Source organism: Tinamus guttatus, unplaced genomic scaffold (genome assembly GCF_059628265.1).
Source record: "Tinamus guttatus ecotype Peru unplaced genomic scaffold, ASM5962826v1 Tinamus_guttatus_pri_ptg000184l, whole genome shotgun sequence".
Lineage (NCBI taxonomy): Eukaryota > Metazoa > Chordata > Aves > Tinamiformes > Tinamidae > Tinamus > Tinamus guttatus.
In genome coordinates this window covers 2,366-71,542 of record NW_028288718.1, presented here as the reverse complement: position 1 = coordinate 71,542, position 69,177 = coordinate 2,366, and the positions used below count along the sequence as shown (strand labels likewise).

The following is a 69,177-nucleotide window of genomic DNA, read 5'->3' as shown; positions in this document are numbered from 1 at the left end:
AAAGCACTAAATAGGAATATGTTTCTCCGATACAGCTGACTGGCAGTGCAGCCACACTAATGGCAAAAGAGACAGTGAGGTGTGGAGCCAGGGATAAGAAATTACCTTATTAGTGTAGCCATCCAAGTGCGTACCCTTTATATTATGTAAACCGTTTTTAAAAATTTCCTGTTACTCTATTTCAGTAATGTGCTTGCTTTGCAGCTGAAGAAAGTTTTCCTGGCTATGTCACAGATGAAAAGATGATCAAGAGGTAAGTCAACTGATGATCTCAAATTTGGACACAGTTTAAAGTAAAGGGAGTTGGGAACTGATCTGGATGTTCTCTTTTTTTGCTCCTCCTTTTCAATGAAAACTCTGGATGAACTATCAATAATTTGCAAGAATATAATGAAAATAGAAGAAGTGAAAGGATAACATGGGAGGAAATATTTTATACAGTCCCCTGATATAGTCCTGTATCTGATATGGTTTTTAAATCTGCAATCCTTCTGTATAACAGCTAGAATTAAATAACATAATCCATATGCCGAAGTACTCCTGAATCAAATAATTCATAAGTTACAGGCAAAACTCTTATTTCTGGCATGGAGAAAGCAAGTCATAACCTTCAAGAGTGAGAATGCTTTTAAAATTTCCTTGTTCTTTTCACACTGTTGTTTTCATTTCAGTGCCACAACAAGTTTGGAAAGAGAGATGGAGAAAGTAAAAGTCTCTTTCAAAAACAAGACATTGGTGTTGCAGAGGCATGTATTTTTTTCCTGTTTATCTTGTGTTTTTTCTGTTTGTTTGTTTGTTTGCATAAGTTTGCAGCATGGCTGTAAACATAAGTCAGATTAAAGTGGGATTTCAAAATGGTACACTGTGTGTTACAAACCTGAAAGTCTTGATTAGTACCATTGAGCCAGTAAGAGTGAAGATGGAGATACCATACAGAACAGCAAAAGATACAAGTTAAAATGCACAAACCCCAAAGATCCTGAAAAATTGTGAAAGGCTGACCATATACATCACTACACATAGCGGTTGGTTGTGTTTTACAAATATTCATGAAAAGGTAGAGACTGTAGGTGCTGTGTATCTTCTGTGTTATAGAACTACCCATTTCAATTCCCACTTTTGTCCAAATTCCCTTCTGCAGTCCTTGGGATTATTGACATCTATGGTAAGTTTGACAAGTGAGAAATGCACTGTCACTCTTACAAAGAATCACTAATATGTTCTTTTAATCCTGAGAGTTAAAAATATATATATTTAAGCAGTGTGATATTTAAAATTGAGGGATATTTTTATATATAATTTTCAACATGAAAACGGGCAAAAATTGAACACTTGCAATCTCTTTTTCAATATTTATCTAAATTCTATTTTCTTAGTTTCTTATCAATTCTCATCAGCTCTTTTCCCTTTGCTATGCAGGATGCAGCTTACAGATGCCCTGAGAAACAAAGTGAAACAAAATGATGAAGACTCAAGGTAAGGTGTTCTGGGGGAAAGGATGGCCAAAAAGAAAGGAAAGGAATTGACACATTTGAATGAAACACATTTTGGCATTCCTTCATTGCGTCATTTAAAAATAAGCTTTCTTCTTCTAATTTTGACTGGATAATACACATGATATACACCTTCTGTTTGGAATCACTATGATCAAACGCCTTATATCTGGAGTGGTTTTAATTTAGGCTTTGAACTAACCAATCTTTGAGTACAGAGAAGAAGATTTTTTCACCCAAGCCAGATCAACTCCAGAAGCTCACCACAGGTGTTTGTACACTAGCTCAGCTGCTGTGGAATGCAATTGCTTTTCCTTTTCTCCTTCATGCTTTAATATTTAAGTTGGGACACAATAACATATCTTTGATGTTAAATGAGTATTTGCCTTCTTTGGGCTTTCTCCTTAGATTTGTGCTGATCATCCTGATGTTTGAGTGTTGACTGTATACAGGGCCTTGCCTCTGTTTTGTTGTCTTCATTAGTTAGTCACTTACTGTCTTTCAATAAGAACTGAAGATTTTGAACTTGTTTGAAATTACCTGTTCATCCCTTAGCCATTATGAATAGATGCATTGGAAGTGTAATAAAAGAAATTTCATTTCTGTAGGAAACATAGCCAAAGACACTCTATCTCCATGATGTCTCTGGCACTGGCTGGAATTCAGAAATTCAAATTACTTTCTGGAGTGTCTTGGCTACTTTGGTGCACAGTGAAAATGTAGAGCCTGGCAGTGTTAGATAAACTTAACTGAAACATTGAGGTGAAAATAAAGATAATATTTAGCCTCTAAAGCTATATGCAGTCTGCTCAATCTGCCGAAGAAAAGGCATAGTTTTGCAAAAGTAGAAAATAAAGTATGCTGAATTTTGGTGTTAGAGTAGGTTTTTAAATATATCTAATTTAAATAATTTTTTCTGTTAAAATATTTGTGCTGTTTGCGCATACTAACAGTCTGAAGGTCTGCAAATCAGTGTTTTCTTCCTTAGACTGATCTTGGAGACTATGAAACACATAACAATGCTCAGCAAATCAATACTTGAATCTCAGCAGGTAAGTGTGAATTGTTCCCTCTCTTGCTGTTGCACAGACTTGCTTTCCTCTGTAGGCCAGGGTTTAATTTGAAAGTAACAGGAATGCAGAAGTCACTTGAAGTTAAATATGTGGCCCAAAGCACACAGTTACTACTGGTGATAATATTCTTGAAATGCTTACTTAAAGGGAGTATGCAAAAAGTGTGCTTCTAGAGCTGTCCTTAACTACTTCTGTGAATTAAATTAGCATCTATCAGTGTTGATTGGATTAATTATTGGATTAATTAATATTTTTTTTCTTGCAGCAAACACATGAGATGGAAGAGAAACTGAATGACATTAGAAGGAAAAGACTCAGTAAGTGTGTTAGTTAAATGAACTTTCTTTTATATTTGAATGAGCAGTTTGTGTTTTAGAAAGTGCTTCTTGCAGCAATATTAATGTATGAAATCACTGTGAAACTCTGAATACAGTTATGAAACTTCTAAAGAGTAGTATGAATTATGTTTAAAAAAGAGAGCCGGCATGTTGGCTACATGTGGGTGAGACTGATGTGTTAGAACAGAGAGGCAAAATACTCAAAAGGAATGTGGTTTAGTTTTGTTATTTAGCATGCACTCCCCAGTTTATTACACCTCATTTAGGGGTTTTCAGAGTGAATTCGTATTAAATGAGTCCTACGGCACCTAGTTTTTGTTTGCTTGTTTGTGATGGTGCGATGGCACCTTTGTGAAATATTTGAAGACTGAGAGAGGACTTCCCTACGTTGAGCTTATGTAATAATGTATATCTTGATGCTCAGTATGCTGGTTAGATTAGGTCAAGAATGGAATTTAAATTTTTTTAACTTGCTTTTCAGAACTTAATATGGTTAATATATTTTTGAACATGTAAATATTTGCTCCCACTGTGGCATGATTAAGCCTGCCAACAGTTTTAACCACTACTTATTTTATTGTGTTTGTTTCATCAGTAGAAAGTTCTGTACATGTTGAGAGTAGTAAACAAATGCAATCAAACATCTGTCTTCAAAGGAAAAAAAGGCATCTTGGTTTTACTGTGTTTAGTTTTTAGACTGATATTCTAAGAAAACTAGAAATATTCACTCACGTTGTCCATGTCCCTTGCATGACTTTGGAGCTTGGTTTGAAAATGAGCAAAAAGGTCTTCAACTTCTTCAACTATAGAGATTGTGCCAACTGGAGATAAGATGTAGGACGGATGTTCAAATTAGTGTCTATCTGATGGAAACACAGGCAGTGCACACAGTACTTTTTATTTTGCCAGCAGACATAGAACTAGTTTGTATATATTGACATGAGATGCAACAGCACATATTGGCTTTAAGTGGAAGAGATATCCCGAGGTAACTGGAGGGAAGGGATGGGGTAAGAAGTTAGGATTGTTGCAGTGGAAGTGCCTTAGATGTCTGTGGGAAACAGGATTTCTTTTGTTCCACTGTGAAGAGGCCTACTTGTTAATGTTTTGCTTTCTTGATAATGGAATAGTACTAAAAGAAGCTGGAAAAAACAAGCTACTACAAATTCATACTACAATGAGAAAAAAGAAGGAACTGGCAAGTACAGAAGTCAGTGAAATGCTGCAAAAGATACATAACAACTTACAAAAAGAAAAGGAGATGACTACATTAATTCAAAATATATTCCAGGTAATGAATCATAACTTTCAGAAGCACGCTTGTAATCTTATGTCATAATGTCTAATAAATGTAAATCCATAGTATAGTAAATGTAACTTTAAACAAGATTAAGACATACTGTGCGCTTTCAAAAAAGCAGTGATGGTAGTGAAAAATATGCCACATATGGAGATAATTTTATTGCTTTAAAGATGAATATATGGAACTTCCCCAAATCGTTGTTCAGAATAATTATTTCTAAAACTTCAAAATGGTCTGTCAATCTATATTTACTTTTTCCCATCTGAGATACAAAAATGATGCATGTCCTAGAAGAATGACTGTCACACCTCCCCACACCAGTTTCCCAGCAAAGTGGAGTTGCAACTTGCAGATTTGTCCACAAATGCCTTATGAAATCCCAGTTAGTTTATTAAGCAAAAGATAGACTAGGAAAAGACAAAGCTTACTTGCTGGCTTTGGGACCAGGTAAAACCATTCTGTAAATTCGTATGATCTGAAGAATTTCTTAGGACAGGAACATACAGATGTTTCTGTATCATATGCTATGTCTACTAATAGTTTGCAATAGAGTTTTTGTTTGTTTGTTTGTTTCCCTACGTATTGACAGTAAGATCTAAACTAATACTGCGCCTCCTTCTACCTGTTGCCCTACTGCCCACTTCAAACACTGCTGTGAATTCCAGGGAGTTTTAATATAAAGATTAAATACAGATCTCTTAAGAGATTTCAATAAGAATAGTTGTTTTTATAGGCCTTTTGTTTTTTAACCTAAAATTTTTTCTTTTTGTAGAATATCATAATTGCAAGCAGAGTTAACTGGGCAGAAGATCCATCCTTAAAGGCAATCGTTCTACAGCTTGAAAGAAATGCGTCTTTTCTCTGAGTGAGGAGCAGTGGTGTTTAGTTTTATACACTGTATGTAAATGACATACTAAACTTGGTGACAACTAACACATGTTATGAAAGCACATTTTAAGATTTTGAAAATATAACCTTTCTGGACAAACTTCCTCTCTTAGAGATTCAGAATGTTGCCACACAACTCTTAGAAGTGAAATTTAACTGTTGGTATATAGCAAATGCTGGAATACCTAATGAAACAAACTGAAGAATCCATTACTGGCTGCTGTATCCCAGGAACCCACCTCCCTCTGAAGTGCGGCAATGCAGCTGCATACGACCAGCTTTTATGTAGAAGTGGGCTTGAACCAAGGTTGTACCACTTACATGCAGCCTAGCTACTTACTGCATGTGAGAGTAGCTCTTCCTTCCTTTCAGTGCTGAAAGGCTTTGCAGGAGAAGGCAGTAACATCACCCAGCACAGCAACATGAAAAGTCCCAACGAGAAAACTTAGGTTGGTCAGCATCTGCTTTGATTTTTTTTCCTTCTTAAAACATTAATAATTCTCAACCATGAAAAGTCTGAACTCATAGCTGTGTCTCTTGTGACCACAGCCCATTGGCTGTGTGTATGAAGATTTAAAATTAAGAAGTAGGGGAGGGATTAATCCAGCTTCTTGCCTGACTGGCCCAGGGGAGAAGCATCAAGGGTGGTGGATCTCCAGGCCAGGGAAGCTTTGAGAGGCATCCTTGGCTAGATGGGGACAATGCGTTTACTGATGGATCTTCAAAAGTAGTAGAGGGGTAACAGGCCACAGGATATGCTGTCATTAAGGGGAGGGAGCTGCTAGAAGGAGGAAGCTGCCATCTGCCTGGTCAGCCCAAACCACAGAACTGTATTCTCTAATAGAAGCCTGTGAATTACAACAAGGCAAGCTACTGAATATCTTTACAGATTCTAAATATGTATATGGGGTGGTACATATGTTTGGAGAACTGTGGGAAGAAAGAGGTTTATTCATGTGTTGAAGAAAGGCACTGGTACATAAGGATCTGATTGCCCACCTACTGGAGGTAGTGAACCTCCCCAAAAATGTCTTGATAATTCACATCAGGGGACATCAGAGAGGACACTTGGAGCAGGAGGTAGGCAATCAATTGGGTGATAAGGAAGCTCAAAAAGCAGCACTCTTACCAGAAGTATCTAAGATCCTCCCTCTCCTTCCAGTAGTCCAGCTGAGCGGAATGCTCAAGTTTGTGTATTCCCCACAGTCTGGCTGAAGAGCCGGAAAAAGGGAGGGGAGAGTGAGCAGAGCCATGAGCCGAGAAGGACAAAAAGAGCCATCTGCCAAGAGGTGGGGGCCTTTACAAAGGAGGGAAATAGAGGAATTCCCCCACCTTCTTCAGCAAGGGGGACAAAGGAGTCAGGTGGCCTTAGGTGAGAACAGATGGCAGGAGGCAGGAGTTTGGTATAGGCGGGCCAGGAAGGCTGTAACTTCTGAGTACCTTGGCCAATGGGGCGTCCCTCCGTCAGGAAATTAGGATAAAAGGGGGGCTGCGTCCTCCAGCAATTTGAGAGACCCCACAGGGATATGCCCTGTGGACTCTCCCCTTATTGGAATAAAGTTTTAGGACTCCTCAGTCTCCTTTTTGGACATTCAGTTCTTGACAGCGAGATTTTCCACACACAGCCATTACCGGAAAAAAATGTCTTTTCCACTAGAAGAATTAGAGATAATTAAAACTAATGGGCAGAAAAAAAAGGATACAACTAGTTTACAAAGGAGGGCAAGCAAGGGGTGCCCAAAGCCCTAGCTCTACAAATACTGAAAGAGCTTCAGGAAGGAAGCCATTGTGGCTCTAGAGGGCTGGCCTTCCTTAGAGCCTGAGGAGGACTCTACGCTGCCCTTGGTCTTTTTGTTCCCGCAAAACGGGCCTTTGAGGGCTGTCTGACTTGGGCTAAGGGCAGCAGCTGAGCCGCAAGAGAAGTTGCAAAGCCAAGACGGCCCTGGGCTGTACACCCATTCCAACAATGTCAGGAAGACTTCACTGAGATGCCTCATATAGGGAGGCTTAAGTATCTTCTGGTAATAGTATGTTGTTGCAGCTTGGAGCGGGTCAGGAATGCCAGACATCAACTTCATAGAAGCTGGAACTGACTTCATTTATTTCGCGTTACGTATCACAATATATAGCAATTCGCATAGCAACATCTCAGTAGAGCATCAGTAATTGGTTACAAGCATTAACGTGCAAACATATCATAGGTTGCTAAGCCGTATCCAAGTGCCTAACCACAATGGCCACACTTGACATCTCAAGACAGCTGTACTTCCTCAAAGTTGTCTTTTATAATGAGCAACTTTCTCATTTCCCGCCAACTTAGCCCAGTCAAGGACTGGTCAAGAACACCCCCATGTCCCTGTCCTCCACAGTATGTGAGTTAACAAGATAGCCTGAGGCATTTCCAACTGCCTCAGCAATAACCGGGTCTGTAATTAAGGTGTTCTTAGACCAAATAATTCCAAGATATGGGTTGGTAGAGGCAACAGATTCAAACATGTGGAGGCCTGCTTCAAGGACAATAGTACAGGATGCCTCGTTAGTAGATAAGCAACCTCAAGGAGGGCAGTGCAGATGTTCTTCAGCAAACAAGGAGCAAAAGCAACTGTCCAGCTGCTGCAGGACTGAGAAACTGATTGGATAGTATCTGTGTAAGCCTTTAGATTATTGCTTTATTCAGTAACTGTGCTTCGCATGCTTGTAGGCAAATAAGGTATTGTATCCAGGACAGTACAGTATATAAGCTTTATCTGATGCTCACTAAAATGTCTTTGCTTCATTATTCTGGAGGCCCTGCTCTCAATACCCAACACAGACAGAGGCACTCATTTTACAGGAAAGGTCCTTCAAGGTGTATATGACTGCCCTGGGGATTCAATGGGACTTGCATATCCCTTGGCATCCCCAGAGCTCTGGTAGAGTGGAAAGGATGAATGGGAACATTAAAAAGCATCTTTTGAAATTGGTGTTAGAAACTAAGATGCCGTGGACACAATTTCTACCATTAGCTTTAGCAAGAATAAGAGCAAAATCTAAGGCAAACATTCAACTGTCTCCCTTTGAAAAAATGTTTGGGATTCCCTACCCTGCTAACAGCCAACCTGGCAGGAAGGTGGAGATAAGCAATATAGGTTTAAAGCAATATGTGGCCAGAATACTTTATCTTGTGAAGCTCCCCAACAGGAAGCCCAGCTCACACAGACTGTCCCCTTGGATTTTGCAGTCCATATTACCCAACTATGAGATTGGGTCTTGGTCAAAGAGTGCAAAGAAGCACCACTGCTAATAAAGTGGCGTGGACCCTATCAGGTATTACTAACCACAGAAACATCAATCGAAACAGCTGAACATGGATGGACTCATCATACCAGACTTAAGATTTCCAAGACTCCAGAAATCTGGACTTCTCTCCTGAAGAAAGAGGATGGAAAGCCCTGGCTAACTCTCTGTAGATCTGTACCACTGGCTGGGAGTGGGTCAGGAGAATAAACGCTGGGTCTGTGGGAGTCCAGGAGGGTATGAAGACTATCCATGGGTACCAGACCTATCAAATACAGGTGGTTAGTTAATAATCTATGCAGAGTCCACTATGCTTCTGAAAATGGGTGTAGTGGTTTGTAAAAACAAATATTGTCCAAAAAAAAAAAAAAGGAGGGATTGAGCAGAATGCTCAAGTTTGCATATGCACAGATAAGGGGATTCCCCCACAGTCTGGCTGAAGAGCAGGACAAAGGGAAGGGAGAGACTGAGCAGAGCCATGAGTGAGTGGGACAAAAGAGCACATGCCAAGAAGTGGGCGCCTTTACAAATAAGGAGATTCCCCCACATTCTTCAACAAGGGGGACAAAGGAATTGGGTGACCTCAGGTGAGAACAGCTGGAAGGAGGCAGGGAGTTTGGTGTAGGTGGGCCGGGAAGGCTGTAACTTCTGAGGACCCTGGCCAATGGGGAAAAGCAGAGCACATCCCTCGGTTGAGAAATTAGGATAAAAGGGGGGCTGCATCCTCCAGCAGTTTGAGAGAACCCACAGTGGACTCTCCCCTTATTGGAATAAAGTTTTAGGACTCCTGTGTCTCCTTTTTGGATAGTACGTTTTTGACAGCAAAATTTTCTGCACACCATGATGGGTCCTGAAGACATCCCTGAGAAGACACAGACTGCAGGTCCTGTCCCACACGGCAAAATATGGCCAACCTAGAGAAAAAAAAAGGTACATAAAATGGAAGATGGTGCCTGATGCTGTTAAAATCATGCAATGAAGCTATATTTTAAGTGCATTTTTACCTTGAACTTCCTGATTTTACTTCACAGTAGAAGTAAGTTGGTATGGCAAATCATATTTTGTGTAAGGTTTTGGATTTTATGTTTTTGCTTTTAGGGGTGAGTGTCTGATTTCAGCAGACGACTCGGCCGGGCCACTAATTCAAATATCCGCTTGTTCTTCGCGCTCTCCTTCAGCGACGCTCCGAGGCCCCGCTGCCGGCGCCGGGCCGAGGCCGCCGCTGCCGCAGCCCAACGGCCCAGGCGGTTCCGCCCCCGAAGGCCCCGCCCTGCGGCGCGCGGGCGCCGCCGCGGACACCATGGGCAGCAAGATGGCGGCCGCCGCCAGGGTCGTTCAGGTAACGGCGCCCCGGGACGCGCCGCGGGGCTCGCGCGGGGCCGCTGGCCCGTGAGGCGGCGGGGCCGGGCCGGGCCGTGGCCGGGCCGCGCCGGGGTGTAAGAGCCGCCGCTTCCCCGCAAGGGGAGTGTGGTTGGGGCCGCGGCTGCGATGAGCTCCCCGGGCAGGAGGTGGAGGAGGAGGCGGTGCGTTACCCCCTGTGAGGGGCTGCGCTCGCCTCTCCCGGGAGATCCCACTGGGTTATGAGGAAAAACCGCAGCCCCCGTCGTGACGAGTATGTGCACAACATAACTACCACCTCTGCATACCATTCCTTTCTTATTCACACCTTTTCCGGCCGTGTGCGGGCAACTGACAGAAAATACAGAAGCCTACACAGGTAGCAGTTACACAGTTCTTGTGATAAAACTGTGCAACTCTTTTTTTTTTTTTTTTGCCACTGTCATAGCTACTTCTACATGATCTGGGATTCCTGTGAGAAAAGTAAAGGTGCCCTTATCCCAATGCCAAACACAAGGATGAAGGGGTAGTGTTAAAAGTGAAATTTCTCCTTGGATAAATCGAAAACAGAAGTTTGTCAAAATAATGGTGCACAAAGCACCACTATAGAAGTGGTAAAATAATGTTATGCTTTCTATTGCATTATTGTTTAGAAATGTATTTTTCTCTTCCTGTGTGCTCCTGCTGCCTTGTCTTCTTCTAGGTAGTCAAGCCACATACTCCCTTAATTAAGTTCCCGGACAGAAAAAGCATCCCCAAGCCTAAATGTAAGTATTTGCTGTAAGGATACAATGCGCGTAACTTATTTTCACATTAAATGTTTTATGTAAGAACCAGGACACATTTTTCTCTTTTTTTTTTTTTTTTAATTTGGATTAAATATTTACCCGCTTTTGAGTGGTATTTCTAGAACAGCTCTTTGGCATTTCCATTCCAGACATTACAACTGTGCGGAAAAAAACACAGTGTATGCATGTGTTGGTCAAAACAGATTCCTGGAGATTTCCAATATTTTCCTGATCCTGATTTATATACAAGATCATATTTTTGCAAATAGTAATAGCTACTTGACACATTTCTGTCAAAGTCACCATGAGAAGAAACCTTGGGCATTCAGTGATGTTTGCAGAAATAATGTTGGATTTTGCTCAGCCTTTTCCTAATTATAGTGTGCCGTGTCTATGGCATTTCGTATCCTGATTATAGCTGAGAAGGCCTTGCCACTCTGCATTTTAAGATATGTTTTCTAGTGCTATTAGTTAATATTGAGGAGTAATTACTTTGTGATCTTCGACACATCCGTTTTTATACCTATAGCTATGTTGATATTTACAGGATTTCAGGCAGTTATATTAGATAGAAGTTATATGAGCTGGATGATATTTTAATATTCCATTTGAGTCAATAAAGCTTTTAAAACCAAAATAACAGATGTCTCCATCTATCCCTCTCCCCTTATAACCTTGATGATCCTACATGCTTTTTCTGTGAATACAGTTTCCTAGTGAAAGAGTTAGGGTAGGTATGGTTTATCTTCTGCTGCCACATCAGTATTTCTGACACTCAAATATGCTTGCTTCTGCTTTCAGCGTGTTTTCACTGTGGTCTTACTATATTTAACAACAATGAAAACATTGTGGGAAGTAAAGAATCTTAATTAAGCATTTCTGGAAGGAGGAAAAAGCAATTATCAGTAACTGGTAACTTTTGTTGGCTGCTCGTGTAGTTAATTGTGCAGTCTTAGTATATTTCTGTAAATGGTTTTGCACTCTGGGTTGCAGTGCAGGAGTCCCTACAAGCAAGTGTGCCATCACACCATGCTTCCAAAGCACAGGAGTCTCTGGGAGGCAGATCACCCGCCTTTCAGAATATATCACCTGTAAGGAGAGTACAAGGGGCGCCGGACAGTTCGGAGTTAGCAAGAACCTTACCTCAGAAATACAGAAGGAAACTTATGTCAGAGGAAGAGATAGAATACATTCAAGTAAGTTTGTTGGTGCATATTTCTGTATTATCTTATTTTTACACATTCTTTAAAGTTTCAGATATGGTATGGCATTTTAATTCTTGTTAACTGTGTGCCTGGAGCTTTCACACCTATGCACAATAAATGCACACAATATATGATGCACAAGAAATAAAACAGCTTATTTTTGTAGTAGTACACTTCTAGCCTAATTTTTCTGAGAGGTAAATTCTAAAGGTTTTGTTGACAAAATAATGAATTGAGTAGCTGTTTAATTTCTTATAAAGATTCTAGTAGCTGACCTTGCTTTTGTTTTTACTTTGCCACTTGAAAATAATAAGCGAAAATAATTCTAAAACTTCTGTAAACTGCTGCTGTATTTACGAGATCTTCCTAAAAGCCAACATTCCCTGGAGCATGGAAATCAGGAATCCAGCTGGTTATTTTTTGCAGGTGTTTATCTTTTTGTATTCTTCCTGAATTGAAAAAAAATGTTATTGATTGATGCTAATACTTTGAGACTCTGTCCATGTTCTTTTATAATTAAAAATCAATGTCTCTATTATCCATAATAGCGCAAAGGAATATTTGCTCTTAATGTTTACTTTCTGTAGAGTATATTTAACTGTCTATTTTACAGCGTGGAGGTCCTGAATAAGCGTGAAGCACCGGAGATAGTTTGTTCACCGCTGTTGAAGAACGAAGTATTCTATTCACAACAAAAGCATCTCCTTAATGTTATAAATGATTATCTATTAATAGCTTTAATAAATACCCTGTATGAAGGGTGAGAAGGTTGCCACATAATACACTATTAATTTATGAGTGCGGAAGGCTTTCTTTTGATGGCTAACAATTGAATATACTGGATGTCTGCACAATTAAAATATTTTTCTAATTAGCCATTCTTCAAACTTGGCAATAACAGTGTCCGCAGTCGCTTTCTTCCGCGTGCGAATCCCCAGCCGTCTCCTCGGTGCCGGTAGTTCTACCGGTAGCAACGTCCTTCTGCGCCCGCCAGGCCGCGGCGCCCGCACTGCCCTCGGCGCCCCGCCCTGCTCTCGCGAGACCCTGGCGCGCGCGCGGGAGGCGGCGGTGACGCCGACGGTTGCCAGGAGCGGGGCGGAAGCGGCGCGCGGCGCTGCCGGACGTGCGGCCCCGCGGCGGCTCCTGGCGCCGCCGCACCGGGATGGACGCGCGGGCGCGCGCCAAGCGCTACGAGAAGCTCGACTTCCTGGGGGAGGGGCAGGTGAGCGCGCGCGCGGGCGGGGGTCCCCGCGCCCCCGGGGGCAGCGGGCCGCGCCGCACGTGGCGCTGCCACCACGGCCCTGTGTTGTCTCCCCTAGTTCGCCACTGTCTACAAGGCGAGGGACAAGAGCCAGGAGCGCATCGTGGCCATCAAGAAGGTGAGTGCGGAGCAGCCTCCTCGGTGCCGCCGCCCGGCCCGCGTTGTTCGGGCAGCGGCCTTGAAGTCGGTTAAATGCTCCAAGGAGTCTGCCTCTAGGGCCGCTGCTTCAGGGGTACCGCGTGTCTGAGTTCCTTGCGGGGTCTGCAGCTAGAATGTTAATATCCCTAGCAAATGGGACTAGGGATGTTGGGCTCCACAGTACAAGAGGGATGTGGAGCTGCTGGAGAGAGTCCAGCGCAGGGCCACAAGGATGATCAGGGGTCTGGAACCCTATGAGGAGAGGCTGAGGGAGCTGGGCCTGTTCAGCCTGGAGAAGAGAAGGCTGAGAGGGGACCTGATCAGTGTCTATAAGTACCTCAAGGGAGGCAGTGAGGAGGATGGTGCTGGCCTCTTTTCACTGGTGGCCACCGACAGAGCTAGAGGAAATGGCCAGAAACTGAAGCACCAAAAGTTCCACAGGAACTTGAGGAAAAATTTCTTAACCATGAGGGTGACAGAGCACTGGAACAGGCTGCCCAGAGAGGTTGTGGAGTCTCCTTCTCTGGAGATCTTCCAAACCCGCTTGGACGCAGTCCTGTGCCACGTGCTCTAGGTGACCCTGCGTGTGCAGGGGGGTTGGACTAGATGATCTCTAGAGGTCCCTTCCAACCTTAGGCATTCCATGATTCTATGGTATGTCTCTTAAAAACACACACTTTCAAACTTCAGGTTTTATTAGTTCTTGCTCGTTACTTTTTTTTTTCCCTTCCTCTTCCAATCCCTTATTTCTTTCAATCCATCTGTGCTACTTCTGAATAAACTCTTTAGAATTGGTGGTGGGGAAGACACTGGCAAAAGTGGCCATAGGTCTGCAGCTGCTTGAGCACAGCCGAGGAAAACGTGTTTGCGTTTTCATAGGCTGTTTCACCTCATGGTGTCCAGAGAAGCATCTGAAGCTTTTGTATTGAGAGCAAGTCTAGACGGTCACTCACTTTGACATCATTTCTCCCTGGAACGAAGTTGGTCACTACTGTAACTTAACTACAAAGCATCTTACTCTGCCAGTTCGTATTATGTCTGTTCTCACCACCACAATTTTTTTTTAAACTTGCCTAAAAGCTAATGCTGGGAAGTCAATTCTCTCTATAGATGAATAAATCTAGTTGGATAACTCCTTTGTGGTACTAAAAATTTGTTTTAGAGGAGTAGCATTAAGGAGTTTATCCACAGGTGGGACTTTTAAATAATGTGAATCTCACTTCTTTTCAGATTAAACTTGGACATAGATCAGAAGCTAAAGATGGTAAGTCTTTAACAAAATAATACTCCATAACTTTTGTCTGGTTTGCTTTCTGTCTATAAATTGGTGAGTTAAATTTTTACACCATAACTTAGCTGAGATAAAATGAGCTCAACACTTTTAGCCTTAGGCTTACTTCCACGTATTTTTTTTTCCTACAATGTTGTAATCATGGTTTTCTTCCCAACCTGGAAGCATTAAAAAAAAAAAAGGCAGCAGCATTATCTGCATACATAATATATATCTAAATGTGAAGGCTTTCTCAATTTAAGAGAAATACAAACACGAATAAAATGTAGAGTAGTGCAGAATAATTATTTCACTAATACATAGGCAAAATCACAGCTAAACAAATTGATTTACGTCACAGAGTTTAATATATCTTTTTCAGTTGATTTGTTTGTGTCTATGGCAGGTGAGAACATCTATTTCTGTTTCAGATGTTTCACTTATGTTTCATACTTTTTGTGATTTATGCTGAAACAAACATTAATAAAAAGATCTTAAGCTGTTAAAAAATAGACGGTGCATGGATTTGTTCGTTGTTTTGTGTTGAAAATCAGGTCCATAGAGCAGTTTCTTTTTGATTATGTGTTCTGGCCCCCCGCATACTTTTAGGCAAGGATATAGTAAGTAAAACCCACTGCTGTTGGTCTCCTCTCACTACATTTGTGTGTGACAGAATTTTGTATGTGCCCAGGGTGTTGCTGTTCAGGGATCCTGCATCAGGCTCCTGCTTTCTAGGGAAGCATCTTGGCTCTCAGCTCTTGAATTGCATCCTTGCAGAAGAATCGCTAAAGGGAATCCCAAGTGCCGATCCAGACTCTGCTGGGTGGGCCAAGTGCTGCAAAGCCATGATGCGGCTGGTCTGCAGTGGGCTGATGCCCTCAGGGGCGGGTGTCACTTCTGGCCTGTAGGATATTCAGCTGCAGCTCAAAGATGTTCTTAGTAAGAGCAGCCTGGACCATGTCTGGTCTCCCTGCATTACCTGGGAACATGCATGGCAAACGTCCGCTTGATTATAAAATGGCACACGCAAAACAGACAAAGCAGAAGTGTAGAGTAACACCTGTAGCTCTGCACCAAACTGTGCTACAGTCTGACCTGTTATGTGAGATTCAGTGTGCGAGAACCAGTCTGCTGTTGTTCAGCTCACGCACAGCTGAAACTCTTCTTGGGCAACACTCCACAGAAAAACTGCTATTTGCAAGATGCACTTTTAAAACAAAACTAAAACGTGAAAATATAACATGGAAATTAAATGCAGATTTTCTAAACTTGTGTGGAAAAACTTCCCATTTTTGCCAAAAAGGGGCATGTATAGCTTCATAATGTAAATCTGATTACTGTGGCATGGAGTCTACTTGCTATGGAAGAAGTAAACATCCACTGCAGGAATGTGTTTGGCAAGTCACAAGCTGAAATCAATTTTTGAGCAGAGAGGAAGGAGATTTTAATAGCAAGTTACAGAACAAGTGATTTCTTGGTTGCAGTTAATACAAAGTTTTAAATTTTTATTCCTTCTCTGTCATCTTTCTTTCAATCAACAGGAATCAACAGAACAGCCCTCAGAGAGATAAAGTTGTTACAGGAGCTAAGCCATCCAAATATTATTGGTGTAAGTAAAATGAATGCTAGTTCTAGAATTGATCCTTGCATACTGTTCGTGCAGCTTCCCACGGAAGTATAGAATTCATTGAGTCATGACAATGCTGCTTAGTTTTTATTTTCTTGTTTTTCCAGTCCACTAAGGGTAGTAAAACAATCGTTACTGCAAAGTACCGTTTTCAGCAATGAAGACTTTTTTTTTTTTTTAACTAAGTGGAAGTTAGTGCTGGGGAGAATTGTGGACACTTATATCGCCAGATTTTTCATCTCTGCTAGATATGCAAATAGGTGCAGTGCTGCATTTACCTGCTGTTGCTCTATGTGGCTCTGGTAACTGCTAAAAGCAGGTTTTCACAGGCAGTGGACAGGTGGGATTCTTGGAGCTTACTAGGTATTAATGCTGGTCAAAATCTCTGTGGGCAGGAGCAGTGTTTATGTCTTTTCAGTTGCAGTTTAGTTTGCCTTACAGATAAAAATACTTATTTGAGGCTGGAAATATTTTAGAATTGACTAGTGTAGATAATTTGAGGCTTTTGTCATAAATGTTAGGCCAAATGAGAATTTGTCTTGATATTTAGCTCTTCAGCGTGGAGATACAGTGCTCTTCTGGACTGTAAACTTGCTTTCAAAGTGGTTGTTTTAGCTGTCTAAATTAGAGATTGTGCAGAGAAGAATAACTGAAATGTTAAAGGGATGAGCAGCTCCTTTAAGAAAAGTCTGGAGAGGAGCAGGCTGGGAGCAGTGGGGGAAGTCTACAAAACTGAGGTGATAAGGTAAATTTAGAAGTGTTATTTGCAAACTAAGAGTTGGAAATAAGAGTTAATCATTGGCACTGGTAATGTTAGAATTTCTTTTTTTTTTTTTTTTTAAACTACTTTAAGCAATATGTGGTCAACTTGTCAAACTTATTGCCAAGGTGTTTGTGGAAGCAGATAGTATCAGCAGGTCCCAAAAGGAACCAAAGCAGGATCAGCAGGTCCGTAAGCAGTTACCAGAGGCAATAGGCGATAGGTAACAATAGGTTTGTACATTCTTAGCAACTCAGTTGTGGATGTTGGAGTATAAGAAGCACACATTGCAAAGAAGTGGCCCAGTTTGTATGCCAACCTGCAAAGCATCTCCTGCTGCATGGCTTCTGCAGAGGGAGAGCAGAAGCACTGGCCCCTGCTCTTGAGCATGAGTGTTTGAGGAGATCCCATGAGCTGGCGTAGCGAGAACCTAAGGTATGAGCCCTGCCACAGGCGGCCTGTCTTCTTGCTCTAAGGAGCAGAATGCTAGATGGTCTTCGTCTTCCTCCACGTCACTGTTCCTACCTTTACACTGCTTAAGAAGGGATTATTTGGCTATTCTTGGGAAAGATTTTTTGAAGGCTTGAAAGCATGAACACATTCCTAAGAGTATTTTTGAAACGTAGCTAGAAAGACTGGCACTTAGGACTATCTACAGAAAACATGTGCAAAGCTGAATCTACAGGAAAACTTAGTCTTCTTTAAAGGAGAATAGAAAGTTGATAGGAGAGAGACCTCAGGCAGCGGGCAAACTGTGCATTTGAATATCCGTTGTAGTTAACATGGTAAAGTGATTACTGTTGTAAAAGCTTATAACATCAGGTTTGAAAAAAATCCAGTGGAAGGAGATGCAATGTGAAAAATTTTACTCGGTTTAGCTCAATTCAGTCTCCAAAAATCCCAGCAGGTATGGTAATACCATTTTGCAATTGCAAGTGGAGAATCTAAAGCAATATAATTTCTCAAGGGTTATGTGAAAGAAAAATTCAGTTGAGACAAAACTGAGGTATTGGATTCCTGTGCTGTCCTCTAATTATCAGTTCTGCCCAGCAGGTAGCCATGTCCTTGTTCCTGTTCCTCTTCCCTCACCCACCCCAGCAATCTGAAAACCTGCATCCAGATTAAAATGGTGCAGACTTTTAGAAAACTGGAAGTACTATAGTGTGTGGTCCCTCATGATGTATGTTGTTTTCCAGCTTCTAGATGCATTTGGACACAAATCAAATATTAGCTTGGTGTTTGATTTTATGGAAACAGACCTAGAGGTAAGATTGCATCTCTTAAATCTTTTAAGATGTCTGTTTTTTCAAAAACATTTGAAGACACTAAAATGAGTTGAGGAATCTTTCTTTGACAAGCTTATATATGCCTACATTAGAAGAGTCTTTTGTTGTCTTAAGTTGGCTGAAGGTGCAATTTTTAAGTATGCTAGCACAAAACATGTTCAGGTAAATGTGATATTCACTGAGTGGTGAGCTGGTACTAAAATCACACAACTGATATATTCTACTAAATGTAACAGCAGTAGGTATTTGAATGTCTGATTGTTTTCTGATGTTAAGGTAGTTTGCCTTTGCAAAAAATCTTTATATTGGATATTTTGATACAAGGCTCTTCATTCTGAAAGAGTTTCCTAGATGACATTTCATGTCAGATCACTATCTCTGCTTCGTTATCCATACTCTGGACTGAAATAAAAGTACTTGTTTTGCTAACTCATTGCACATAAGACTTTAAACATGGAGGCTTGTTATTAAGTGCTGGCAGGGTCACTGAAACTAAAGGAAGGTAAGAGTGAAAAGATTAGATCACAAAACAAGGTCTTGCTAAGAAAAACATTACTGGTGAAAGGATTGATGCTGTTGTTTGCAACATTTAGAACTAAGGAAAAATACAGTTGCAAAGAGAATTGAAGTGCTTTGTGCTACCTAATGCTGTGTTATGCAGTGCACTCATTTTCAGTGTGGTATCACTCAAAGGTTGCCATTTGGGGTCACAGCCTGTTGTGACCAGCAGCATACATGAAACTCTTTGTATATAGTCTCAAAAAGCTGCTTTTTGGAAATCTCAAACAAAGCTTAGGAAAGACTACTATGCATTTGCAAGATAATATTAACAAAAGAGACTTGGAGCAGTGTACAGAATATTTTAAAAGAGGATATTTGCATAGAATTTTAATGTTGAAATCGAAGAATGTTGACAATTTAAATAGCTTTATTAAAATACAGTGGCATGGGCTACTTCTATTCCAAGACAGCTTGGAGAAGAAGAGGGAACCATTGTATTTCCAGAGATGAGATGCTTAGGTTACGCAAGGGAAGAAGGAAGAAGTGGGAACATACATTTGCCAGTAAATTTGAAGAAACTGTCCTTTTGAAGTGTATAGCCTTGTCATGAAAGCTGGTTATTAGCCTGGGATTGAGCTGAAATGATAAGCTGTTGTTTCTCTCCCTTTTTCTTGACTCTGTTACATGAGGTTCACATAGGCTGTTAGAACTCTGCAGTTCAATTTCTGATCTTCAGAATTGATGAATTTTTCTGGAGAGATGGCGAGAGTAGAGAATATGTGATTTCCAGCTCAAACTATGGCTTAGAGGATAAAATAACTTCAGTTGAAAGAAATGGAATGGATGATTTTGCACAGTAAGCTTTATTATTAATCTAATACTTTACAGGTTATTATTAAGGATACTAGTATTGTGTTGACACAGTCTCACATCAAAGCATATATGCTGATGACGCTTCAAGGATTAGAATATTTACATCAGCACTGGATTCTACACAGAGTAAGTTTGCACTGAATTTTGTTACAGGCATAAAGGCTCTCAGCTGTGGCATCCAAACAGCTGTATTAGATTTTTATACTCAAATTCTATTTTGAAGCTCATAGGTTTTAAGTCTGTAAACTCTAGTCCTAGCTGTTATGGAACAGCTAGAAACTTGTAATGGAAGGAATGTTTAACAGTTATTGATGGGGTTATCATTTAGACATATATATTTTAAAGGATCTAAAATTATATGTCTTTGATTAGTATTGTTGCTGTATTAAAACTACTAGTTCCTTGATATGTACTACAGTTATTTGAAAAAATATCAAAGTCTTTTTATTATTTATTTGGCAACTATGCAGTAATACAGAACTGTTTGAGTATTGAAATATTCAGGTGGATATGCCTGACTCATTTTTCAGGTATGTTTAAATACTTGTTTTCCTCCCACTCCCTCACACCCATTCCACAGATGTCAATTTATGGTGAAATCCGAAGGCTGTCTTTGCAATACTGTTACTATAAATTTGTTAGCGTATCATTATCTGTCTGTTTTTATCAGTAGTGACATATTTAATTCTTTGCTTCCTATACTGACAGGATTTAAAACCCAATAATTTGCTGTTAGATGAAAATGGGGTTTTAAAATTGGCAGACTTTGGCTTGGCAAAGTCTTTTGGAAGTCCAAATAGAGTCTATACACACCAAGTAGTAACAAGGTAAGTATCCTGCTTTGTTTCCTAGATGGTATTTGTGTAGCTGTTTTGTGTTGCCCCTTGAAACATATCTTGGTAAATTGTACAGTTTGAAAACCTAACTCGTGTGGCAACACCCTAGTGGGAGAGCCTTATAAGGGACAACACAGGAAAGCACTGTTTGGCAGGGTGTTGAGAACAAACAGAATATATATGTATGGGGCTGTTGTATGGTATGGTTTTCTCTCCCAAACAGGGGAAGAGTATGTAGCTGCCTAACTTCCAGAGCAAGGCAGTTCTTAACTGTTTGTTAATCATGAGGCTAGAATCTTGTTTGTATGTTATTCTCGTACTTGTTATAAGACAGGACACCTCAGCAAAAGCTTAAGCTCATTAAAGTATTTTTTGTTAATGTCATGAATGGCATGTGTATTTAAGGTCTATCTTCTAAAAAGCAGAAGAGCATAAAATATGCAAGAGAGATCTGTTTGTCTGCTCTAACGTTAACACTATTCATAGTTGAGGTAGTTTTGTACCTTTATCCAAAAGAGTGGAAATGAAATACTGCATCAGAGCTTTGTGTTAAACTTAATTATTCTACACAGTGGAAGTAGCCAGTCTGAATAACTGTAGTCAAGATTCATTTTTGCACAAAACCAATCTCTAGCTTTAGGTACCTTTGCACATCTGCAGTTATTTGATAATCAGCTCAGCTGAAAACATAGTTGATTTGTGGTTTTACCTGGTGCTTCGGTGAAGGAAGCACAATGTCGTTCTGTCTTTTTTAAACAAAACAAAAGACTTTACAGGGTACCATATGGGTTTCAGTTTCAGTGTCCGAAAAATACCCAGGCCAGGAGAAGTGTCTGCTTTGTAGTTCTTGCATAGCCACAACATACTGCACTTGAGATCAGTAAAAAGATCACTTTTCCTAAGATGATTTCTCTTTTCAGGTGGTACCGAGCCCCAGAACTTTTATTTGGTGCTAGAATGTATGGTGTAGGTGTTGATATGTGGGCTGTGGGTTGTATTTTGGCTGAATTACTCCTTCGGGTAAGTCTTTAAATGCAAACATTTGTCTTTGCTCTTCTTAAGTAGCAGGAAATGTAAGTTAGGCTGCTTCCTAGGAAAGGAAGAAGCAGGGGGATATTTTCCTAAAACTTGCCAACTGTAAGAAAAAGGAAGTTTTGGAGCAGACCGAATTCCTCTATTGTTGCAGTCAGTCTTTAGGAATAGCTAGGATGCCCCAAGCTGTTTAAGTCCTACTTTGGCGAAGATCTTCCCAAGAGTTACCCTTCCACATAGTTTCCCATCAGCTTTCACTGCCGCCTTCCTAGTATGTGGTATCTTAGGTCCATGCACAGCCTATGGCTTATACATTGTTCCTGATAACTGGGAGCAGTTATCACCCACACCTGAACTGTGGTTGATTTGCAACGAGTGAGGGATGTGCCCAGGTAATACTACAGTAAAGCTGCAGGCTAACAGTGAGCCTCCCCTGCAACATCATCCAAGTAAGGTGAACAGACATAATAGTCTTTAAGTATGTTTTATTGACCTAAGCCATTTATTACCTGGCTCTTTGGAGACATGAAAATCTGAGTTGGGAGTGGTAGAGAAGAGATGTATGGACACAGCTAAAAGGTGAGGTGCCTACACTATATGGCATATCTTCCAGCAGTAAACAGGTTATGCCTGATTTCTGCCTGGTACTTTAAGTACCTGTGTGACTGTGTGGTGAACTGGACTGGGAAACTGGTCTGGTTGGCAATATCTTGAAATAAGTCTTTTTCCTGACTTGCTTTATCACACAAACACAATGCGCATAAATACACTCGAGAAATGTGCAGGGGCTGTTTAAGTAGTGCTAGTAACATGTATACGAGCATGGCATTAGACCTTCTAAAACTGGGTAAGCTCAAAGGAAGTCAGGAGAATAAATGAGAAAAAGCAGCATTCTTTAGAATTCTTCAGTTTCTTGCAAAGCAGAAAATGGGCTACACTGCACAACCTCTTCAGGTGGCTTTACAAAAACATTTGATGTTCAAATGGCTTTCATTGTATCCAGATCTAATCCCAGTGCCTGTTAGGGATGCTCGCTATACTCTTCCTATGCTAGTATGTTAAATACTGCCTCTAGGTGTTCCCAATACTGCTTCTTTTCAAATTCTCCTTCATTTTGCATTGTGTGCCTGATGCACAAACTACAACTTAAACTGCATAAATAGCCCCCTTTTCTGTCATCTGCCTGATTTAAACCAGGCATGGCCCTGGTTATGTGGTTTCTCACATAATGGGTCAGTGCCCTGCCTTATGTTGTCATCTCATCCCATCCATCTAATCCAGTTACATTTCACTTTCAGTGTTTCAAATATAAAACCTAAATCCAGATTGTACATTTGCTGAAAGATCACTGTGACTGACAGCTTAAACAGGTTACTCTGCATACTTAAACTCCTTTCTCTACTATGTGCAGTCATTTTACATTAATGCTCTGATAATTTAATCTTACGTTTAGCTCTGTCAAGTCAGTGATATCAAGGCTGGTTGCAAGAAGCCTGCAGAATTTTTTGGACATTATTGCCAAGCACCATTCAGTGCACCCCTTAGTGGGAAACTGGTATATAAAGATGTTTTGCTTATAATACAGTTATGAGCAGGAATTCAAAGTTACTGTCCAGAACTGAACTACAGAAGTTAATCAGAAATGCTGCTGCCTTCTTCCAGGTTCCTTTTTTGCCAGGGGACTCTGATCTCGATCAGCTGACAAGGATATTTGAAACTCTGGGCACTCCAACAGAAGAACAGTGGCCTGTGAGTCCCTTAGTTTAACAGATTGACATTAGTTTTACTTGAGAAATGTCTATGTGGGGTTTTTAAATTTTCAATAAATTATCAGAAAGCATATGCCTGACCTCACAAAAGAGGACAAACAGCCGAAATTTAGAATTTCTGCAGCCAAGACGGCAGTGTTATTAGATGGGTAACAATAACAAAACTTTTTGGTTTCCCTTTTGCGTGGTTCTGTGGTTTCCCATGGGTAATTTTTTGAAATAGTAGAGGTTGCTTAATGTTCTTGACATGCTTGATCAACTTGTCTGCTTTAACATGACAAGCTTAAGTAATTACAATACAGCAATACAGAAACAATTCTGTGTTGTTGTTCCAGGATTTTAAATGAAACACATAAAGATTTGTTTGTTTTTAACTTGTCTATGTTTTTGGTAAAGGGAGGGACAAGATGTAAGTGGGAAAAGGAGAAGATACTATCACAATAAGGATGGTGGATTCTAAAATTAGTATACAAATGCATTCATTTCAGAAATTGAAACCTTTATGTTCTAGATTATTTTAAAATACATTTTTTACTTAACTAATATTTTAGTTTGCTTGCAATCATGATTGAATTGTGGTGACTGCAGTTTAAAACACACACTAATGTTCAGGCAGAGGCGTGCAAACAGAATGAAGACAATGGGGTTGATCCGATAACTAAGCAGGGAGAGGGGTAGTATGTGATTCATCCGTTGTTAGCTGTTTGGCATATTTTCCTTTCTCACCACTTCCTTCCTCCCGTCATCAAAGGCAAGTTCAGCAGCTCTAGGTTTTAAAAGAAGCTGAAAATGCTCATTATGCTAATTTTTGAGGAGGAGGAGGGCATATGATTAATTTGGAGAAAATGCAAATGGACTTTTGTGTGAATTTTGTCTTTCTGCCATGGGAGCTAGCAAGAGAAAAGCTAAAGCTAGTGTCTAATCAAGCTAGTGTCTATTCATTTGTGTACACTCACTCTAAAGTTATTTCATACTTTGTTAGTAATTTTTCCTTGTGTATTGGTCACAACGGGAGAAGGGAAGGGCAGATCACTAAGAGAAGGAAAGTGTAAAACAACTGTAGCAATTACACAAATGTCTTTATGACTTGTTATTCCTAGTTGTTTACAGTGGCCAAGCATTAGCAGGGTGCTTTACAACATACTTTGCTGTGAAATCAGCCATGCAAAGTGGCTTCTATGGAAAACGGACCTCCTTCTTTATGTGAAAAATGTGCATCTTGCTTTTGTCTTTGTAGGGAATGACTAGTCTTCCAGATTATGTCACATTTAAGTCCTTTCCTGGAATGCCACTTCAACATATCTTCAGTGCAGCTGGTGATGATTTGCTCGATCTCCTGCAAGGCTTGTTCACATTTAATCCTTGTGCTAGGGTTACAGCTACTCAGGTATAGTAGACTTGCATTATGTCCTAATAAGCATTAAGCATTACCTTAATGAATATCAGATGAACGCATTTTGAAGCTAGTAAGCCAGTTTAGAAATAAACTGACCCTATCTACAAAATACTAGCAGTATTTCAGGTGTTTCATAGAGAGAACTCTGAAAGGTGTGAACAATGTTAAATGAAAATCTCCCTTCCTAGTGTAGTCCAAGGGTAAGAAATTAAAAAGTCAAACTGAAGGGTCACGCTTTTCTGACAGCTTAAAACTTAAGCTATCGTATCTTATTCCCTATTTTTAAGATTTTGTGATCCGCTTTTTAAATTTTTTAAATCTCCCTTTTTACATAAAATTTGTGGTGACTGAAACCAGCCTTCCTCAATATCCATTTCTATTATACTCCAGTAAAACGTATTACAACTTCTTTATTTGCTGTGAGGAGACATGAAAGACTCTGAAGTAAAAACCTTGCAGGATGTTTCAGTTCTAGTTCAGAATATGCTTTCCTGCTCTGAGGAAGACGCAGCAATTGACTGTTTCAGAGCTATAGTTCTGTCATCTTCCACTGTTACAGAAGCATGCAAAAAAGCAGAGATGCTGCATTAAGGGCAATATTCCCTCATTGTTTGTTAGACAAGGTAGATTTCAGTCCTAAGGATTAGTGTGTGCATTGGGTACTTTTTTACTAAAATAACTCTTAGAATACTTTCAGGGTTTCCTTGTAAGAGCTTTCAATGTAAGTTTCCAAGTAATTAGTTGTGGCATGCATTGAGATGCCTTCTTCTGTACTAGCTCATATGTATGAAGTCATTTTAAAGGCCATATTGTAGGGTAGTGGCTTGAATATTAGGATTAGCCTAATGTTTTAATTGATAATGCTACAGTTTAAGGCAGGAAAGAACTTGCACTCTGCTATATTGGCTAGTTTTACAGCTGGCATTGAACATGATGTAACTGGCACAAGCCGGAGCAATGATTTCCTAAGGGGCTACTTAGTTTCTTTTCCTTGACTATGGTTTATGGAAGCCGTGGAATTGCTAAAATTAAAAATAGTATATGTAGTTCTACTTCACAAAATTAACCCCGCTTACTTATTTGCCTTCTGATTTTCCATTCAGAATGTAAGTTCTTCAGAGTTGGAAATGGACTGTTTGTCTAGACCTGTGTTGAGATGTCAGAGTCCTGGTTAGATAAAGATAGCAGTGCACAAGTATCTCTCGGCTTCCGGTTTGGGCCACAGGCTACAGTAACTGTGACATTTGGAATTGCCACAAGGCTTTCTTCAGATACAAAAGTACTTAAGTAGTTTTAAAGTCACTAAAATGCTTTTTGTCATGTTAACTTCTTTATATACGGTGTTCTGATGCTTTATACTAATTACTTGATTATTTTTCTTCCATTATCATTAAGGCATTGAAGCAGAAGTACTTTAGTAACCGACCAGGACCCACTCCAGGAAGTCAGCTTCCAAGACCCAACTGTCCTGCAGAAGCTATAAAGGAGCAACAAAATGCATTTTTAAATTTAAAAAGAAAAAGAACAGAAGGAATAGATCAAGGTAACATCTTACATGTTTCAGTTGTTTTAAAGTAGTAGCTACAAACTCAGTAGGATACTTACCGTGTTTCGGGGAAGGAAAACCTATGTGGTTTAACTGTATCCCTGGGCCACAGCACCAGTAGAAACCCTTTAATGATTTAAAAATTTAAGATAAATATTATAGGCTGAGAATGATTGAAAAAGTCATATCGGACAGATTTAACAGATTCGGTACAAAAATAAGGCTCTTTTATGAAGCTTAGGAAACTATTTGTTAAGATCTCTTTTAATTGCTCTAATGGAGTGTGATAGTAAGTTACAAGCTATTACTAAGTCCTTCAAATTCTTCTATGAGAAATCTTACTAAGGTGAAAATAGCTTAACTCTACATTTTTTAAGCAAAAAATAAAGGGAGAGATGTAATTCTTTTGAATGAAGGATTGGAGAATGTAAATAAATTTCAGAAGTGAGATTCCTGCTGTCTTAGATTGAGCAAGCTAACTGTTTAGGCAGCTCTATATTTAGCCATATATTTCTGTTTTGTTTTGTTTTTTTAAAGGGAAACCTATTCCCTAATTTTTACTGTTGTATGGAGCTTCCAGCCTTCCTCCCAAATGGTAGCACATGCTCCATGTCTTCACAGTAAGAAAAGATCCGAGGGCTCAAGACCTGTATTTGACGTTAAATTAGTCATACCCTCTAGCAGAGAGGCAACCATTGGATCTTAAGTGTGGAGCTGGTTGTCTGCAGGGATATGCCAGATAGCAGCTGCCAGGTTAGCATCAGCTTTTCATAACCACCAGTGTGAGACTCTGCGTGGATACTGGAGTGACAGACTCTGGAATGTACCTTCCTTTGTGAAAATGCGTTTCTGCTTGACCTCAGGGAGAAAGCAAAAATACCGGCACTTATGTTCCATCACCTTGACCTTCATTAGTCTGTCTCAAATGACCAGCAGAATACATTAGCTCAATAGCTTAACTTCCTCTTGAGATGAAAATTTTAATCAGTTGACTATTTTCATGCTTTGACCTCGGCACTGGGGGTCAGCTGACATGTGGTAGCTTGTTAAGTTATCATAGCTTAAGAAACAAATTTTAGCTCTCTAGCTCATCACTGTGAGAGAGCCTGATTACTGTTTTGGAGTCTCTGCCCTAAAATACACTTGTTAACAAGAGGATAAAAAAGAAGTGATTCCCTGAGTTCCGAGATTTGCCACTTGAAGTTTGGAGTTTCACAACAAGCAGAGCTTCCAGACCTGTGTTGGAACTGGAACACTAATTGGCTGAATGTCTTTCCAAAAATCTCATTTTCAACAAGGGTAAATCTAGCTTGTGTATGAAATGCCAGGAGTTTTGAGTTTGGGTATAAATAAGGCATGTAGGAAATCAGCATTGCTTCTTGGGAGTTTTGAGCACCCGCATAACAATCAGTACCATTTTCTTTAAGTGCTTCTTCAAGCACATCAAAAAAAAAAAATCCTATGTTCTGTGATTTCCTTGTCTAGGCTGGCAGAATCTGAGGGTCTCAAAGGTAGGCCTTTTAGTGCTAAAGGATATTAAAGGAGAGAGCCAATGTTACACCTACCAAATCTGCTACCCAGGGTTTATTTTACCTTTTTTTGGTATTATTTTTTAAAGTTAAAATCCATATATGCTTTGGTTTGGATGAGCAGTTCTACGGTCTTTTTTTTTCCCCAAAATATTATTTGAAGTACAGGTTCTTTTTGATTTATTACTACTGAAATATGGAGAGAAAAAAAACTGCCCCTAGAAGTCCTGTGCCTGGCAGAGAATCTTCAAGGTCCATTCTCTTTCCCTCAGCTCTATGGAGGTAGCACTCTGGAGCTCAGCAGGATGGCCCACAGTGCTACTGCTGGGGGCCCACTTGTAAAATCTTGGCAGTGGGGACTGGCCACCAGGAGAGAGAATATTTGCAGTCCCTGTGAGTGCTGCTTTTAAACAAGATCAAGCCCTGGAGCCTCTGGAGTGAGTTGCACACACTTCAATCTGCAGAGGCTGCACCTTACAGAAAGCAGCCTGAGGTAATAGTGTTTATAGTCAGGGAAAGACTTAGCTAGATGGGTGACTGCTTGTGAAAAGTATTAAGCATGTGTTTCTAACTATTGCTAGCATTTATTCCTCATCAGTGAGGTATACAAGGGCGCTGAGGCTATGATGACATCACTGTCTGTCTTGCCACTTCTGGAAAACACTTAATTTAAAGCAGCACTCCTTCCCCAGGACACTAATTTCCAGTACTGTTAATTTGCATTTCTATGGAGACTTTAGTGAGTGAAGCAGAATGTAAAAGATACAACATTAAACTCTTTACAGGATAGGCAATTTGTGTAGTCTCAGAGCTGTTTTGCTTTGTCCTGAGAAAGAATCAGGTCTCAAGAAAAAAATCATTCATATCCAGAATTAAAAACTTTTGTTGTTTGGGCTTTCATTAAACGTCTGTGAGTGTGATTCAACCGCAGTGTATTTTAGAGAAGGCTTCTGCTAATAGGGCAGACAAAAACAGTGAAATACTTCCATAATGAACTTCATATTTGGGCAAGAAGGCACATATGTTTAGTTCTGCCTGTATTATAAGTAGCCTAATGGAGAAATGAGATGCCTTGGTGGAATAAAAACAGAAAAATGCTACTGTGCTGATCATCTCTACAGCTGATACTAACAAAAACAGGGTTAAGGAGTGATGCAGAGACTATAAAGGCTGTTATTCTTCCAGGCAGCACATTCTGGGCAGTGACAGTATTTAATAAAAATCACTAAGAATATATGTATTCTGGGTGGGGGGGAGTGAGGATAAGCCTTGAAATACTTCCCATGTAGAAAAGTAGAATGAACTTGTAACTTTTTACATAAAGTATTTACAGGTACCCCAAACACAGTTAGCATTTAAAAATGTTAAAATTTGAGACACACATGGAGCACACACACTAATGCAAGTGGGCTTTGTTGCTAGTCCTTTTTCATAGTTTTTTTGAAAATGGATATCATGAGCTGCTGTAGCAGACAGCATTAACTGGCTCAGAGTACACAGGTTAAAAGGTATTTAGTACTGTGAGTAGTTAGGACCAAAGGAATACTAAAATCTGGAGGAGGGGACTGAACCCCTTTGCTTTGGTAACGATGTAATTTACACTTTCCAGGATTACCAAAAAAATTGATTTTTTGATTGCTGTGGATGATGGATGAAAATGAGTGATCAAATGACCCGAGTCCCAACCATTGAAAAATGCTGTAATAGTCACTGGATGGTTATTTTGTAATATTTTCACATGTAAAATGTGAATTCAGTACTTCATTACTGAATCCGAGGTTTCATTAACTCTGCTTCCTTTTCTTTTGGTTTTTTTCTTCTTTATTTTTTTTAATAAAAGTGTTTTTTTAAAGAAAAGAACAAGATTGCTTTCTGTGATTTGCTGTCTCATTACTTTGCCTCATGCTTGGCAAAGGTAACTGTCAAGCTGCTTGCTGGCTCCAGCTTTTCACACAGGTTATTTTAGCAGAAGCTTTTCCCTGTGTGACACGCAGTCCTTTACAGATGTCCACCCTGAGGAGGAAACCTGCAGATAGAGCCTCCTCACCTGGAGCTTTAGTGTGCTTGTGAACATCCGTGGGCCTAGAATAGATGTTGGAAAAAACGTATCATTGTCAGGGAAGGGCAGGATGTGTTTCCCTTCCGGCTAACGTGGCAGTGTAATAACGAGCAAGATAGCGCAAGGAACAAGGCGGTGGGTGCTGCCCATGCGGTTTAGCTGTGGCCACCCTCGTGCAGAGGAGCCTTGGGGCACCCTGCGAGCCGCTGTCACCTCCACCTGGGAGCTGCTTTCAGTGTTGTTCCTTAATACAGCAACTGTGTTGGCTGAAGACAGGGTCTTGTAGAGGAAGAACCACCACCTGAATGCTCCTGTGCAATACTTCACTTGGCTCCTACCTTGCGCCAATGTGAAGTATTGGCCTTCTGAGGGAGAACAGTTTCTAGACACTAAATATCCTACTGTGCTGTATATTTGGTGTTGTCAACTTAAATTTAAATTTCCTACTAAGATCTAGTAGACTCTGTAGAAAAAAATAATGTATATCAAATAACTTTGGTTCTAGCATTTTTTACTGTCTCTGTGAACATCAGCATCCCAAGTGCAGGCTGAAGGTTTAAGAGAAGAACTGAAGTCCTATTTCTCACAGGTTCAAAAATAGGTTAATCCAAGTAGAAAAGAGAATGAGGAGTTCTTTCAAACCTTTTGCATTTAACCCCCCTAGGGCAGTGCTCCATCTGGACTTCAAAGTCCTGAAAGGTTCAGCTCAGTAAAACAAGGAAAAAAAGTACTTAATTTTGCAGCAAGTATCCTAACTCTTGTGTGTAACAAATACTGTTTGAGACATTGACAGTTTGAACTGTTCTGCCTGTTATGCCTCTTGTTAAACACTGACTGTATGTGCGTAGGCAATACCCTTCCCAAAAGGAAATTTTTTTTGGTGGAACAAGTAGCAATCCCACCAGCTTCCTCTTGGCCAAAGTGATAGAGCAGATAGATGATTTGGTGGATACAAGATTCAGTGTTTGTGAGTGTGCAGAGCACAGTGACTGTGCTCTGTATGACTGGGGTTGAAGTGAGATGGCATGGGGCATTTTGTGACATCTGCAGTAAGCATATGGCTGGAAGAATACAAGAGACTTATTATACAGAAGAAATCCTGAATGATGGGATAACCTCAAAACTCTTTCTTCTAACTCACACAAAGCAGTGTGTTCATCATGCTCTGCACTGCGCATCAGGTTGGGGCTGTGCATGTGTACAGTGAGTCACCTAGTAGGTCTTAGCTTGAGGTGTGTTCTGCATCAGAGTCAGTGTTGTGCTCTGCATAGTGGTGCTGTGCAAAGATAAAGCATGTGTTCAGGCAGAGTAAGGAAAGATTAGGAAAAGGATAAGCACAGAATCTCCTGTTAATCTCAGGCTTTTGGATAATCCACTTTGCTTTTGTGATTTAGCTGTCTGGAGAACTCTGAAAAGGGTATCTTGAGCTATAACTTAATATGCAATCAGATACAATTAGTCATCTAAATACTGTTTGATTTGTGATTAGCTTGCCTTGCAGGCTTTATTCCGTGCTAATAACATGCCAGATTTGACGATCTGTTTTGTGTCACAACAGCTCTTTGAACGTAGAGCTGCTGCAATCTACATGGTGGTCGTGATACTGAACAGGAGCCAAGCTTGGAGCCTGCCACGTATGTGCTTGTGCAAACCCAAGTCTGCCTCGTACCCTTGTGCCAACTGGAACATAACCTAAATATCTGCTTTCTTCGTCTGAGAGAATTTCTCTGCCCACTTTATTTTTATTTTTATTTTTATTTTTATTTGGTCAGGAATCACTGCTGTTTCCTCCCTTCTTTGCAAACTTAGCAACTCTTACATTTAGACTTAAGTAAATGGGCTCTAAGTAACTTTTCTGTGTTTCACCAATATTATTTCTCATACAACTTAAGAAAAACTTTCTTTCTTCCTTCTACTGTGTTGCCTCTCTAAATGTAGCAAAACTCATTGCAAGAGCATACAATACAGAGGAGGACATGACCTCTGTTTTAAACAAAACTGCTTTCATTTTCTGGCAGACACCAGGATCACTTGTGGTGACATAGAGAGCAAGGGCTGCTTGCTATCACATCATCTTGCCTCCTCGCCTCTTGACTGGTGTCAGCACTGAGCGATCTCTGTAGCCTTTATGTTCTTCCAACAAGGAAGGCTCAGAGCCAGGTTGAGTTGTATCACGCTCCTTCTTGGCTTTGGGAGCTGTTCTTGTTCTCATGGCTTGATGCAGATGCATCGTGCTCCTAACTCCCGCCTTGCATTTTCTTCTGGTGCACAGTTATTCATGCTGCACGTGCTCCAGTTTAACAATTGCTTCCCAGTGCTCTGCCAGCTTCGTCTCTGACTTTTTCATATTCATTGCCTTCTCAGGGAGAAAGGAAGGATTGTTAGAAAAGGCGTAACGTTTTAACCTGCTTTTCTTCGAATCCCTGTTTCATTTGTTCAGCCTTGTATTTTTATAGTCAACTCAGTCAACCTTGTCTGAACTAAAGTATTCTCTCCAAGTGGCTTTAATAAAATAGGGATAGGTTTGGATTAAGCTTGTCTGGCTGAGCAAGGGAAAGTTTTCTTGAAAAGCCAAACCAAACGTTTGAAGCACATAGGCTGTGTTTTGGCATCCATCTTGCTGATACTCCATAATGTGGGAGGCTGGGGAAGAGACATGCATGGTCTCGGTCTGGTTTTGGCCCCAAATCGTTGCTTTTATTTTAGTTATGTCTAAAGGTTCACCACAGTAGCTATAGAGCTGCCTAGGAAAACCTGGTATTTCTTTTCTTCCTGATGAGCAGATGGGAATTAAATTTGTCGCTCTATAAAGCCCACCTAGGAGGAAGGCATGAGAAGCAGCTCAGTTCTCACTAGCTTGAGAATCTCATTTTGCATTTCTTGGACAAATCTGAATCACTTGGCTAAATTTTGATCATCTCATAATAGTCATTTTTAAATTTCCCTAGGCAAAGCTGAAATAAAATACTTGTTTTAATGCTGCTGAACTATCTTCATATCTTATCATGTTCAGATTTTTATTACTATTTTCCCACATGTAAACAAATTTTTCAGAAAACATCCATTTATCCCCTTTCAGAAACTCTTACGATTTCAAATAAGGCAGGTAGATAGGTTCCAGATGAGAATTTTGTAGGAGACTTGCTGTGCAGCCAGTAGATGGGTCATTGGTGTTAGGGCCGTCTCGTCTAGTGCGTTCGGTTCAAACAGTGTCCACAGCTCTACATACATTCATACTCATTACTGCGAGAAAAACAGGAGGGAAACATAAACAGGAGGGAACAGGCAGGAAAAGGAGGAGGAGAGGGAGCATTTAGTTGTTAATTAGCCAGCACAGGTGGTGGAGTAATGTTTTTTGCCTGCCCAAAGAGGTTTGTGTCTCGCAGGTAGTAGGGATGCTGACAGTTTCCCAAAACTGACTTTGGCAGCAGGATGTGAACTGTGTGATTTGACCAAGTTGATAAAAGTTAAACTGCCTTTTTTTCTTGCTGCTTGAAACATAGCCAAACATTCAGGGGCTTCCTCTGTTTCTCTTCCATCACCATTGTTTTTCTTTTTATGTTATGGTGTTTATTATCTCTAATCTATTAAGCATAAAACTGCAGAAGTTCTAGTGCTGATTTATAAGCTTTGGTTGGTACATTTTCTTAATAAACAATGCAGAATTTAATTCACTTTGAATTAACACTGAAGTGAAAAAAGAACTAAGCAACCACTTTACTAGTATACCAAGAAAAACCTTCTTTCTTTTTTAAGCATTTAGCAATTTTGCCTTGAAATATAAGGCTTTTTACTGGTAAAAGTTCGAAGTGCAGTGGTCTTATTTCAAGTCCAACAAGCCATTTAATACACTTAATTTGATGAGAATCTAACCAGTTATTTTTTTTTTCTTTCATATTTTTGGAACTACCACCAGATTTGTGTGAATTGCAGAGCACTAATAAAGATGTAGGTCACTCAGTATAATGACCAACCCGATGTTCTGGAAAGGCCAGTTACATGTGTATATCTGGCTCCCCAGGTACTGCCAGCCTCTTCTCCCACCCCATCTGAGAGATCTATGGTTGCAGGTTGCCCTTCGTTCGCCTTGAACCCTTCCCTTGCTTTGGCAGATCACACAGTGCTCTCTTTGCGGTGGTAGCTGCTCCATGTGCTTTCCTGAACTCCTCACAACACCCTTCAAAGGTGATATTCTAATTATAGCAGTTATAAATACTACAGAATAGGAGTCTGTGATATTAGATCCCCAGCCAATTACTGTTTCTTGTTTTTTTTTTTTTTTCTAAGGCTGCCACTGGGAGATGTAGTCAGTAGCTCCTATGGTGACTGGCAGCTTGAAAGTGTAAATCCTAAAAGCTTAAACATCAAAAAAACAGCTTGAAATTGAGATTGTTTTCTTTTTAAGTGTCATTGGCCTCTCCGGAGTTATTATGGTAAAGCTTGTTTTTTTTTTTCTGGTTAGCAGAGTGAAAACTGGAGATGCAAATAGATACGGAGTAACAGCCAAGAAGTCTGAGCTACAAGAGTACCTGGTGAGGCTGTGCTCTTGGCAGATGGAGGAGTTAGGTGTATGTGGTGTGAGTGCCCGGTACCGTCCCCCCGACCCTTGCGCTTAGCCCCCCAGCCGGGCCTGGCACCCCCCGGCGTTGCCGCAAGCCCCGCGTGCTGGCGGGCGCTCACGCTGCCTCTCGTCGGCCTGCAGCTGGTGCGGACGGCGCTGCGCGGGCTGGGAAGCTTCCTGGACACACTGGCTTTTGGGAGATTTCCAAAGGTTCTGGAAGCTGTCGGTTACCTGGGAGGATGTGGGGAGAAATGGCCTGTAATCCCTCAGGAAACTTCCCTGCTTCACCACGTGCTGGTGCTTACATAGTTAAAAATAGAGGAGCTCATGACTGTTACGGCCTGTAGCCTGCAAGACTGATATGGCCTTGTAGTCACATGAGCAAAACTGCTAGGTGTTAAATTATTTTTCCTGTCTGATCATGCCCTTGCATGGGTCTTTCCCAAACTGGAATCCTCTTGCTCAGGAAAGTGCCATTGCAGCATCATGGCTGTGGGGGAGGCTGAGGCGCATTTGAGCTGTGGTTTCCAGAACACACACACACTCTCCTGCCCCTCGTAACCGTGTTTCTGACTGATGTCTGATTGCTAAGCTCATGTGCAATATCCACTCACTTAAAAACAATTTTAAATCTTGTGTATTTTAATAGGCATGTAAAGTGTAACTTTGCATTATATATAAGGGGCCATCTCTACCTGAAATAGAATCTGGTTTTGTTTTTTTTCTGATTGCTTTTATGTTTGGAAAGACTTTCTGTATTTCATTTCACCAGGAAAAAAAGAAACTATTTCCATTGGATACAGACTTTTTTTGTGTGTGCTCTTCACTAATTGGCACAAACTGAAACTTCTTATCTTTAAATATTGAAAAAAAAAATCATATAATAACAGTATAATGGGAGCATCATTCCAAATTGCAGCTGCGATTCACAAGTTGCAAACTGAGCAGCATCCTACTACTCTTAGCATAAAGTACACTGATCCAGTTCACAGCATGTGAGTCTGAGGAACCATGTGGTCTGCGAGCGGTCTGCTAAGTTATAGCTTCCCCAAGCTATGCCACAAAGCTTTCTACTTCAGCACTCGTGTCTTTCCAGTTCTCTGTGGAGGTAGCAGTAACTGTTCTTTTCACAGTGTAGCGAGTCTCTGCTTCTGCTACAATAAATGATGTAAAAATTTAGTGAAATGTACAGTATATGCAGATGAAAGCCCAGCTGAGACGCGACGATGATGCTGTTTCTGCTGACTCAAGGAAGGCTGATGTGAAAGTCGCACAAAACAGGACTGGGTACCCACAGGCAGGATTTCGTAGGCTGCTGGCAAGCGGGTGGCTCGAGAGGATGTGCCCGTAGCTGCCCTGTGTTTGCATGCACTGAGTGAGGAGCGAGTCTCGCTCCCAGGCCACAACTGGCTCTTACCAGTGCTGTATTTTTTGAGACCTGCGTGGCTACAACTGCCTCCTTCCCCCTCCCCACAACATCTGAGCCTCTGTTCCGCTGTCATGAGGTTCAGGCTTTATGATCTCTGGGGCTGGCACATGTTTATTTTCTCCCGTCCTGATTCAATCTTTTTAAATCTGTGTTTGTAAAATTATTTGTATAAAGCAAGGCCAAAGCACCTCGCCTTTCTTTACCTATGCTTAAAAGCCCTAAATCAAAATTAATATTTCTTCAGAAAGACACTTTTTACCCTGCCAAGAGGAGCTGTTTGGGGAGGGATTACTGGTTGGGGATTTCTGGCTAGTAAAAAAATAGAGCAACACAACAGCCTTTTCTCATCTCATCTGTCTACCTCATGGGGTACACCTTATTCTAAACATGGATAGTTTTACAGTGATATTTCTTTTTGTGTAGTAATGTCTGCTCATTACATACCTATTAACCTGCCTAATGCTGGCCAGAAACACAGCGGTGAACTTCAAGCCTCTCTGATGATTATTTTTTCGTTTCAAAATGCCAGATACATCCCAGAGCCCTGGGCTGCTCTGACCAACTGTTTGCAAAGTCCCATACAGAGCTGCACTGTTTCCTTTGGTGCAGGAGCTGGATTTGTCAGTGCTAAAAGCACAGGATTAACAGGCCTGTGTGGAGCTGCAAAGCTCATGTTGTTCCACACCCGCTAAGTGCTTGTTGCTGCCACACCAAGCACAAAGGCCATGTGGGAATGCGAGGAGGAGCTCACGCTGTGAATGAGGCACCAGATGTAGACGCTCAATAAGTATATGTCATATCGCCGGGATGCTGCATTGAGCCTGAGGTGACATAGGTCTGAATCCGACCGTAATCTGGACAAGCCCCGGTCTCCCTCCCAGCCCTCGTTAGCTCCTCTGACTCCTGTCATGGTTGGTCTGGAGCACAGCTGGGCCTGACTGCTGAGAACATGAAGGGAGATTCGATCAACAACACACTGCACTGCAAGAAGGGAGTTTTCTCACCTATAACCTCTCCACATGCTGACACTTGTACTCTTCTGCCATACCTGTAAATTAACTTTGCCAGGCTCTCCTTGCAAAAACAGAAGTTGACTATCAATTTTGTTTTTAAATAAAGCATCAGATTCTCCTTCATGTTTTGAAAGGATTTTACAGATGTGGAAATCAAGCAAAGCCTGAGCAGTCATCTCGCTTGTGGTTGTACAAGTCTGCAACAGTAACAGGAAATGAACCTACCTTTGCTGACTTCTCACAAGTGAGAGACATTTGCCTTCCTATGTCCTAACCAGATGACTCAAAAACCTGACTAGGTTTCAAAATTAAAAGGTTATCAGTGGCTTTCCAGTGTCTCTACCCTCACCGCAGCCCAGGATTCTTCATTTCCCAGTAGAACGCAGAATTATGTAATACTGATTCATCCTATTATCTCCAAACACATTTCTTCTCCTAAAGTATCAAATTTCTACGTTCACTTGCATATACAAGGGAAAAGGAAGGAGTTTTATGCAGTAAATCCTGCAGTCCTTACTAATTCCTTCATGTACATGTACCTATATATGCAAATCTATATGCAGCAGGTGTTACATTAAACAGAGGCCGACCATGCAAGGATGTAGTTTCCTCACAACAGCAACAACAACAACACCGTTTATGCCATTGGCTGCTCTGCAGTAGCGGAGAAGTCATCCTGCACATCGTGCTGGAGGCTTAGAAACCCTCTGGTGCTGCCTCTTGCTGTAGATTTGATTCCTATAACCTGTGGCAGGACAGAGCGTTTCGGAAGCAGCGAGGCAGGTCTCTGAGCGCCTGTCCTGCCCTCAGGCCATCGTCTGAGTGAACAGGGCTTTCACACTGGGTGCGGGCAGCCGCAGGGTGCACTGAAGCGCTCTGAATGGCCCTGTTTGCTCCGCACCAAGCGCGCGTTCGTAGAGCCCCGAGGGCAGCTCTGCACCGCGGCTCCTTTGCGACCCCCGCGTTCATGCACCTGCGTCCGCGAAGCCCGAACTGCCAACGCGGAGCGGGAGCGGGTGCCGCGGGCAGCGGCGGGGCCCCGCGCCAGCCCTGCGCGCCCAGGGGGCCGTTACGGCCCGCGCCGCGCGGAGCCCCGGCCCGGCCCGGCAGCCGCCCGGGCTGACGACAGCGGAAACGGCGGGCGGGGGCCGGGCGGAGGCGGCGCTGCCCGCCCCGCTCCGCCCCGCGGGTGCCCTGCGCGCTGCGGGCCGCGCTCGCCACAGCAGCGCCCCGCGCATGGGGCGGGCGCCGCGCAGCGCTGAGCGGAGCGGAGGAGGGAGCCCGCGAGGCCGCCGCGCCGCGCGCCATGTCGGCGCCCTGCTGCGCCGGGCAGGTAGGGGCGGGCGGCCCTGGCGAGGCCGCCGCGCTGTCTGCTGGGGAAGGCACAGCCGGGCGCTGGGAGCCGGGGAAGAGGCGGATATCGAGGGGGGAAAAAACGCTGTCCCAAGACGTGCAGTGCAAGGGCTGCGGATCCCCGGATCCCGGCAGGCGCCAAGCTGCAAGGGGCTGTGTGGCTGCTGTGGGCACCTGCTTTTTGCGGGGGGCGGGGGGAAACGAGGTCCCATAGCGATAGTGTGAGGGGCAGAACGGTGCCATTTGTGTCCCCGGGCTCCTGGCTGCTCAGCGCCACCCGGGTGCTGGTGTCAAAGCAGAGCAGCTGCTGAGCGAGGCAGCGCAGGGGACCTCCGTCCTCCCAAATCGCTGTTTCTGCACCAGAAACGTGTTGCTACCTGTCCTACCTGCGGCAGAGCAGCCAGGAAGCTCCTCCTTGCCCTCTCACGCCCTTAAAGACCAGAGCAGACCTTATGTGCTGTGCCCGCAGCTTGCAGGTGCGCTCTTATTTTTGGGACAAACACTCAGAGCTTTCTTGAAGTAAAAGAATTTTGCGCATACCCCGTACCCTGCGCCCATGCAGGCTCCTCTGCACCCCTTTGATGAGGGGCGAGAGCAGTAACTGCGCTCGCCAACATCCCCATCAGAGAAGGGGTCTCCTTGGCTGCTGTGTCGCGGGTGTTTTGTCAGCTTGTGAGGCAAGTTTTAGATCGTCCGCATCTGCTCCACAGTGTGGGAATGGCAGCGGTGCTGCCCGTTCGGTGCTGGGTCACTCATGCCACTGTATCTGCTATTATGCCGAGGCTTGAGGCCATCAGTATCACTTTAGTGTGAACAAACTTCGGAGCACTTTAGAAACTACTGCTGCTCTCCTCCTAGTGATCTCTGTAGTAGTGTTTCATTGATACTAACATGTCACTTAAGAGACTGGAAATGGCTAAGCATCACTGCAGTCTAAGCAAAAGTCTAAGCAAAAACCCTAGCACCAATGCAGTCATGATGCCAAAATTACTTACTACCCCAGGGAAATGCATTCTGCTGACTCCGTTGTTACTTTCTGATGTAAGACTTATCTCTGCCAATTATGGCACATTCCTGGAGTCACACCAGGAAACTCGCGTTGGAGATGACCTGTCTCTAGGCTAAGAAAACTGATATAAACTGTGTTTCAGTAATGTGCAATGGAACCTTTTCTGTTTAAGGAAAAATGGCCTTATTTGCGGCTCAATGAATCTCAACCATTGATGGGGTGAGGTGGCTTGTTCAATGCTATTCCTTCTAATACACAATCAAAAGGGATGGAAGTTCCTCTTTCTCTGCCAACCGATTGCCCTCAAGTGTTTTCTAGGTAGTGCTAATCAGGTTAGAAAAAAAAAGAAAGCTTGTCTTCTCTCTAATTTTTCCCTAGAGTCTGAGGTTTAACCTACCTTCAGATAAGGAGAAGATGTGCTGGTGCTGTAGCCTTCCTTCCTCCCCTGCCAAAATGCGAGTTTTAACGGGGTTGGTTTCTCATGTTTTCCCATGTTTTTCAGTACGAAGCCCTGTTGCTTTACACTCCGCCTGTTGCCAGGCTGCCTGTTTCTACAGCCCCCCTTCTGAGAACTCGCAGAGAGTTTGGCTGTTGCCCTTGCACGTTGTAGAAGTGCAGTTGTCACTCTTGGGTGTCTGTGGCTGATACCAAAGCCGTGCTGTGACTTAATGACTTGACTATCCGTTTTCCCCATTCTTAATGCCAGCCAATTTTCCTGGTGAGAAGTAGATGAGTTGCCTTTTTTTGGGGCGGTGGGTTTTTTTTTTTTTTTTTGGACTAAACCATGTAAAGCATGCAGCTGATAAATAAATGCATTCAGATTTCTGTTGTTAAAAGATACAGAGGCAAGCTGCCAGACTTCAGTGTACTTCAGTTCTGCTGATTTTGCACTTGAAAATTATTAAAAATAATCTTAATTAACATTACTCTGCAACTTGCATCCTTGCCAAGTAGACCTTGGGAGCTTCCTCTCAAGATACATGGCAATTTATAAACTTGACTTTCTGCAACTGGCTTGTGTCAGGCAATATCCAAACTTACTTCAAGGTGAATGGCAATTTTTAGGTTTCTGTGCTGTAGCAAACTTGCTGCATATATCTTTTTTTTTTCTCTAGTCTTTCTTTGGTAGGCACTTTTTTCAGAGTGCGATGAGAGGATAGTCTAGTTTGGGCCTCCACAATAGAAGTTTGCTTTTGATTACATAAAAACATCTGCTTAAATTGACAGGAAACAGGATTTTACATTTGGCTTTTCTCTGTAGTTATTCTCATGAGAATAAAGTTGAGATCATGGTTAAGAAAAACAGCTGCTGTGGAAAATCTTTATTACAATGAATGTTTTTTCCAGAATTAAATAAGTGTAATTTAAATATTTAGCATTTAAGTTTTAGGTGGCAATGTGTTGTAGCTGGGCTCTTCATGAAAATGTGTTTTTCAATTAGAACTGATAGTTGTTGACATCTAACCAAGCCTAATCTCATAGGCCTGGCAAATCTTGCCTTCGTGCTCCTCCTTCCAGCGCCGTGCCGGGACGGGACCTGGTCCTGGTGCTGGTGGCCTTCCTGTGGCAGAGGGCTTGGGTTGTCACACCTCACCCAAACCAGCCGGTTTAGGGAGAAAAAGAAAAGTGCGAAAAACAGAGATGGGTTTTAACCACTTTGGCAGTGGTTGTGGCTGCCTTTGCACACCCTTCCAACCTCCCATCTCGGTCAGTTGTGATTTAAGGCTAAGCTAGTTATCTGAGGCCTGACTTGGAATATTGTTGTGTCCTAAAGGGCACTTAAAGACGCTTAGAAAAAATAAGGAAGGGGAACGACTTTTTTTTTCCCAGTTTGCAAGAACTTAGAGGTTTTATTTTACAACAAATGGTTGTCTGAGCAATTGCATTAGCAAAGTCTGTTTTTCTAGAGCTTTGTGCATTGAGGTTGGTATCTTATGTCAATTCCTTCTCTAATAGTGACCTTATGTTGCAGCTTTTTCTTTGTTGGGGATTAAAAGATCATTTTCTTCTATTCTAATGGAAATTGGAAGGATGTAATATTTTGGAGGCCCCGATCTCTTTGTCATAGTTGGAAAAAATTTGCTGATGTATTTGCAAGCGACTGAAAAGGGAGGTGAAAGCAACTAGCCAACAGCGAGATCGCTGAGGGCTGCCTCATTTGGCGCTTGCTCCGTTAGGTTGATTTCCAAGTAATCCTGTCCCTGGGAAGATACAAGAGGCAGAACATGCTGCTTCTCATGCCTGTTACTGCATAATTTTCCAGCCTTTGCTTCTTGTCGTGTCCCACAGTAATTGTCCCTTGGTTGCATTGTGGTTTTGAAGACACGGCTAAGACACCAGCCGCAGAGTGAAGCTGTGCAAGGACAGGACGCCTGGCTGTGGGGACAAGGGAGCACTTCTTTGGGAATGGATTAAAGTCCTTATTGCTGCATCCATGTAAGGATTCCATGCAGGCTGCCCAAGAAACAGGCTTCAGGAGTGCCCTTGCTTGTCAAGGATACCCTTGGATCGAGTGCTTTCCTAGGAAACTCACCTCTCCGTAGCCTTTCTCATTTAGTGTAAAATCACTGCATCTCTGCTGGTGCTGTGGCCTCTGTGCTAATGCGTTCTGGGCTGTGCTCGTTGCAGGGACATTTTCAAGTTGGCTCCATGTTTGTTTTGCAGAGAGCCCTGACACACCTAGAAATGTTGTTATCAGTCAGGTTAGTCATGCCTGCACTTGGGCTGATCTTCGCCATTAGTAATGCTCAGATTTCTGCACACACACACACACACACACACACACACACGAGTCTGCAAATATTTGCGCTTCTCTTTTTTCCTAGTAAACTGACCCAAAATACATCATTTGTTAACAGCAGATCCTGTGTAAATTTGGTCTAACTTTTTCTAAAAAGACCTAACTTGTGTGTTTTATCCTCTTTTTATTACAGTTTGGCAGAATGGTGTTTCAGAAATAATATTCAAAATATTTACCAAGTAGTCACTGCAATTCTGTTTAACAATTCTCAACAGAAAAAATAAGCAATAGGAAGTCTTAAGCAGGTCCCATTTGGAATCTCTCAAGCTGGAAATGTGGGTGAAGTTGGCTGTGATGACCCTGGAATGTCCCCGAAAAGCTTTGGGCAATTAGGGAGTTTTGCTTTGTTTTAATATAATGTGGCAAGGAATAGTTAACCTTTCATTCCCCCTTGCTGGCTTTGTCAGTTTGTGTGAAGGTGTTAATATCTTTCCTCCTCTCCAAGTCTGCTTGAAATCAGGATCAGAAATACCTTTTAAAGACAAAACATCTTTGCAAAATGGCTTCAAGCTGTCAGCCTATTCAAAACTGAAGCAGCTGTTCTAGTTGCATGATTTTAAATCAATATATATGATGATTTTGTCTCAACTGCTTCCACCCTCCTGCGTTTTATTGATTTAAGCAGTTACCTTGCTTTACCATGTTCTTGGTTCTTTCCATCCCTCGTGATGCACCATAATGCTTCGTTATATCAGAGCACTGCATCAGCGCTAAACTGGAGAAAATCTGCTCATTGGATGGAAGTGACGGCCTTAAATTGTCAGACTCTGTTATTGCTGGCTTGGCTTTCATCTTCCAGTTGCCTTGCCATGAAAGGCAGAGAAGTGGCTGGCTGCAGTATCAGCTGAAGCCACCCAGAGATAAGAAAACTGGAATAGACGATGACAGGACAGGAGACAGGAACCTGAAGGGGCTGGAGGGCATCTCACAGCTTTCACATGGGAGGCTTGGACTGAACAGCTTGAGCTCTGTGTTTGATAAGCAGGGAGAAAATGCAGGTGTTTGAAAGGCTCTTCAAGTTAGCAAAGGACACCTCTGCAAGAGCCACTAGCTAAAAACTAACAGACAAATTTCCTTTTTTATTTTTTATTTTAGTGATAAATGTAATTAGCCACTATGAGGGAAAAACTGACTCTCATGTTGTCAAATCCAGCAGTCTGTACTGAACCCAGTAACTAGGGGATAGCTGAACAACTTGGAACAGGGCAATACTGGAGTCAGTGTTAAACTAAAGAATTGTCAAAACATGTCACTGAAGTTTCCAAAATCACCGAGAGGAGCTCCCTCCAATGGAGAAATTTCAGTGACATGTTTTGTTGTTTCTAAGGCTGAGCTGAGTCACCACGTAGTAATGTTTGAGCAGAGAGACAAAAGAGCCTCATCCTCACTTCAGTCCTGGGTTTAATTTCTGCTCTGCCAGAGCCTGACAGTAGCTTGTCCCAGTTTCCACTCCCAGCATCGCTGTCCTGGAAGCTCCTTTCTTGTTTGGGCTTTGAACCGGGTCCTGCTGTATAGCAGTTCTGCCCCACTGTGCCAGGCAAAAACTCCTAATTTTAGAAATGCAACCTGGAGCACGTTGGCCTTGCTGAAAAGAAGTGTCCGGGTGATGTTTGTACTGGCTGGACTCTTCTCTGAAGTCAGGTTTAATTTTTCACAGCTCTCGCAGCATGAAGTGCACTCCTAAAATAGGTTGGTGGTTAATTCCCCGGTACGCTGGTCAAAACTTTGTGGCTTGGGTTGTGTGGTCACGAATACTACTAGTAAAGACATACTAAAGAAAGAAGCATTGAAAAGCCAGCTAAGACTAATAAAAGACAAAACTACCACTACTAGGGTGGTGTCTCTGCTGGATGTTCCTTGCTGAAATAAAAGGTCCAAGGGTTGGAGCGTAACCACTTCTGGACATGAGTGGAACGGGACACGCTGCTTTCTCTCTCAGCCTGCTTTGATGCATGAGTATTTTGGGTGCTTTTGGTAGACTTTGCTATTAACAGATCGCTGACCACATTATTAGCAAACTGTATGGCCTGGCTAATTCTGGCAGTCAAGTAATCAAATTATGAAAAACTAAGCCCTCATGAAAAGAATCTATAGCAAGGCACATTCCTTTGCTCTACAAACTGGCCAGAAGGCATGTAGCCTTCCTGTCTACACTGTTCAGGCAGAAATTCATACAGAAGGAGATAAAGCACTGCTAAGTCTTCATTACATTTGAGCATGCTTTAAAAAAAAAATTAATCTGCTGTTCTTTGCTTTGGTTTTTATCATTTCTTCCTCCCAAAAGGAAGAACACTTTGCCGTGTGACAAGTTTGAGACTTTTCTATGGTTTGTGTATGTTAAAAATACCATAGACTATTTTGGGCAGCAATCCTGAAACTCCACTGCTGAGATACGCTTTGTTTTAATGGACTTTCTTTTAATGGCTACACAAAATATTTTCAGTGACCCTGGAGATTTTTTTTGGAAACATCTCTGGAAAATACCTTCCTAAAATGTCACTGTGTCTATAAAAGGAGGAGGCAGGACATATCCATTTTATAGCCCAATCTTATATGTAAATAAGTATGTGCATGCTTAACGTTACTACCATATCTAGTTCTGCTGATTTATCAGCTTGGATCATTGACTTGCAAGAATTTATGCTTGGCAGATGTTGAGTATGTGGCAATTGACTGTTCATTGTAGGGAGGGGATAGCTCACATGCAAGGAGCTAGGTCTGCTTTTGCCCTGTTCTGTTAACCTGCATAGCTTTTTATTATTATTTTCTTAGCTACAGGTGTTCCCCAAGCTGAAGTAGGACAGGAGTGTGCAAATATATCCAGGGCTGCCTATACTTGGAAGAAGGGCTCGCGCTGACTAGGTCTGTTGTATGTCCATGCTTCTCCTGTCCACTGTGTGGATGCAAAATGCTCCCTTGCTCTGGCAGGACTTTCAGTGAGCAGGGCAGGTAACCAGGCTGCGTTGTAGAAGCCTGACTGCTCAGCAGATCATCTGGAAGGGGAAGATGCTTATAAATATTTGCAGAAGGCACAAATATTTATGCAGCCCTTGTAATTATTGTCAGACACTGATGCTTGCCCAAAAACGTAGAGGATGTGTTAAGACTGGAGAGGGAATGGTGATGGTCGGAGGTGCTCATGCTGACTGCGGGAATCTCTGGACCAGGGAGTTTAAGCCAGAGTCTCTTGCAGATGTGGCAAGGCTCTGCCAGCACAGCGCAGCTTCCCTCTGCCATGGCACCGGCCCTGGGGACCCCGGGACTCCCAGGGATCTCATGTCGGGACGGAGGGCTCGGTTCCCAGCTCTAGGAGCAGAGCGGGAGCCTCGGGGCCTGCCTGCTTGTGGGCTGGAGTCTTGGGGTATCTGGTTTTGTTCTGAAAACCATGAAGCGCATTTTGTTTTTGAGGACTCATCCTCTGGAGCAGCTTTTGTCGCTGCAAAACAGGATGTGAGTTACTGTGTTTTGTTTTGTGTTGTGTGTGTTTTTTTTTTTTTTTTTTTTTCCCCCAGAATTTGTGCTGGGAGGTGAATTTTCAGCTTTTGGCTGGCTCTGGCAAAAACTAGCATTCCAGGGAAATTAGAAGTGATCCATAAGTGTGTTTCTCATGCAGACATTTAATGATAAGCTAAACAACATGTAAAATGTTTGTGACATTACTTGCTTCTTCACAGCCTGTTTTTTAACCTGTTAAGAGATTTCTCAGCGGCTGCATTTCTACACTTGCAGCTCCTGCATGCCTGGCCAGGGCAGCTGATCTTACAGTGGTGAGGAAGAGCAGGGTGAAGTGAGTTGGGCCATGCCCGTGGTAAGAAATTTGGCATTAGAGAGACTCTACAGGGTAGCTGTCCCTTAGGGCAACTTCTCTAGCAGAGAATTTGCTGTGGAGGGCAGCCTTCAAAGGTAGCGTCTTGGAAACCTCTCTGGCTAGCAGTGTGCTGCCAGCATCTTTCTTATTGACACAGAGACTGTTTTCATTTACATTTGGATAACGCCCACCTCGCTGCGGTCCACGCTGGAATGTAGCTGCTCATAGACAGAGTTCAAATAAAATATAATAAAAAGAGACAGAGACGGACCTGAGGCTGCGGTACAGCAGCTTAACCAACTTTCCAGGGTTTCCGTGGCAATGCAGAATGCTTAAAGGAGTGCGTCTGAAATAAGGTGGCCACATGTTTTTTTTTTTCACAAATGTTGCCAACTCACAGGTTACGTGGCAGCTATTAGAAGCTGTCGGTAAAGTCTCTCTAAATAGCATGGTACAAAGTATAAATGAGTTATGTTCTATTTAAGAATTCGCTGCTTTAAATAGCAGCTCCCAAGACCGAGGACTAGCAGGCACATTGCTGGAGACAAATGGGTTTTCACTGGCTGAGTTGCTGTGTAGCACCTGGCTTAGGAAAATGCTGTTCCTGGTTCACTCTGGCAAATGTCAAAGCTGCAAACCTTTTTAGTTCTTCAGTATCATTTTTATCCTTATGGTGCATGTAGGCAGCAGCTGAAGTTCATCCTGGACAGTCTGAACCTTTAAGTTTATACAGATTGAAAAGAGCTCTAGTATTGGCCTCTTTTTTTTCCCCATAATTTTTAAATGGATGGCTTATACTTTCCTGATACATTTTTGGTTTGAAATACTTTTATTCCATCTGTTTGCTGAATCAGTAACTCGGCATAGCTTCATTATTCCTTTGTCTAGTAATTGATGCTGCAGATGTTTATTTCAGAACATATCAAAACTGAAATATCCATTTAACCGCATTGCATTCCACTGTACACTTGCAGAAAGCGTTTATGCATGTAGTCCTTTTTATTCTGACTTGGGTGTCCCATGGACCCTTTATGTTGATTCTTCACAGTTTGATCTTTGTGTGTTTTGTAGGTTTTGTTAGTTTCTTTTGAGGGGGTTGCTTTTTATTATTATTATTATTTATTTATTTATTTATTGCTCGCAGCCGCAGTAGTTTTAGCAGCTGTTGCCTTTGAGGCCACTCTCCTCTGGTGTGAGATGCAGTGATGAGCTGAGTGACACAGCATCAGGAGCTGAGTTGGACCATTCCCATTTAATTTGTTGTAAAAGCTGAGTGGCTGTTGGCAGGAGAGAGCTGGTTTCCTTCAGAATACCCGTTGTGTGGGGCCAGAGGCAGGAAGCTTGGGCTTGGGTGTTGCTGCTGATAAGAACTGTGAGGAAATAATAAGCTGTGGGTCTTTTCAAGACAGTTTTTCAAAGTGGTTCAGGGCTTTTTGACCAAACAGCGTAGCTGCGTATCTGATACGACTCAAAAGTGTTGCCTTTTTCTCTAGGTTTTTAGTATTGAAAGAGGAAGTATCTTCGGAGGAAAATAGCATGTGGTGGGTTGGTGGCTGAAAATGCAGCCACCAGCAAGTGAATCTGGCCAGGGCAACTTAAATGTAGCTGTTGTTAATAGGAATTTGGTGGGGAAAAAAACCCTACATTTTGCAAGGGCTGAGAAATGTTAGCCACCATTTACAGTTACTTGCTGGGGAGCAGCAGCATTTCTGGAACATCTGGACAGAGCTGCGGCTCTGCCCCGAGACACCTCGCAGAGCTGAGGAAACACAGGGCAAAACGGCCTCAGTGCCTCTATTTTTATACACACACACACACACACACGTGTATGTGATCTTTTAACTCATTTTTCTCTTACTTTATTTGCAGTGAACTAGAAAGAAAATGTATTTCCGTGTTCTTCCTCTACTGCCCAAGATTTAGCACTGTTAGTATTTTTGTTATACAACCTTGAGCACAGCTATCCCAAGTGCAGCTCAAGCAGTTTCCCACCTTTAATTTGCAGTCTTTAGTACCACAGAAAGTTTGTGGACAAAAAAAAGGTGTGCTCCTGTATATAGATACAGACCTTTAAAGTACAGTGTGACTTTGAAAAATGCATCTGTACAGTTTGTTGTGAAGCAACATTCCCATTTCCAGCTTGTATCAGATACACAGTCATTTTGTCTGTATGCTAAAAGCAAACATCTGCAATCTGTGTCCTTCTTGCACAGATTTATTTATTCACTGTGGAGGCGGGAGAATTTATTATGGGAAAGAGCCTGATCACTGGGATGACTGTTCTGCTGAGCAAAATATGCCAGGACCATAAACTGCAAAGGAGTATTAGGAAATAGGATTAAGAAATCAGGAGCAGTTCATACTCATTTTCATCTTTATTATGTGTGAAAACTAGAAATTGGTATGTTTAAAGCTGGTTACTTTTGATAAACAAGACAGTCTGTACTTCAGTGCTGATCAGATGGGAGGAGATGACTCTAGAAATTCTGGAGTTTCATAGGAAGTCTCACAGCTTCCCTGTCTGATTTAGGCAATAGGAAGCTAGCAGTGGTGATGGAGTAACTTATGTTATTGTCTTTCTCTCCAGCTGGCCTGCTGCTGTGGTACTGCTGCTTGTTCCTTGTGCTGCAAGTGCTGCCCCAAGATAAAGCAGTCAACAAGTACTCGCTTCATGTATGCGCTTTACTTCATCCTGGTGACTATCATCTCCTGCATCATGATGTCAACAACGGTAGCAAACAAAATGAAAGTGCACGTAAGTGAGAGGCACAGCTCTACTATTACTCACAAAGAGAAACGGGGCTCCTTCTAGGTCTCTTCATGTACACGGGGATTGTTTTGTGGGATCACGAAACACTTGATGCCCTCTACCCCACCACTTTGAGGGAGTGGTCTGGAAGTGGAGGGAGTGGAAGGGTCAAGTCTGTGTTGTGCCTCTTCCTCTGAATTGCTCACTCTTCAGATTTATTTCACAACGGGAAGAGGAGTCAGGGGTCATAGGACTAGTGGCCTTCCTCTTTTGTTGAGTAGAAACCCATTGCAATAAACTCAGCCCACCCTGGCCAGGCAGAACATATTCACTAGAATATGTTACAGTGCTATGGTAGAACAATTTTTCTGTGGGTAGATTATTTTCAAGGGAGAAACTCATCAGGAACCGCAGTGTAGGTTTTAGAGGAGGTATTTTGTCTCTCGGCCTCTGTCAGACAGCACACAGAAAGTAACAGCAGAGAAAACAAAAAGGACAGCCTAATCCTAGCTGGTAAAGGCATCTCTGGCATGGGCTTCCTCACAAGTTCACTCTAACACTGCACAAGTCCCCAGTATAGTAGCGGCAGGGAGGGGGAATGTTAAAAAGATAGCTTGTCAAGTGCTGCAATTATAATTTTAATTCTGTGTTCTTGTGTTACACGACAGACTGCCACAATGCACAATGCTGATCCCTTTACAAAGGTTTCTCAAGTGTATGTGAATCATCATGTTTCCATGGCCTCTAACCACAGCAGATGCAGTTCTTATTTAATTGTCTTTTCAATTAAAAATCTTCAAAAGAATAAAGGGAACTGTGGCTAAAACTAGACTTTAAAATCAAGTTTCTCAGAGTCACAGTATAGTTTTCCTGAAATAAATGTCCACCAGCCTAGTTGAGGCCACACACTAGAGCTGTTGTTCCACATATTGGTTTGGCTTTCCAAGTCATCCCACTCAATCTTGATAGTACAAATTCTCTTTCACCCTCTGCAAACTGCAGGAAGTAGTTGCCTCTTTCTAAGGAGAGGGGAAAATGGATGGATTTAACTTTAAAAAGTGAAGCAGTGTAGGACTGAAACTTAGTTGCTGCTTCAAACGTGGCACGAGGCCTGCTGCATGGTTGTGACCCAGCTTGCCCTGGAGGCCCAGAAGGCCTCAGTGGCTGCAGGTCTCTGCTTTGGTGGTGCAGAACGCCTGGGGCAGCTTCCTTGTGAAACCACTTGTTGGTCCTATTGGGTCTCCACTTCCCATGTGTCATCTGCAAAACCCTTCCCTCCAGGTCCCGTTGAACTCACCATGTGAAAGCAATGCAGATGAGCAGACTGGCTCATGCTTGAGAATCATGCTCCGCTCTCTGCAACCCTTCCTCATGGCTGTCAGCCATCAGAAATCGATGGCAGGCCTGCAAGAATGCCCAGTACAGACACGGTGTTGTCCATGACCTGTGCCTTTAAAACTACTTAACGTGCACATGCTGAAACTTCTTGCCAGAAATTACTTTGACTTACTAGTTGCTTAGATTGGCAATGAAGTGAATAATCCAAGGAACTGAAGTGTTTGGAAGACAAATTACATGCTCATATCCAAATTTCTTATAGTCATTTTCCACCAGTAGTATGGTTTTCATGCTGTTTGTATCCCTAACAAAAAGTGAGTACTTTTTATCCAAACAGAAAAGTGATTCAAAGTCATTAAGTAGCCTTCAACAACATGCTTTTCAGTACTGCCAAATTTCTTTTCCAGTTCTTATTGTAGAAAGCTCAGATGTAGGAAGAAAATGGCACAAAGAGTAGCTCTTTGTGTGAAGTGGAAGGATAATTGCCCTCTTAATTTAGAGCATTTGATGGCTTTGAATGGGAAATGGAGCATCTGAAAGTGAGCTTTCTTTATCTACTTTCTAATTTAATAATTATGTTCTGGGTTGTTTAAAGTTCAAAGACTCCTGAAACTAATTCAGCCTGGTTGTAGTATCGTTGACCTTCAAAATATCTATCCAGATTGGGAAGCTGAGACTGATTAATAATGAAATGTGTGTTGAAAGTGCTGAGTATTTATTGATTCCATTGCTTTGAGACAGACCCTGGAGTAATCCTAGCTCCTGAAGCCACACGGTGAGCAAAAGCTTTGCATGATGCTTCTAGGGCCTCACCCACCCTTTCTTGAGAAGTGAGAAGGGACACATTAAATTAATTTTAATTAGACTATTTTAATATTAAAAGTAACACTAAAAATTGTCAAGTGTATTTCAGTGCAGTCTTTCACTGAGCCAGAGTCTTGACATAGGATCGTGTATCTCCTTTACCAGTGCAGCGATCAAATAATCATCCTAATGTTGTGTAAAAGGAATCTAACCCTTGCAAATGAGTCTCTCTGTTGTTTGGCTATAAATTTCCAAGTTTGAAGTAGTTCTAAAAGTATTTATTGCAGCACTGTAGCCTTCAGACTTTTGGAGGTGTCTTGGGAGTAAGCCACGGCAAGTACACATCTTTTTTGGACTCCTTAAAAAGAGACTTTTAAAGGAGTTTTGCACTACTTGGCCACCAGCTTGTGAGACAGTTTTTCAGTTCCTTTGCAGGTGCCAGTCGAGCACGAGGGCCCCAATCTCAGCTGTTCCACGTCCTCACTAGACTTGGCTGGGGATGAAACCTTGCGTCTATGGAAGGGCACTGTGCCTACTAAGTATTTGCTTACAGAATCAAAACCTTGATTCCTAATCTAACTGGCAGCATTTTTAGAACCTGATACTATGTGGCGAGCCTTAAAACCTAATGAAAGAAGGGACGCTGTATTTTTGGAGAGCTTTTGCTGTACTCTTTTTCAGTTGTCTGCCCTGAACTGCTTCAGTATGTATAGGACACCATGGGACAGAGGTGTGGAGAGTTAGATGATGAAAAGCATTGAAAGAAGTCAAAGCATTTGTGCTTGATGTCTGGAGGAGAGGCAAGAATCAGTGGAGGGTCTGATAAGGGAAAGGATAATGTTGGCTAGGAAAATGGTCTGAGTATTAGTGTGTGGAATAGATTGCGGAGAAGCAAGGTTTTGTCCCAAGGAAAAAGATGGGGTGCAACATCAGTCAAAACAAAAAAAGAAAGCAGAACACAAGCTGAAGAAGGAATTCTGTGCCTTGGTCACTATGTGTGAGAACTGCTGTTCTCCGTGATGTTCTTGCTTACAGGGTTGAGCACCAGTGGCCGCAAGCTGGCATCCGGGAGCCGTGTGGCCGCGTTGGCTCAGGGCCATGTGCCATTAGCTTGGGTGCCAGCAAGAGCACAGCAAGTTCAGGATGGTCTGTACCTGCTCATGTGGAGGCAGCTGTTACAATGAAGGGCTTTGGCTCAGATAATTACTGATTTGCCCCGATAGCATCGTTGTTAATGTGGCCTCAGTCATTAATATCCTGTGAGCAGGCACAGTTCCTGGGCAAGGCTGCTTTTTCTCCCACTCAGAGGCCAAAGCATTTAGATTGTGTTGCTTTTAAAAGCATAAAGGTAAATATTTCACTATACCGAGCTGGACATGGGTTTACGAGCAGGCAGAGCGACCCAGCAGAGCGTAGGCAGCGGGGCAGGCTGCGAGATGGCCGCGCGCTCAGGGTCGCTCCGGGGCGGCGTGGTGGACTAAGCCAGTGGTGAACGTAAACATGCCCTTTCCCATGTAGCAGCCTCAGCGCTGAGCCCCGTGCTCTGTGTGCTCGTGTTTGCTATCTGCTGGGTCCCCAAGGCTTGGTTTGCTTCGTGCTTCACTACTCGAGGATCCCTGGCGTCTTGGGAAGGGGTGCTGGCTCCCACAGGCCTGCGTGGCCCCTGTTTATGAGTGCGTGATGGCGGTGCATGCCACATAATGGCTGAGCTGTGTGTTTGTGTAGGCACAAACCCGGCTATTGTTCTTGTGAATCCATCCACTTCTGTCAGCATGATCTGTAAGGAAATTACTGCAAAATGAAGAGGGAAGAAAAAGTATACAGGGTCAAAAATCAAGATGTCAGAAACCTACACAAAAAGAAGTTACAGTTCACCACTTACAGCTACATGGAGGAATGTTTTGAATTAGCTAGTTGCTTAATTGGGTTCCATTGTGTTTTTTTGTGTTCTTAAATCCCATAATCAAAATGCTGTTTGGTACCAAGTTCAGGTTTTACCGAAGACCCTTGTGTTTCAGAACTGAGGAAGGGCATTGCAAGGATCCATATGGTTTCTTGGGAGCTCTCTAAAAAGTCCTAGATGCAAGTTAGGCAGACCCACTCACTTACTGTGCAGTTTAAGCAGTGCTACCGATCCTTGAGTTGCTTCTGGAAGAGTACCTCAGCATGGCACAATCTGAATCTGTTTTTCTAATGGGGCACAGCTGCCCTGGAACCTTCTGCTTTTTATCTTCCCATGTTCTAGCCCACCTAAGACCAGCTCAACATTATAGTTCAATTTTCCTGCTCTCCTGGTCTCCTCAGCTTCAGCTGAGGGTTTTTACCATACAGAGGGGCCTTTATTTCTTTGAAACGACCAGTGGCTTTCTAATTAAATGCTACTATTTCTGAGCAGCTGAACAGTTCCCAGGCAGTGAGGGGAGGGGAGCTCAGCCGGCACAAGGAGGCCGCACACACAAGGATCCCAGGCACAGAGACCTGTTTTTTGGGCATTCGGTGTCACGTCTGTGTGGTGAGACAGAGGCCAAAATGTGCAGCTGTTTGCTTTCCTCTTACAGCAAGGGCAGGGCCTCAAAGGCAAATATTTAGTAAGTCAAGAAAAAGGTAGAATTTTCCTACCTCTCTAATTAAAAAAAAAATAAATAAATCAGTGCAGCTGGCGCAATGCTCTTTCCAAAGCAGGGCAGAGGGGAACGGCTGCTCCCATGCCCTGTGGGTGCGCTTCCCCAGTCGCTTTTGCGGCTGGTGACACAAGCCAGGCCTTGGCACCCAGTGCCGACGGCGCTGCCCGTGTGGCTCCACGCAGGCCGGACAGGACGTTCGGCAGCATCTGTGCCGTGCCGGGAAGCACAGTGGGGAGGGAAGCAGCTTCCTGGGGGGCGGGAAGGGGCAGGGGTGGCTCGCGCTGTCGGAGCTGAGGGAGGCATGGGTGGGCCTGTACCCTAGAGCCAGCAACAGGCCTTGGCAGCCCTGGGAAACACTCAGCGCTTGCGTTTCACATAGTGTCACGTCCCTTGAACAGTTAGGTCCGGACTGAGGGTAACGGCAGCAGAAGGTGCCAGTGTCAAAGGAAACCAGGGACAACGTGGAGGTGCAAAGACTGAGCATAGGCTCTGTTATGGGCAGCCCGGTGCTCGCTCTCATGGCTTGTGACCTGCTATGCTTTCCAGATCCCCTTCTACGAGGAGCTATGCCAGAGCATTCAGGCAGGAGACATGTGCGAGAAGCTGGTGGGCTACTCCGCCGTGTACAAGGTCTGCTTCGGGATGGCCTTTTTCTTCTTCCTCTTCTCCTTGTTCACCATCAAAGTGAATAACAGCAAGAGCTGCCGAGCATACATTCACAATGGGTAAGTGCGTGTCTGCTTGCCAAGTTCCCAGGCCTCTTTCTAGACTGGTTTTGTTTATTTTCCAGTCAGGTGTAGCACTAGGGGTGGGGGAAAGGAGTTGGTTTTATTGCTTCTGTCGGATATAACTTAATCAAGTACAAACGAACTTAAATGGCAAGCAGCCAACACTTACTTAAGAGTTGGGCTTTAAGAAGAGATTTTTTATGGCACTTGAATTGTTAATTGCTGCTATAACCAGATTTTTTTTTTCTTTTTTTTCCTTATCCAGATTCTGGTTTATTAAACTTATACTTCTGGCAGCAATGTGTTCAGGAGCCTTCTTCATTCCTGACCAGGACACTTTTCTCAACGGTATGACCTTCTTACCCTGGTAGGGTGTGCTTCTCTGTTAGGGTGTACCGCTCTTTGGGCGCTTACAGATCCTGAAGGCTTGAATGGCATAAGCATTGCTGTATTTCTGTAAGTAAAGCAATTTTTTTTTGTGATCAAGAAGAGGCCAAATGGGTGAATAAATACTCTGCTGGGCTGTCGCCCAAAGTCTTTAAGGAGCAGAGAGCTGTACCTATGCAGATCGCCTTGGATGCTGAGCACAGAGGCACAAAAGCGCTTGGGGCTTAACTAGCTTCCGAGCAGATAGCACGAATCAAATAACATGAAATCAGACTTCTTGTGGAGTGTTGTAAACCTACTGTTGATAGTCCTGTGACTAAAGCATTTTCAATTTTGGAAGGCAAGCTGGCACCCGTCAGCCCCACCAGCACGAGCCAGGTGCTCGGAAGATGTTAAATATCATCATCAGCAAAAGCCCTGATGATACCAAGATGAGCTGGTTGCCAGGTGATGTAAACCCTGTCCACTTTGGAGTCTGAAGGTGGGTGGATGAAAGGCTCCATAATCGAGCAGGGATGTTGCCTCTGCAGGGAAGATGCAGCCTGAGGCAATTCCAGCCATGCACCGGCAGCAGACGGAAGGGACAGTGTGGTCAGGATCAACTCTGCGACTTCCTTGAGCAAGGAGAGCCCTGCTCTTCGGGACCTTCAGGCTGAAGTTTTTTGCCATAAATAGGAAACATCAGTTTGTTTTGGAGGATGCTAGTTTCCGTAATCCCTTTCTGCTGAAAGGGGAGGAGAAAAACCTGCTCCCTGCTTTCCTGGAGTCTGTTAAATTTTTGCCTTAGTTGTTTTCAACTCCTCTGTGAGTAACAATACAAATGGCACCTGGCTTGAAGCCTTTCTTATGCATGGGATTTCCTGATGGCTGATTGCTTTGGTGATCCCTCAGCCAGGGTAAGACACTGTTTGGGTTGTCAACTGCCTGCTTCTACAAAGACCTGATGGACCTGTATGATTTTGACACCTATCCCTCCTTTAAAACTGCTCAGAGCATTTGAAAAGGGGAAGAGGAGGAATAACCTGAGGTGAAGGACTACTTATCCCTATTCCTTTTCTTCACTGAGTTCTGAGTTGCCGCTATGCTCTTGTCTTTAATGTCTACTCACTGGTTGCATTAGAAAATTGTAATGTTAATGCAATCTCTCAGGTAACCAAGATTCTCTCTCATGTTCCCAAGCAACCTTTGCAGAGCAAAAGATGTTTGAGAACTAAGGTGCCTAGGGAAGGGGGAACAGAGCTTCTGGGGCTACTCAGAGAGCTGCTGCTCTTGCATCTCCGTACTAGGTAAACTTAGGGGTTTTCCTTCCCCTAATTAGTTCTTGTATTTTCTCTGCAAAGCAATGTTCTCTATATGCTGCTGGACTGTCCTCCAGGAAACCCCCCAGTGTAAGATTCACAGCAGATTGTAGGATTTTATTTTCCTCTGTGTGTGGGAGGGAAGGGGAAGCATTTTCTCTTTTCCTTTCCTTTCCTTTCCTTTCCTTTCCTTTCCTTTCCTTTCCTTTCCTTTCCTTTCCTTTCCTTTCCTTTCCTTTCCTTTCCTTTCCTCTTTCCTTTCCTCTTTCCTTTCCTCTTTCCTTTCCTCTTTCCTTTCCTCTTTCCTTTCCTCTTTCCTTTCCTCTTTCCTTTCCTCTTTCCTTTCCTCTTTCCTTTCCTCTTTCCTTTCCTCTTTCCTTTCCTCTTTCCTTTCCTCTTTCCTTTCCTCTTTCCTTTCCTCTTTCCTTTCCTCTTTCCTTTCCTCTTTCCTTTCCTCTTTCCTTTCCTCTTTCCTTTCCTCTTTCCTTTCCTCTTTCCTTTCCTCTTTCCTTTCCTCTTTCCTTTCCTCTTTCCTTTCCTCTTTCCTTTCCTCTTTCCTTTCCTCTTTCCTTTCCTCTTTCCTTTCCTCTTTCCTTTCCTCTTTCCTTTCCTCAAAACTTCCAGTGTCTTTTTTTTTTTTCTCCTATCAAAAACCATTCTGGGAGCATTCTCCTCTCTCTCCCTTCTTATTTTTTCTGTAATTATGAATTTCCCCCGCCATGATTCCCACACTCAGCAGTTTGTTAATCATGGAGGGAGGGATATTTTGTGAATGTCCTAGGCTTTCCTGAGCTCCAGTACTAAATCCACACTGGTGATGTTAACCTTATCTATGATGGCTTTGTAAAACATCCTGAAGTACCCTGCCTGTGGGCTTATGAGATCTTTACAGACAGGCTGGCTATTTAATTACTCATTCCAGTGGTGGTCTGCTGGCTCCTACTGTGCCTCTCCCAAACACACAAGCACACCCTGTTCCCTGCCTCTTTTGAAATCAGCATGCTCATTCAGTAAATACAATAGATTTTGCAAAACAAGGAAAATGTCATTTTTGCCTGCTTTCAGTTGAACAATGAACTTATGGTGCAGATGAAAAAAATCTGTATCTTTTGCTAAGCATAACATGCTGGCAATTCTGCTACTCCCCTTGGCTTCCACAAGCTTTTTACAAAAGGAAAATACAATGTTAAGATATGGCCAGACTTTGCTAATGCACTTCCTCGATCAGTCTTCTTCAGTGAAATTTGTTGGATACTGAGCGTCACTTACGGGTTGCATTCTACACAGCAATGCAAACTGTATATGCAGCCAAGCTTTTCAAAGGTATCTGTATTTACTCAGAGACTTCTGAAGTTGTGCACAAGGTCTATGTTGTCCAAAGCACCAAATGGCTCTTCAAGTACATGTAGATGAATAGTTAAGTAGTCAAACGCCCTGTCTCTCTTTAACTACTCAATGAATACCAAGTGTTCTCGTTCTCTGGGAGCGGCTAGGGACAGACCATGAGCCACACCTTTATTTTTCCGTGGTGCTGGAATCAAGAGGGAAAGAATTTGCTGTTTTTAGTGCTGGGTTCCAGTACCTTGCAATTTTAGGGTTTAGGCTTCTGTGAAATGCCTTAATGCCTTCAGGGCTTTTTTTTTTTTTTTTTTTCCCTCCCACATCACAAATAAAGGGTCTAGTATTTTATGTCTGAATATAGCAACGTTGTCTCCACAAAGATTCTTTAGGTTAGGGAATCCTGGTATGTGTCCTAAAAGGTTTATTTTGAAGGTGTAGCAGGTTGCAAGCTGCATTCATCAGGCCACTATTCTTGGGTTAGCTGAGCTGGCCTTTCAGCTGAAATACCTCATCTGCTACATCTGTGGGGCTCAGATACTCAAACCATGTAATGGCTTCATTGCTTGGATAATAATTCCCTTTTATCTCGTGGGGGAAGGCAACTGGGGTTTGACCTATTTTCTGCTTATCTGCCTTGCAGCTTGGCGCTATGTAGGAGCAACGGGAGGTTTCCTTTTCATTGCCATTCAGCTCATCCTGCTTGTTGAGTTTGCACACAAGTGGAATAAAAACTGGTATGTGTTGGGCAAGTAGCTATTTGTATAATATTCTGGGGAACTCCTAAATGAGACATCCATTGGAATAAAGAATTCAAAATAGTGTGGATGCAGTTTCTGAGAAGACGCTTTAATACCTGTATTTAGAGGTGTGCATCTCTTCTTCACCTGCTTTCTGCTTTCCCTGATGGAGATGTTTCTTCCTTATTTGTTTCTACCCTTTGCTGTTTCATTCTTGCCCTAAATTGTTCTGCTTTCCACTGAGTAGTTGTATGCAAAACCTCTCGTTTTAGAAATTCAGTTCTACATGAAAACACACCTGCTAAGGCGCAGGACTATGTATGAAAATAAAACTGGATTGCAAAACATAGCTGTGAGACTGTGTATAGCGATATAAACTGGTAAATCCTGTATTTTGGTTTGAGACTAATATACATCAAATGACTTTTTTTTTTTTTTAAACATGAAAGTTGGTGTTTTTCCTACCTTCATCTGACTATGCAAGATTCTGTTAACAACCTTCTTACACGATGTTTTGGCATTGATTTAAATTCTAGTGTGAGTACATTCAATATCACCTTCTTATCTCTTAGCCTCTCATCACGCATCAAAATACTTAAATTGTTCCCCCATGTATTTGTATGAATTTATGCTTTTTTCTTCCCCTTTCTTTTCTCCTGTTTCTTCTAGTCTGTTCCTCTACAACCTTTGCTACCCTCTTTCATTCCAGTTAGCGTACTGACTAATAAGAAAGGTTTTAGCAGATTCTTGGACTTTTTAAGATATGTTTCCATGGAAGAGGAGACGGGAGCTCCTTATACCATAGCTGTTTTTACTGGTAATTGCTCCAGCTGCTTTTCTGTGGGTGAGAGATTTCCAGCAGCAGCATTTAACTTTGGCACTGTTTACATTATACAGTCTTATTAGACAGCAATACATGCGCTCTCTTTGTGCTTGATAATTAGTGCATCCCTCACTAGAATAGTCTGGGTTTTTTGGGGGAGGGGTTTTGATCTGTAAAGGGAGGGGAGAAAGAGATAAGGCGCTTGTCCTTATCTCCGCAGGACGGCTGGCGCGAATCACAAGCAGCTCTGGAACGGTTTGCTGGCTCTGGTCACGCTGGTCCTGTACACGATCGCTGTGGCGGCCCTGATCGTCATGGCCATCTTCTACACGCGCCCCGAGGGCTGCACGTACAACAAGATCCTCCTCGGTGTTAACGGTGGCCTGTGCTTCTTTGTGTCGCTGGTGGCCATATCACCCTGTGTCCAGGACCGTGAGTGTGCCACCCTCTTTACCTCTGGGGTTTGCTGATACCTTTACTGTTCACATACTTTGAGACATGCCCCATATTTGGGGCAAAAAGTCTAATGCGCAGATCTGACGTTTAGATTTGGTGTCATTCTTACCCTTATCTCCTTATCTCCACTGTGATGTAGTATTGCTTGTCATCAGTACAGCTGCTAAAACTGGAGATGTGAGATGTTTTGAGCATGCCGTCAGACAGCCTGTAAATAAGGCTCACTTGCTGAGGGCTGGCAATGCATTGGGGAACTTACACATTCCTTAGGCTATGGTAACTGCTGAGGTAATAGCTCTCCAGCCCATTCAGTTCTTACATTTACTTTCGACTGCTTGTGATTTACTGTCTGTAAAGTTTGGGCATGCAGATGAGTCGACAGAAGTCAGAAATCTTGGTCTTGGTCTTGTATATCATGGTTTTCCAGAATATTTTATGTGTGCTGTTAGTATCTATCAATCATTGGGCCAGGAAATAGGAGTAATTTCAGTGGTTCCAAAACAGATTTTACAGGCCAATAAAACTATAATGGCAGCCTGTCAGTAGTTTCTGGAAAGCTGACATTTTTGGCTAGAGCAGAGGGGTGATGCTTTACTTACGTGGAAGTCTTAATGCCTTTCTAAAACAGCTACTAGAACTAAATGACAAACTCTTTTCTCTTTAGCCCCCAGACAAAATGCATCTGAGGTGCTTGAAATAGAACATAAAAGATATTCTCCTCTTTCAAAAGGTTTTAGTGTAATGTTTTTTAAATATTTGAATTTCCCTTTCAGTTTGTTAAAATGTCTACAAAAATTGTCTCTTTCCCTCTTTCTACTAAAGGCCAACCCCATTCTGGTTTGCTGCAGTCAGGAATCATCAGCTGCTACGTCATGTACCTCACTTTCTCAGCATTATCCAGCAAGCCTCCAGAAACCAGTAAGTTCTCTAGTGCTTTATTTAAATCCTTTGAGACATGCCAAGTATTAAAAGTGAAAAGGTCTTTAGCAAGCCTTAATTCTCACGAATTTAAGAGTGCTGGTTTTGAGCTGCTTTAGTCTATGAATGAGAAATTGCTAATAATAAAAAATCCATGCAGCATGAGAAACCATGCAGTTGGCCTCCTCCATATATCTTAAATGCTTTGGTGTAGGGGAACTTAACTCACATCAGGAAGGCTGGATCCGGCACACCAGAGCCGTTCCGGCCTCCTTCCTAATGACAGCTTACCTGGAGTCCTGTCACTTGTGCAGCAAGTGCACGTCCTTACCTAACAGGGTGTGACTAAGTATGTAACAGGTCTGATCACACGATGGGGAAAGAGATGGAACAAACAGTTCTTGATTGCCTCTAGAAGGAGGGTGGGTGGCCAGTGCCATCCAAAAGATTGGCCACCTCTGGCTAGTAGGTCTTTTGCACGCACTCCAGTGGCTTTACTCTGTGCTTGCCATGCTGGCTGCCAGAGGTGACACTGAAATAATTTTTTATCTTCTAATTGGTATGCTAGGTAGAGTTAGCTCTGAGTTCTGTATGAAAGAGAGACTTGAGTACTGCTTATCTTTCATTTTGAGAGTGAAAAATCATGAGAAATGTTTTGGAGTTAGGTTGCAGTTGTTTAAGATGTCACTGCTTGCAACCACAGCTCCTGTACTCCATGTGTGTTCTTACCATTTGCGCTACAAGCCAGAACAGAGAATTCTGCAGAGTTTTGAGTTTTGATGCTGCAGAAACATAACCAGCTTTTAACAGCTTCCTTTTCCCAGCTAACCATTATATTCACCTGTTTGGATGGAGAACATTCCTTTTGCTTATGGAAGGGTTTCCTGATTCGTATCAGTAGTGCTAAAATCTCTTCTTTATTAGCTTTTAGTGTTGAATAATGATCTCATAAGCAGTGTCTTTCAGTGAATATAAAATGATTTAAATGATACTTGAATTACTTCTAAGACTTGACACTTTAAAAAGGAGGGAGGAAACAATGATAAATTAAATTAAGTGATGGGTTTCAGGGCAATTTTATACTTGCAACAGTGCAAGCCTTCAGCAGGTCATTGCGCTGGCTGTGCTGGTGCAAGGCTAATGTATTTGCAAGAGTTGACATCATGCACTCTGTCAGACTCCCTGTTTCCAGAGGTGCTCTGCCTTGCCTTAGATGCAGGCCAGAGAGTTCTCCTGGTTTTCATTGTCTCTTGAAGACACTTCTGTTTTTGTAATACTAGCCTGCGCACACGCTGATGGTCGAGAGAGTGTGTGGGGAGCCAGCACTCACTGAGGTCTTCCCATGTCCTGGAGGTTCAGATGTAGCACATACCTCTTGGTTTATTCTTCAAGTAGGCACCTTTAAGGCACCTTCAGCCATCTCACAAACTGGTGCACAGGGAATGCTGTTTACCAGCATTTGTTTGTGATATCTGAAAAACACAGTTCCAAAATGATTTTAAAAGCCATAGGCAAACAAGAAAAAATCTGTTCAATGTGTGCTTATCCTCCTGTGACTTTGCTTTTTGCTGGGAGATAAGGTGGGAGGTGATTTCATGAAGTATCCTGCCTTGCTGCCAGGGCGTGCATGATAGACAAGTGGGAGACTCCACATATCTGCAGACAAAGCATTCCTTAGTCTTACCCTCCTTCATTTACACCTACATCCATCCTGTCCCTGTCGTGCTGATAAAGCCCTTCATGCAGCTCTGCAGGCAACAAGGGCAGGGGTCCTGGCTCCAGGTTTATCGTTAACCTGGTGTAGTCTTTGCTGCATTTTTGCCCCCTGGCCTTACACAAAGTTGTGCTGCTGCAGTGGAGTTAGAGGGTGGCTGCTGGAAGGGAGGAGGAGGTGGGGGCACAGTTTGCTTAAATAGCATGAGTTCAGAAAGCTCTTGGTTGATATAAAGTACAGCAGTAGTCACCTGCTTTCGGGGTGAGGCTGGAGGCTGCTACTTTGCCCCAAAGCAGACACCAAAAAGCTGAATGCATCTTTGAACGTAAAAGACTAAACTGGTTTCCTTTCAGGAACCTCAGAGCTGTATTTGACTAGATATTAAAATAAAATCTTGACTGTAGCCAATGCAGCTCTGTTTATTTGGTCTTCTGCATATCAGTCTAAGAACAGAGCAAGCAAACACTGCAATTTTACTTTCCACTGAGTATGAATTTCATAACTGTCCTCAAAGATCCCTGCTGAATGGTTTTAAAGAGGATGGGCTTCAGACCATAAATATCTCAGCGTTATGTGGCCTTGTGGTGAAGTCCTGGGAAACTTTCAACTTCTTGTTAGCTTAGTTCACATGTTTTTTGCATATGTTTGTCTGGTCTGACAAGCAGAAAACTTCAGTGCCCTGCTAACTTGCATTTTGTCCTGCCTGAAACACAGAATCTGCCCGGACAGGCATACAGGGTTTGTTTGTTTGATCCTCCTAAAAGAAAGAAGGAATTGACTTGCATGTCCTTATCTAATGTCTAAACTAATAAAATTATATTGCTGAAAACCTTTAGTCTGTGAACGCTTTTGAAATACAATGAAATGAAGTTCAGTAACTTTTTTGTTTGTTTTTGTTTTGTTTTTGTGAAGTCTTGGATGAAAACAATGAGAACATCACAATCTGTGTACCTGAATTTAGCCAGGGGCTGCACAGAGATGAAAATCTTGTCACTGGCCTGGGTACTACCATTCTTTTTGGCTGCATTTTATATTCTTGGTAAGTCTGGACTTTGCATTTACCTCACTGTAAGTGGAATATCACGGTGACTCTAATGAAGGCTTATTGTAAGCCTGATGCTAATGAAGTAATGTCTACAAATAGCACAGAATGGAGCTGGAACATTCATATTGCTGCTTAGATGTTTTTTGCAAAACAGAGGAGCTCCTAATCTAAAGAAACTAGAAAGGGCTCTCCTCCCACCCCAACAACTGCAGTCACACAAGCAAGTGACTTCCAGCACCTGAAATACTCAGAGTGCTGGTTGGTAATTCACTCCTGAAAGCAGCCTGCTGTCAGTGAGCTGTTATTTCCCTAGCAAAACTTTCATGTTGAAACCTTCTATTAAGTGCTGACCCAGAAGTGGTAGCTGGAAAGTTAATATAAAAGCACCAGTTGTGCACAGAGGAGGAGTTCTGTTCGGAAGAGCAGGTTGGAACGCTTCCCTGTCGTCCCTGGCGTTTGCTGGTGATAAATTCAGCACGTTTCAGGAGTGACCTACTTTCAAGCTTGTGTTTGAGTCTGAGCCAGCCAGTGGCTGTCTGTCAAGTGGGTTTCTGCTGGTGCAGAACTAACTTTTCATGTGCTGAGCATTTGATGCTATATCTGGGCAAGTGCTTAGCTCAAAAGTGAGAGTAGACTGCTATATTTCCTGAGGTAGTGAAAAATCACCCTTTTAGGCTTATCACTGAGCTGTTGGTTTTGACCCTGGCTTCTTTTGCTCCTAGCTTGACTTCAACCACACGTGCAAGCTCTGAAGCATTGAGAGGCATCTATGCAACAGCTGACGCTGAGGTGAGTTCTTGTTTTCTCCCACGAGATTTCTGTGCAGACTTCCTTGTAGGATTTTCCTTCTGTTGTTTTTATGACCAACTAAACTGTGATCAGGTAGAAGCAAAAGCGTGTTCACAGCAGGTGTATTATTTGCCTCTAGGTATGAAATTCCAGAATACTTGGTGAGTCCATGCTGGTCCATCTGCAGCTCTTGGATGTGCCGTTATGAACAGAAATAATCTTCCCCTTTCTGTCATTTAAGAGAAAATCTGCTGGGCACTAAGAAACTGCAAGGAACTAAGAAGTGTGGGGCATTTTTATTCGGACATTTTAAATGAAGACTGTGTTTTAACAGCAGTGTTAGTGCTTTTGATCACAGTGTTTTATCTGCTATTTTTACTTCCGCACATAATTTTTATATTATACCTTACATTTCTTTTTACCTGCAATTTCACCTCAGATTATCTTTCTTGTCCCTGTTTTCTTGACATCGCTCGGTACCCGCTGGAACCGGAGTGTTTGGAGCTGCTGGCTGCTGCGCGTGGTCTGTTTGCAGAGGAGGTTGAGCTCTCCATTGCAGCCCTTGCTGAGGGGATTATTTCTGGACCATTTGGTTTTAAAGAGCTGTACAAGAGCTGTCGAGTGCCAATATAAAGAAATGACTGACAAAGAGCAACTAATTGCATTCTGATTGTCCTCTCGCTGATAAAGGGCCTTTGTCTCTGCCCCAGAAATGTAAACACAATTCTGCAGTTGCTGGTATTAGTCAGAAAGGCTTTCTGTGTCCAAGCTTAGTCACTGAGCAGCTAGTTGTACCTGTGCCAGCGTTGCTGACTGCATCACTGTAAGGACTAAGACTTAATTTCTGATAAAAGAAACTAAGTTTATTGGGGGAACCTAGCAATGCTTCAGAAACCTGATAAGCTGAAGGGAAACTAAACTCAATGCTGCGATCAGCGTAACTGTAGAAAGAAGGTGTTAATCTATGGAAACATGAAAAAAAAATTTCTTTAAATTGTCAGCCAATCTGTTAGTATTTTGGCTTGTAATTAATTTGTGAGCCTGGTAAGAATATGTAATCATAGATATGCACAAGAAAAAACAATAATTCTGTTGGAAGTTGAAACTTAAAAGCCTATTATACTTTTTTTTGGATACATTATCAGAACCCAAGAAAAATAAACCTCGAAGTAGAATTCTATCAGGAGAGTGATGTTGGTGATGTGGTACAGAAAGTGCTGACTTGTACTGAGGTCTGCTGCAGAAAATGCACTTAGTTACATATTTATTGGACTGTCAGCACTTTTTTTCTCATTTATAATACCACTCAACACAAGAAGTATCAAACCCATCAGTGAACAATTCCAGCTTTTCTTTTTTTTTCTATTAGTTAAAAAAAAAGGCACATTTAAATGAAGAGTTAACAATCTATTATTTATACTCAGGCTGGCTCCATTGCAATACAAATGACTACATATCAGACTTATGATTTTGCAAATGATGTCCACCCCATACAACAGAGTATTAATTTGCATCTTCATTTCAGTTCCGAATTTTTATTTTCTAAGCATATAAGATGCTAATCTAAGGATGTATATCCCCTCTGAAGTATAAATGTGCAGCCATTTTATTGTAGCTTTTCAAGCAGTTTTTCATAGCTTGCTTGTGCTGTATTACTGCAACCAGAGCTTCGTGTTCAATTATGTAAAATGTCTCAGTAGAGTCACTGTTGCAGAGTGATTAATTTGCGCCAAAGCTTACTGAGTAGTTTTTTCCAAAGCTGAGAAACTGCTGTTGTGAACTACTTGGCTCATCCTTCTTTGAGTTTTGTGTTGCTTGGAAGAATAAAGTAGATTTTTCTAAGCTAATGTCTGCAGTTTAGAGACCTTCTTCCCCAGCCGTTTTGTTTCTTGGTTGTTTGGCACCACTTACACTGGCTGTTGTTTCTCTCACAGGTAGCTCGTTGCTGCTTTTGCTGTGTGCCCGATGGAGATGGTAATTACCTGTTCACTGCCCAGCTCACCACCCACCAGCTGGTGGCTTTCAGAACAAACCAGGGAAAATGCAGATGGAGAGATTCCTCTGTCCTAATTCAGTAGTGTATTGAGCAGCTGATTTACTCGAGCAAAACATTACAGAAGGAAGGGAAGTGAGACAAAAATACTGTTTTAAAACAGCAAGCTAGTTGTTAATTTCTTAAACGAAAGCTGTTTAGTATAACCTGCAGAGGAATCTCTGCTCCTTGCATGTATGTACTGTGACTATCAGGTTTGTGGGGTCAGCTGCTCTGTGGCTCCTCCTCCAAAGTGTCCTACAGGTAGACTCTTTAAAATGCTCCATGTACTCAAAAGCATCTTGTAGATCAGGAACTTGATATAGTGCAGCATTTCAGTAGCAGTCTCATTTATTTTAATAAAATCTGAGGTCCATACCCTCAGGGCAAGAAGGTGTTCAAGTGCAGCTCTGTACCAGGCTTTGCTAAATCATACCAAAGACTTTTTTGCTTATGTCTCTTCTATGTTTCATGAAACCAGCTGCTGTTTGCTGTTCTCGTTACATTTTCAAATTTTTTTTCATTGTTGTTTCCCATCTCTTACAGCTGATGCTGAGGAACACACTGAAAAAAGAGGAGGCCAGACTGTAATATATGATGAAAAGAAAGGCACAGTGTACAGTTACTCCTACTTCCACTTCGTTTTCTTCTTGGCTTCGCTCTATGTGATGATGACAGTAACTCACTGGTTCCAGTAAGTATATTTCTTTAAGGCCGAGAAATTAATGTCTGTTAAGAGAGGGGAGATACGAATGGGAATTTCTACCATTAGATGAGTGTCTCCTCTCTTAGAATGGGAGGCTGGCAGAATGGATCCAAATCTCTCCTAGGGGACTCCTGAGCAAGGTTTTGTTGCAAAAAACTCTGCTCCCCAGCTTCAGGTCTGAGTTAAATTACTTGAAGTCTGTGACCCCCTCAGGAAGGGAGAGGGTACTTCAGGCTGTGATGTGAATAGACTTATATGGTGAATTTACTGCTTTTTTTCTTTCTTTCTTTCTTTCTTTTTTTTTCTTTAACAGTTATGAAAGTGCTCAGATTGAAAATTTCTTCACTGAGACCTGGTCCATCTTCTGGATTAAGATGGTCTCCTGTTGGGTTTGTGTCTTTCTGTATTTATGGACTCTAATTGCTCCACTCTGTTGCCCAACGAGACAGTTCTCAGTATGAAGACTCAGAAGGTCCTTTTTCTTTTTTTCTTTTTTCCCTGTTTTTCTGTTACAAATAAAGTACAGCAGTCACCCTATAATGAGGAAATACCCACTGCCAATTTCCATAATGTACTAGTTTATAACTAATAGTTGATGAGTTTTTTTTAACTTTTTCTAATTGTCATGAACAAACAGGGTCCCAGGGAATGTGTCTGTTCAAAGATTTTTGTAACACTGATGTGTAGAGTGTGGGAATCACAATTATTGCATAAACTGGAATAAGTGAAATGTTTTTAGAATAACTGACAATCCTTCTCCGACTTCACTTGCAAGAAAACAAAACAAAAAAAGGTGGAAATGTATATTCTTCCTTCCTGGGAATGTTGGGTATCTTCTAGCAAATATGCATTCCTTTTTCTACTCTTTTATTAACTGTGTCTTTTACAGCAATTGCAGTGATAGTTTGGACTGCTGTTTTGTACAGCATATAACCCTTAAGTAGTCTCCAGATTTTTTTCCCCAAAAATGTACCTAAATACTTTTATAGAAATAGAGAATATGTAAGAATTTGACTGCCAAAGCATCTACTAAAAATTGTTTAACTAAATGTTAAATATATTAAGTTATTACAAACCTAGTATGAAAAAGGAATGTACCAATGATAACAGAGTATTTATGCTATTATAACTTTTAAAAAGCACCTGAATATTTTATGTAAATCCAAAATGGTCCAATTATTAACAGAAGGAGTGTTTTGCACACAGAAAATCTTAAACTCTTAATTCTGACTGGTTTTGCTTTGCCAGATGGTTTATCTGCAAGCTGTGTTCTGTGCAGGATCTGAGGTACGGTACATTCTCTAGTCAGAGTATTTGCTGTTGCAGGAATGCTCGTTACAGGAACTGCCCCTTGCTGATCACGTTAAAGGTGAAGTGCTCAGTTACTGCTGTAACCTGCTGTTTCAACTTGTATCTAAAGATTTCCCAGGCTCTTCCCTTCTGTTTCCAGTACCAGTTTTATAATATTTAAAAATGCAGTGATAGTCAGAAAAAGAACTTCAGTGTGTTTTTCCCCCTTTTCTGCCTGTGTGTTGGTTGGAAAATGATCTTTCTCACTTTATATTTTTATACTTCTCTGTTGATGTTAATCCAGTTTTGCTATGGGAATGGGAGTTAGCCAAGCAATCCGTTAGTAGAGACCAAACTTCTTTTGGAGAGCTTATGTTCCAAGCAGAGGGATAAGTGGTCAAAAGAAAATAAAACCAAAAAACACAGATGTGGTAGCAGCTGACTTAATAAAAATGGCTGACTTGACAATATTAAATCCCACCATGTCACTTTTGTTTGCTCTAAGTAGATGAGTTGCTGGCAGAACAACACCTCAGACATTTTAAATGCTGTGTAAGGTTGAACCCACTTTAGATATCCGCATCCCTGTGGGATAGACTTGTGACTTCTGTTAGTCTTGGAGTTCTTTCTCTCTCTCAAAACCACAAAATATTCAGGATATAAATCAACTTATGTAGCATTTCTTAAATACAGTTGAGCCTTAAATCTTCATCCAGTGCTTTCTACAAAATACAGAAAAGCACAGCACAGAGGCCGATGAGGTGGCCAAAATATTCACGTGTCTTACTTGTTCTGTTGCAGCATTGGATAGCTATGCACATCGGGTGAAAACCCTTAATGTATGAAACACCGATGGTGCTGCTGTGCTGCTGCCGTCTTTAACCTATCTTGTGGGGTCCTGTCCTGCCCTATGGAGACCTCTCTCGAGCTGTGATCTTCCCAGTTCGAGCACTTGTTTAGCGCCTTTTTTTTTTTCTTTTTTTCTGAAGTTTTAATCTTGCTAAGAGTTCTGCTAATGCAAGGACCTATCTCTGTGTCTCTGGCTACCTTTGGAGTCCAGCCACACAGATCTCTTGCAGCAGAAGGGCCTGTGTTGGTGCATGAGCAAACGAGAACTGCTGGTCTGCCCCATCTCTAAGGTGAGAGCTTATGCACTGGGCACTGCAAAGGAACAGCAGTCTCACCTAACTCGTAGCAGTTATTCCAGCAAATGATTCCAATTCGGCGTTAGAACTGCAGCCGAGATAGCCCACCTGCTCCCCAGGTAAATGCTCTTCCCTTATGGACAGAGCCGTGCAGGAGCTGCCTTCCAGTCACAAGTATCTTGTGATACAAGACACCAAGCATATTTTATTAAAATTAAAACTTTTTTAAAAAAAATAATAGCACAATCTGTGTGTGAGCAAGGAGCCCTACAGAAGAAGGGCATTGCTATGTTAAAGTTGCAGGGGAGGGAATGGTGTAACGCTCTCTCGGTGACTAATAACAAGTGTCTTGGTCGCAAATGTGGATGATCTGAGTACGTATCTTAGTCAATGTGTGGTTTTCTCTGTTTACAAAGATGGTGACTTTGTGTAGGTAGTACCTGCCAACATAAAATCATTGTACAATTCCTTGTGCTCATTTCTTATAGTTGCTGTTTAGGGAAATAACCATTTTTTAATGCAGGAAATAAGATCAGAAGAGAAAACTCCAGTGAGGCATGAATCTGTTCTTCTTGCACAGCTCTCGCGTCACTGAGTTACTTCATCTTTCCACCCTCTTGCTATTGTCCTTAAATATCAGGGTCTGCACATGCACCTAGGATGGGCCCGGGGTGGCGCAGGGCTCCTTCTTGCTC

The 69,177-nt window shown here is 42.2% G+C and overlaps 4 protein-coding genes across 5 annotated transcripts in view; all 4 read left to right on the top strand.

Annotated features, from left to right (window-relative positions):
• Positions 1-5,200, top strand: part of CENPH (centromere protein H) — a 5,910-nt gene extending 710 nt beyond the window's left edge. The window contains exons 3-9 of the mRNA XM_088523364.1: positions 205-253; positions 672-746; positions 1,420-1,476; positions 2,482-2,545; positions 2,832-2,883; positions 4,035-4,195; positions 4,980-5,200. Coding sequence (XP_088379490.1) covers positions 205-253; positions 672-746; positions 1,420-1,476; positions 2,482-2,545; positions 2,832-2,883; positions 4,035-4,195; positions 4,980-5,072 — 551 coding nt within the window. The 3' untranslated portion in view covers positions 5,073-5,200. The remainder of the gene's footprint in view (positions 1-204; positions 254-671; positions 747-1,419; positions 1,477-2,481; positions 2,546-2,831; positions 2,884-4,034; positions 4,196-4,979) is intronic.
• A 4,454-nt stretch (positions 5,201-9,654) lies between these two features.
• Positions 9,655-11,783, top strand: KGD4 (alpha-ketoglutarate dehydrogenase subunit 4). The gene is made up of 3 exons (XM_088523365.1): positions 9,655-9,710; positions 10,413-10,476; positions 11,491-11,783. The coding sequence occupies exons 1-3, from the start codon at positions 9,672-9,674 to the stop codon at positions 11,781-11,783; spliced, it is 396 nt and encodes a 131-aa protein (XP_088379491.1). The 5' UTR covers positions 9,655-9,671.
• Positions 11,784-12,864: 1,081 nt separating this feature from the next.
• Positions 12,865-31,896, top strand: CDK7 (cyclin dependent kinase 7). Of its 2 annotated transcripts, none has more exons than XM_088523361.1 (12): positions 12,865-12,924; positions 13,022-13,081; positions 14,332-14,365; positions 15,913-15,980; positions 17,955-18,023; positions 19,434-19,544; positions 20,127-20,245; positions 21,175-21,274; positions 22,949-23,035; positions 24,293-24,442; positions 25,847-25,994; positions 31,604-31,896. In XM_088523361.1, exons 1-12 carry the CDS (start codon positions 12,865-12,867, stop codon positions 31,693-31,695), a joined length of 1,098 nt encoding a protein of 365 aa, XP_088379487.1. In that variant the 3' UTR covers positions 31,696-31,896. The 2 variants fall into 2 exon arrangements, with proteins under 2 accessions (XP_088379487.1, XP_088379488.1); XM_088523362.1 differs by lacking the exon at positions 31,604-31,896 and adding an exon at positions 29,136-29,327.
• A 5,985-nt stretch (positions 31,897-37,881) lies between these two features.
• SERINC5 (serine incorporator 5) lies at positions 37,882-66,587 on the top strand. Its single transcript, XM_088523359.1, has 12 exons — positions 37,882-37,921; positions 48,146-48,313; positions 53,620-53,798; positions 54,067-54,149; positions 57,468-57,561; positions 58,608-58,819; positions 59,666-59,761; positions 62,388-62,514; positions 63,243-63,309; positions 65,244-65,283; positions 65,888-66,035; positions 66,361-66,587. Exons 1-12 carry the CDS (start codon positions 37,895-37,897, stop codon positions 66,506-66,508), a joined length of 1,389 nt encoding a protein of 462 aa, XP_088379485.1. The 5' UTR covers positions 37,882-37,894; the 3' UTR covers positions 66,509-66,587.
• The last annotated feature ends 2,590 nt before the right edge of the window (positions 66,588-69,177 follow it).

What these genes read in the sequence shown, in the direction of transcription:
- KGD4 (XM_088523365.1), top strand. Translation starts at nt 9,672, where the DNA reads ATGGGCAGCAAGATGGCGGCCGCCGCCAGGGTCGTTCAG. An exon ending in CCGCCGCCAGGGTCGTTCAG is followed by an intron (nt 9,711 to 10,412) that starts GTAACGGCGCCC and finishes GTCTTCTTCTAG; the next exon opens with GTAGTCAAGCCACATACTCC. An exon ending in AAGCATCCCCAAGCCTAAAT is followed by an intron (nt 10,477 to 11,490) that starts GTAAGTATTTGC and finishes TCTGGGTTGCAG; the next exon opens with TGCAGGAGTCCCTACAAGCA.
- CDK7 (XM_088523361.1), top strand. Translation starts at nt 12,865, where the DNA reads ATGGACGCGCGGGCGCGCGCCAAGCGCTACGAGAAGCTCGACTTCCTG. An exon ending in ACTTCCTGGGGGAGGGGCAG is followed by an intron (nt 12,925 to 13,021) that starts GTGAGCGCGCGC and finishes TGTCTCCCCTAG; the next exon opens with TTCGCCACTGTCTACAAGGC. An exon ending in GCCATCCAAATATTATTGGT is followed by an intron (nt 15,981 to 17,954) that starts GTAAGTAAAATG and finishes GTTGTTTTCCAG; the next exon opens with CTTCTAGATGCATTTGGACA.
- SERINC5 (XM_088523359.1), top strand. Translation starts at nt 37,895, where the DNA reads ATGTCGGCGCCCTGCTGCGCCGGGCAG. An exon ending in CCAGGACACTTTTCTCAACG is followed by an intron (nt 54,150 to 57,467) that starts GTATGACCTTCT and finishes TCTGCCTTGCAG; the next exon opens with CTTGGCGCTATGTAGGAGCA. An exon ending in ATGCAACAGCTGACGCTGAG is followed by an intron (nt 63,310 to 65,243) that starts GTGAGTTCTTGT and finishes TTTCTCTCACAG; the next exon opens with GTAGCTCGTTGCTGCTTTTG.